The sequence below is a fragment of the Megascapheus bottae genome, chromosome 13, assembly GCF_031878675.1.
Source record: "Megascapheus bottae isolate mThoBot1 chromosome 13, mThoBot2.hap1, whole genome shotgun sequence".
In the NCBI taxonomy this organism is placed as follows: Eukaryota; Metazoa; Chordata; class Mammalia; order Rodentia; family Geomyidae; genus Megascapheus; species Megascapheus bottae.
This window is the reverse complement of record NC_143521.1, coordinates 57,776,487-57,841,531: the sequence shown is the minus strand read 5'-3', so window position 1 is coordinate 57,841,531 and position 65,045 is coordinate 57,776,487. Positions and strand designations below refer to the sequence as shown.

General features: G+C 56.5%; 3 protein-coding genes across 3 annotated transcripts; all 3 read right to left on the bottom strand.

Annotated features, from left to right (window-relative positions):
* Window positions 1-12,197: 12,197 nt before the first annotated feature.
* Window positions 12,198-13,225, bottom strand: Bloc1s4 (biogenesis of lysosomal organelles complex 1 subunit 4). Its single transcript, XM_090344117.1, has one exon. It carries the CDS (start codon window positions 13,184-13,186, stop codon window positions 12,512-12,514), a length of 675 nt encoding a protein of 224 aa, XP_090200243.1. The 5' UTR covers window positions 13,187-13,225; the 3' UTR covers window positions 12,198-12,511.
* A 1,387-nt stretch (window positions 13,226-14,612) lies between these two features.
* LOC150056007 (MORF4 family-associated protein 1-like) lies at window positions 14,613-16,596 on the bottom strand. Its single transcript, XM_090343858.1, has 2 exons — window positions 15,995-16,596; window positions 14,613-15,560 (listed from the first exon to the last, which is right to left on the bottom strand). Exon 1 carries the CDS (start codon window positions 16,365-16,367, stop codon window positions 16,008-16,010), a length of 360 nt encoding a protein of 119 aa, XP_090199984.1. The 5' UTR covers window positions 16,368-16,596; the 3' UTR covers window positions 14,613-15,560; window positions 15,995-16,007.
* Window positions 16,597-20,715: 4,119 nt separating this feature from the next.
* On the bottom strand, window positions 20,716-49,653 carry Man2b2 (mannosidase alpha class 2B member 2). The gene is made up of 19 exons (XM_090343857.1): window positions 49,465-49,653; window positions 48,265-48,411; window positions 46,196-46,301; window positions 43,895-44,067; window positions 43,334-43,449; window positions 36,770-36,947; window positions 35,697-35,895; window positions 34,310-34,500; window positions 33,209-33,380; window positions 31,718-31,851; window positions 28,355-28,629; window positions 27,401-27,592; window positions 26,558-26,810; window positions 25,741-25,851; window positions 25,432-25,645; window positions 23,715-23,852; window positions 22,531-22,643; window positions 21,555-21,672; window positions 20,716-21,016 (listed from the first exon to the last, which is right to left on the bottom strand). Exons 1-19 carry the CDS (start codon window positions 49,594-49,596, stop codon window positions 20,919-20,921), a joined length of 3,060 nt encoding a protein of 1,019 aa, XP_090199983.1. The 5' UTR covers window positions 49,597-49,653; the 3' UTR covers window positions 20,716-20,918.
* Between the last annotated feature and the right edge of the window lie 15,392 nt (window positions 49,654-65,045).

Sequence of the window (65,045 nt, the reverse complement as noted above, 5' to 3'; positions counted from 1 at the left end):
CTGTTTTAGTTTTCTGTACCCTTTCTCTTGTGTGTAAGTTTATCTGGTCCATGGAGGGGAAAGGGAACCACAGAAACAGCAGGGCAAAGGATGAACTAATCCAACAATGACACTCACTAGACACTCTGCTGGGAATGAACTTGGGGGGAAGGGACATGGGGAGGGGTAAGCAGGAGAAAGGGAGGGAGGGAGTAACAGGGATCAAAAAGAGATGTATTCCTGGGGTCAGGAGTTGGGCCTAGTGGTAGAGTGCTTGCCTAGCATGCACAAAGACCTGGGTTTGATTCCTCGGTACCACATACATAGAAAAACCTGGAAATGGTGCTGTGGCTCAAGTGGTAGAGCTCTAGCCTTGAGAAAGTCCAAGGACAGTGCTCAGGACCTGAGAACAAAGAAATGCACTCATTACCTTATTTATGTGATTATAAACCCTCTCCCATGTTCATCACCTTTACAATGAATATACTTTAAAATCTTTCAAAAGTTCTTTGTTTTTAAAAAAGAAATTTCTAATTTTTTTTTTTTTGTCGGTTGTGGGGCTTGAACTCTGGGCCTGGGCTCTGTCCCTGAGCTCTTCAGCTCAAGGCCAGCACTCCACCACTTGAGCCACAGTGCCACTTCCTGTAATTTTTTTTTATGTATTGTACTTTTGAGAACACACACACACACACACACACACACACACAACACCTAGCAATAAAACAAAAGGTAAATGATTTTTGCACAATTTTCTAATATTTGTATTTTAGGCCATTCAATGCTAATACAAAGATATAACTAAAATAAATCGAAATCAAAACAGAAAAAAATGAATCATTTTTAAAATAAAGAAAGAATTGTAAAGGGCAGGGGCTCCAGTGGTTCACATGTGTAATCCTAGCTATTCAGAAGGCTAGGGTCTGAAAATACTGGTCTGAAGTCAGCCTGGGCAGAAAAATCTGTGGGGCTCTTATCTGTAGTCAAGCAGCACAAAGCTGGAAGCAGAGTTGCAGCTCAAATGGTAGAGCACCAGCCTTGAGTGAAAAAGTCAAACAAGAGCACAAGGCCCTGAGTTCAAGCCCCATTATCAGTGCCTGTACATGTGTGTGCGCGTGCATGCGCGCACACACACACACACACACACGAAAATGAGTTGTGAAACCGCATTGCAATAAAGAAAAAGAGATAAGGGGATAGGGAGAAAAATGACTCATTAATGACTCATTATCCCACAACTTAAAGACAACCACTATCAAGTTGGTGTATTTCCTTTCAGTCTTTATTTATAGCTATTATTTTCTTCAAAATTATATGCTACACAGAATGATAGCAATTTACACATTCAGTTTCTAACCTTTCTCATTGAAGAGTCTGCTCTATTTGAAGGTATTTTATTTGTTAAACCTCTTTAATTACTAGAGGTTAAATATACTGCACAAGCAATTTGGCAACGTTCCCCGCTCATGCCTTCCAGAGCTGAGTCTGTGGAGCCTTGCTTGGTAACTGACATGGATGAAGGCATCTGTCAAAGGCAGTCTTGATCCTCACCAAGGATGGGACAGGAAGATTGACAGATCAAGGCCAGCCTGAGTTACAAAATCCTACGAGAGCACCTGTTGCACAAGCATGAGTGACTGAGTGCAGGAGGAACACTCAGGGACAGGCCAAGCCAGATTTGTGTGTGTGCGCCCCCCTCCCCCACATGCCTGTACTGGAATTAATGCTATACCTTAGCTTTTCTGCTCAAGGCTGGCATTCTACCACTTAGTCACAGCTCTGCTTGGATGTTTCTGGTGGCTAATTGTAGATAAGAGTCTCATGGAGGGACCGGGAGCATAGCCTCACGGTAGAGTGCTTGCCTATTGGGCACGAAAACCCAGGTTCGATTCCTTGGTACCACTTACATAGAAGAAAAAAAAAATGCTGGAAGTGGCGCCGTGGCTCAAGTGGTAGAGAGCCAGCTTTGAGGAAGCCCAAGGACAGTGCTTAGGCCCTGAGTTTAAGTCACAGGCCTGGAAAAAAACAAAAAAGAGTCTGGTGGATGTCCTGGCCCACAGATGTCAGCCCCCCAGTAGGTAGGCAGGGTTACAGGCGTGGGTCACTTCACCCAGCCCATCCCGGATTTGAACCTGGATTTGCCAGGATCAGGCTGGGAGGCACTGGGCATCTCCCACCCCAACCAGTGCACTAACACTTAGCCCGGCCTTGCACAGCACCAGGGCTGGGACAGCTTTATCTTCACAGCACGATGCCAGGCGCCTTCTGTGACTGGTGACTTCGTGCCAGCCCCACCCCGGTCAGACCCTTCCAAACAGCAGACAGAGCAGGAGAGCTCTGAACCATCATCTTAAATCATTCAAAGCAGAGTGCTGAGGAAGGAGCTTGCTTGTTTGGGGAGGTAAATCTAAAAGCAGATTCCTCCAGGCAGAGTTATCTGTGTTTTGCTATCTGCCTGGGGCAGATGTGACTTTGGAACTCTAGGCAGAGCTGTGAGGACAACTTGTGAGCCAGATAAAGGTCAAGCCTATGCCGAAAACAGGCTAAAAACAAAAACAAAAACAGCCCTCTGCGCCCTGGTGTCAGTGACTCATGACTGTAATTCTAGCTAGTAGGGAGGCTGAGACTTGTGGATTGAGGTTCAAAGCCAGCTCAGGCAAGAAAGTCTATAAAACTTTTTTTTTGCCAGTCCTGGGCTTGAGCTCAGCGCCTGAGCACTGTCCTTGGACTTTCTCAAGGCTAGAGCTCTACCACTTGAGCCTCAGCACCACTTCCGGCTCTTTTCTATGTATGTGGTACCGAGGAATCGAACCCGGGTCTTCATGCATGCTAGGCAAGCACTGTACCACTAGGCCAAACTCCCGGCCCCAAAAGTCTATAAAACTCTTATCTCCAAATTACTACCAAGAAAGCTAGAAGTAGAGCTGTAGCTCCAGTGGTAGAGCACAAGCCTTGAGCAAAAGAAGGTCAGAGACAGTGCCTGGCCCTGAGTTGAAGCCCCAGGACTGGCACCAAAACAAAACAAAAGTCTTGGAGGACAGCCTAGTGGCTTCAGGAATGGCTATTGTGGAACTTGCCTCATCCCCAAGCGCGTTAGACTGTGCTATAGTGTCGCCCTGACCAGACAGCCGAGGGCACCACGGGGTCGCTCCAAGCAGACCCACAGCCCAGCTGGACTCTGAGAATCATGAGCCCAGCTTAGGAAATGAGGTGGGTTTGGTTCAGGGGAAAGATTGTTTAGGACTGCCCTGAAGTCACTCTATTTTTTTTTCTTAAATTGTTTTACACCTCAAAAACTATACATGGAGCTGGGCATGGTGGAATCCTGGCTACTCAGGAGGCTGCGATCTGAGGATCTTGATTCAAAGCCAGCCTGGGCACTAAAGAATGAGAGACTCTTATTTTCACTTAACCAGTAGAAAACCAGAGGTGACTCTGTGGCTCAAGGGGTAGGATGGTAGCCTTGAGTTGAAGAGCTCAGGGACAGGACCCAGGCCCAGAGTTCATGTACCACAGAAAAAAAAAAAAAAAAAAAAAAAGGACTATACTTGAGGCTGGGAGTTTGGCCTAGTGGAAGAGTGCTTGCCTAGCATGGACAAAGCCCTGGGTTCGATTCCTTGGCACCACATACATAGAAAAAGCCCGGAGTGGTGCTTATGGCTCAAGTGGTAGGGCTCTAGCCTTGAGAAAACTCAAAGAGAGTGTTGTGGCCATGAATTCAAGCCCCAGGACTGGCAAAAAAAAAAAGAAAAAAAAATACCATACATGTAGATGGCTTAAAAATAGCAAAACTTATAGAGGAACACAACAAAAGTTACATTTTCTTTCTGCCACCTAGAAAAATCAATTGTTATGTATTCCTTCTCCTCTCTTTATTATCTGTTCTCTCTCTCTCTCTCTCTCTCTCTCTCTCTCTCTCTCTCTCTCTCTCTCTCTCTCTCTCTCTCACAATCAATCAATGCAATTACACTTTTGTTTTTGTCGAATCCTGGGGCTTGAATTCAGGGCCTGAGCACTTTCCTTGGGCTTTCTCAAAGCTAGCACTTTACCACTTGAACCACAGCATCACTTTGGCTTTTTCTGTGTGTGTAGTACCGAGGAATCGAACCCAGGGCTTCTTCCATGCGAGGCAAGCACTCTACCACCGGGCCACACGCTCTGCCCTGCAGTTCCACTTTTTAGAGGAAGATTTCACTGTATCTCCTCTTCCCACCACAACCCAGAGACAGCCTGTGAGCCATGGCGCTCTGTGAACATTCAAATCGTTTCCCACTTTCCTGTTACCCACAGTACCTCACTGTCATTACCCAGGGGTCTCAAGTTGACTAGATGGGGGATATCTTTCTCACTGGGATTTGTTAGGCCGTTTTTCCAATAACCTTACAACCTGAACAACCGCCTTGATGTATGTTCATAGTAATATGATGTTGATATTTCTAATAACTGCCTCCTCTCCCTGTAGCGGAAGACACTAAGTGGGTACCAGAGCCAGCACCATTTCGAGGATGGAGGACACAGAGCAGAGCAGACAGCTTAGGTCCAAGCCCTTGCTGGAACAGAAGCAGATGAGCAGTTATTACCTCTGCAGAGGAGGTCCCGGAAGGAGCCGAGCAGTTGTGGAGAAGGCAGCCAGGACAGCTTACCTAGGAAGGAGATATGCTCGCTGAGACCAGAAGGAAGCAGCCATCCTCATAGAGCATGTGTGCGTGCGCGGAATCCAACCTTATGAAGCAGCAGGTGCAAAGGTCCTGAGATTATGAAAATGGCCTTGGTTTATTCAATCAGCATTCATTGTGCCATGTGTGTGCCAGATGCAGGGCTGGTTGTGGGTTATAGGAACATGCCCTCCTTCTGCCCGGGAAGGAATCATTTAAGGTGGGGGGAAAGGTCAAATGAATGAAAACATGTCGTAGACAAGGATGCCTGCTAGAGAGAAAATCTGCCTTCTGCCTGTGTCTCCTGGTCTCGGGGCACGAGTCCACGGGACGATTGCTTCACAGGTGCAAGGGTTGATGGGCAGTTCACTCCCTCATCAGCGAGCCCTCCCGTGGCCCCCAGTCCCTCAGGCAGGTGCTGGGCTGGGCCCTGGGGAGCGGGGTTGAGCCAGGACTCCTGGAAGCCCTTCAGTGTAAAGATGAGGCTAAGGGTTCCAGAACACTCCTGGGAACCCAAGCAGGGGGACGAGACAGAGAAGTCCTCGGCTCCTAATCCCTGTCCAAGCAAGAAATAGGAAAACTTATACTCGGCGTGGAAGGAGGAGAAAGGAGACCACCACAGAGGGCAGAGACACAGCCTGTGCCAGGGCCCAGAGCCCTGGGGACCTGACGCTGGAGCTCAGCAGGAAGCCTCTCTCACGGGAGCTGGGCAGTGGCCTTTTGCCCTTAACAAATGGACTCTTAAGTCGAAGGGGCTGCCAACAAAGAGGTGGCCCCGCTCTGGCCACACACAGCCTGTGTCTTTCTAGAAACTGGCCATGTGAAGCCTCCCCAAGGCTGGCACAGCCTCCTCCCCTCGTGGGCCCCCAGGATCGGAGCGGGTGACTGCCCATTGAGGAAACAAGGCTGCATTATGAAACTTCCACGGGGCGGTGTGGGTAGACAGAGTGCCTGCGTGTGTCCAAAGCAGGCGCCCAGAATAGCTCATGGAGCCCATGGTGTGGGGGCCAGGAGGGCGGCCAGGAAGAAGTAGAGCATTATGAAGGGAGGACAGCTCGGTCTGAGACAGAGCTAACACACACAAGGCCCATCTGCCTCTTCCCCAGGCCCACGGTCCAGACCCACGCTCTGGGAGGCCCATGGTGGTAGGGTGTGTGTGTGTGTGTGTGTGTGTGTGTGTGGTGTGCATGCATGTGCTGCTGCAGTATGCGGTGTGGTGTGGGCACAGGCAGGGTGGACTGTTGGGAGTCCCTGCCTGAGTCCCCAGCACTGAGTGCTGAGGGCTCTGGCTGTCTCCTAGGGGATTCAATGGGCCTTGCTTGCAGCCTTCTGACTAAGATGGGTTCCTCATCACGGGGCTCACCAAACGTGGGGGTGACAGGGAGACCCCGGGCGCAGGCGGCATAGCAGGCAGATGAAGACGTGAGCTGCACGCAACATTGCAGGCCTGGTGCAGGACCTCGGGGGACTCGTGCTGCTCCAGGTCTGAATCACCGCAGCCAATGGAGCCCTGGAGTCTGGAGGAAGAAAGAGCGTTCCCAGCCAGCAGCCTGGGCTGGCAGCTGAGGCTGGCCGCCTCCAGCCACCTCCTCTCCCCAAGAGAGACGCTTCTGGGCGGTTCCCCCCCACCCCTCCAAGGGCAGGCAGGGGTCCTAGCCGTGCAGTGTTTCAGAAGGTGGGCTCTTCTGGAGGGAGGGCCATGGATGCCTTATCTCGCTCCCGCAGCTCAGAGCAGAGCCCAGGATCTCGAGACGACACAAATGTCCAAGGGCCTGGCTTGATCCTGCTCAGCATTTCTGCCCAGAACCCTTCCCGAAGTGACCTCAGGTACCAGGGGCACATTCCTGGCCACCTGTAGCGTGTACTCAGTCTGTCCACTCATCGAAGCTACTCTCCATGAGATAAGGCCAGCGGGAGCAAGGAGACACGTGGGTGTCTAGAGGGAGAAGGGAAGGGGCGTGTGGCCTAGCTGGCTCTGGGCAGAGCTGTGACCAGCTCCCCAGGAGGCAGTCCAGCTGCGGCACACTGCCCTCCAGTGGCCACAGGCAGTACTTACGACTACTTCAATGCTGAGTCAGGGGTGGAGGGGAGGCCCCTCTGCGGGACGTGCAGCCCCGCGGTGACCACTGAGTGGACGCCAAGGCCGCCTTCAGTGGCTCCTGGGATTCTCCAGGACAAAAGCCTCAATCCTGAAGCAGTGCTATTGCAGGTTCCGTTGCTGCCATTCTGCTCTCAACCTTTGGCCTGGGAAAGAGTGGGTGAGGGCCTCCCCCCTTCCCTGAAGTCAACCAACCGACTTCAGGCCATCCCTTCCATCTCCTATAACTTCGTTTTCATTTTGTTTCAAAATAGGTGTGCTTCACTGAATTTCAACAAGTTTCTTACAAACCTGATTTCTGCCTTTTTGTTGTTGTTGGTGGTGGTGGGTTTTTTTGTTTTTTGTTTTTGCCAGTCCTGGGCTTGAGCTCAGGGCCTGAGCACTGTCCTTGGACTTTCTCAAGGCTAGAGCTCTACCACTTGAGCCTCAGCACCACTTCCTGCTTTTTTCTATGTATGTGGTACCAAGGAATCAAACCCGGGTCTTTGTGCATGCTAGGCAAGCACTCTACCACTAGGCCAAACTCCCGGCCCCCTGCTTGTTTTATTATTTATTTATTTGTGGGTCATGGGACTTGAACTTGGCTTGGGCTCTGCCCCTGAGCTCTTCAGCTCAAGGCTACCACCCTATCCTCGAGCCAAGTCAGACTTCCCGTTTTCTAGAGGTTAATTGGAGATAAAGAGTCTCAGCTTCTTTTATGCCCAGGCTGGCTTTGAACCTTGATCCTCAGATCTCAGCCTTCCAAGTAGCTGGGATTAGAGGTGTGAGCCACCATGCCCGGCTTTCTGCCTGTTTTTATATGCTGGTCCCTCTCCTACAAACTTCAACTCCCCTTTAGCATCATCTCTTCCTTCCAGGAGCTGGCACTGTCTGTCCAGACACCTCACACAGAAGGCTAGACACTTCACCTCATCACTCTTCTCCTATCCTTCACTACCCCTTAAAGCTCAGGACAAGGCGTTGTTCACACTTGTGTCCTCCCATGCCCAGGGCCTGTCACATTTAAAGCTCCAGAATATGTTTGTTGAATGAATGAGGAAACAAATGTGTATAAAAGAGGGCTGCAGACCCTCAGCGCAGAGCAGTGTCGAGGCAGCGGGCATGGCAGGCTGGGTGTTTTGTAACCACTGCTTCCAGCCACTGCGTGGAAAGTCGTCCTTCAGCCTGACCAGCTGTGGGCATGTGTTCTGCGATGCCTGCCTCAGCTGAGAGCCAGAAGCACTCTGGAATCCATAAATCTGTGACCCCATATCCCCAGGGATTTTCCCTCCGTTTTTGGCTGGGATAGGTATAATGTTAAGAATTGTTTATCTTCATAGTTTGGAGACATACTTGCAAAACAACAAGGGTGCCATATAATTGTTTAACTGGGCCAACATGCACAGCCGCATGCTCTGCCTGAAATAAGAACCTCGAGGCCCCTGGCCTGGGATGTGACTGGAGCTGGAGGTGCACAGGCCAGAGATGCTGCAGGATCTGAGATGGTGAACAGTAGCTCTTCAAGTCTACAATTAAAATGACCTCCAACAAAAGGGCATGCAGAAAATGGCGGGGGGGGGGACAGAATTAAAGGAAGAAAAACGTTGAAGAAGCAGAGCCTGAGAATTGGTGTAGTGTGTGGGAAGATAAGCATTTCGTGAAGTGAAAGGGATTTACAGGTGCTGATGTCACGGGGAGCCTGAAGAAAAGTTAGATTGTCCAAACTCAATTGAAGCATGTCTTAATTCACAAAAGGCTGGTAAAGAAAAAGATGGTACAAAAAGAAAATCTTCATCGGACGCTGAAGCTGATTATAGCAAATCAAAGAAAAAAAGAAACACTGCTGACAGAGGAGATTTGCCAGAGGTCTTGATCCTGAACACGTACTTGATATTACAGACAGCGGAGAACTGACGTTCCCTATGAAACGGAAAGATGCAGATAAAGCTGACTTGGTGCTGGCAAAGAGGCAAATGTGAAATGTTCTCAAATTACGATTTTTTTTCTTATGAAAGACTGATTTGACATTCTTGCCCAGATGATGATGAAGCTCAATAAATGTCTGCATTGTTAAAATAATAAAAAAAAAGAGGGTTGCAGGGGCCAGGAGTTTGGCCTAGTGGTAGAGTGCTTGGCTAGCACTCAAGACCAGGGTTCGATTCCTCGGTACCACATACATAGAGAAAAGCTGGAAGTGGTCCTGAGGCTCAAGTGGTAAAGCTCTAGCCTTGAGAAACCCAAGGACAGTGCTCAGGCCCTGAGCTCAGGCCTGGGACTGGCAAAAAAAAAAAAAAAAAAGAGGGTTGCAGGCTGTGGCTCAGTTGGTAGAGTACTAGCTAATGAATGAAAGCATCAGATATTGAGTTCTGGTCTTAGATCTAAAAAAAGAAAAAAAAAACCCAAATGTATGTACAAATGAAGCCATTCAGATCATAGCTAAGAGTGAAGACTCAGTCTGGCCTTCTGGGTCCCACAGGCTGTTGGCTTAACTTCTCTGGGTCCCAAAGAACATGAAGGTTTCCGTCAGTCCATTTCCATCAAGCAGTAACTGTGTCTTCAGCTGATCTTATACTTGGAAGAGTTATGGAAAGCTCAAAAAGGACAGTGGCCTGTCTGTGGCTCCCCAGCTACGACACAGGAGGAAAGAGGCAGGTGTGTTGGATGCTCGAGTCCCTACCATGTCTGTTCAAAACAGAACTAAAAATCAAGAACGCATATCCTATCTCCAATGCTTCCTGACTCATTGTCATGACGAATGCCTAAAACGAACAACTAAAGAGGCCTTGGCACATGCTGCTCCACCCCACCCCTTATCCTTGTCCTGGTCTTGGCGCAGGCGATGCTGCCTGCCGGACCATCTTAGGAACAAGACAAGGCAAAGCTGTCAGCTGGGGGAGGGAGGTGGCAGTGGTGTAGTGGTTGGCAGCTATGTGCTGGGGTGGCCGTCAAGGCATGCAGGGCACTTCTGCTGCTGGTTATGTGACAAGCAAATGACACCTTCTCTAGGCTTAAGTAGGGAGCTCTTAACCGCTCACCCAGGGCTGAGCTGGAGGATGTGGGAACAGTCAAATAAGGTCTCCCTGGTTCAATGCATATTGGCTGTGGCTCAAGGGCAATGGGGACCAGAGAACCTCTGCCGGGAGGTTGGGGCCATAGAAGGTCCCAGACCAGGGTTTCCAGCCTCCAAGTTTCTTTCTCAGAAGATGCTGTGTTGGCCTTGGAAGCACAGCAAGAAGAAAAGGGATGTGCTCCTTAAGTATGTGCTTACACAGGTGCTCTCACCACACTATCAGAGCCACACTCCAGGGGCGCATGTTAGCTGGGTAGGGGGCTCAAGCCTGCAACGCCAGCTCTTGGAATGGTAGAGATGAGGGAGGATTGTAGTTTGAGATCATTCTAGGCAAAAAGAAGTAAATGAGACTTTTTTTTGGTGGGTCATGGGGCTTGAACTCGGCCTGGGTGCTGTCCCTGATCTCTTCAACTCAAGGCTACCACCCTACCCCTGGACCTGGGTGCTGTCCCTGAGCTCTTCAGCTCAAGGCTTATTGCCCTACCCTTGAGCCAAGCTCCACTTCCTGTTTTCTAGAAGTGAACTGGTGATAAGAGTCTTAGGTCCTTTTGTGCCCAGACTGGCTTTGAACCTTGATCCTCAGATCTCAGCCTCCTGAGTAGCTAGGATTACAGGTGTGAGCCACCACACCAAGCAAAGACCTGAAACTCTTATCTCCAATTAAGCTCTAGAAAATGGGAAGTGGGGCTGTTGCTCAAGGGTACGGTGGTAGCCTTGAGCTGAAGAGCTCAGGAAAAGTAAGCACTCAGGCTGAGATCAGGACACATGACCCACAAAAGAGAGACAGAGAGACAGAGAGACAGAGGAGAGACAGAGAGAGAGAGAGACAGAGAGACAGAGACAGAGAAAAGAGAAAATAACCAGAAAGGGGCTGTAGGTGTAGCTTAAGTAGTCATGTATCTGCCTAGCAAGGATGAACCCTGAGGTCAAGCCCTGGAAAGAAAGGGAGCGACAGAGAGAATGAAGAGGGAGGGAGTGAAAGAAGAAGAGAAAATAAGAAAAAGAAAGGAGTATACATTGTATGCCACCATTTTTTCTTTAACAGTACCAGTCCTGGGGCTCGAACTCAGGGCTTGAGCACTGTTTCTGGGCTTCTTTATGCTCAGGGCTAGCACTCTACCACTTGAGCCGCAGCTCTATTTACAGCTTTTTGGTAATTTATTGGAGATAAGAATCTAATGGGCTTTCCTGCCCAGGCTAGCTTCAAACCTTAACCTTGAGATCTCAGCCCCCTGAAAGGTGTGAACCATCAGATCTGGCTATTTTTTTCTCCTTTAAGACAGCCTTATTCTAAAGCTCAGTTTGACCTCTACCAATTTGCATACAGTCAGCCCAAGCTGACCTTAAAATTGAGATCTGCCTACCTAACCTTTTGAGTGGCTAGGATTACAGCTGAGTTCAACCACACCTGTTTCGTGTGGCTCCATCTATATTCTTTTGAGGAATTCTCACCATGACAATGCAACCACTGTTGTTTCAAACTGTGCAAAAGTCTTTTTTCTCATCCTAAGACCCAGTGAATTCTAGCTAATCTTATTGAGGGGGACTATTTTCCTATCATTGGTGTAAATATCCTCATCCCAACTCCTTCAGGGCTATGTCAACAGATTATAACACCATTTCTACTAACCTTAAAGGATGTGTCCTGACACAAAATAACACTACATAAACTAAGTGCATGTGTGAAGTTACCATCTAAAATTTAGGTCAAAGCTTGTATATGGAAGAGACTTTTAAGCTTTCCATGTGGACACGGTGAAAGGACAAAACCCTAATACCATTCTTTCATGCAAATGGCCTTTCCATCCCCAGTACACACACACTGCTGCTACAGTAGCCGAGGTTAGTTTTTTCCATCGGGCATGAATGGTACTTCCAAGACAGCTTTATCTCACTCCAAAATCATGAACAACATGCCTATTTTCAAGTAATTTGGGACAGAAGTGCAATAGTTCAGGAAAGTTTTTCCAGTAAAACTGAAACTTAATATTTAAGTTACAAACCCAGCAGCGATAGCCATACAGACTCGCTCCCTATGGATAAATATTGCCAAATACAACTTCATAATTGATTGTAAAAAGAAAAGAAGAGAAAGAAATCAGAGGCCAGGAGCGTGGCGTGGTCACAGAGTGCCTGCCTAGCATGCATGAAGCCCTGGGTTTGAGTCTCAGTACCTCATACACAGAAAAAGCAGAAAGTGGTGCTGTGGTGCAAGTGGTAGAGCACCAGCCTTGAGGAAAGCCCAGGGACAGTGCTCAGCTCTGAGTCCAAGCCCCAGGACTGGTTAAACATAAATACATATTTTCTTGGAATTCATCTAATTTTATTTCATTTACAGTCCATGCTATGGGCAGCGGAAAGGGATGCTACGCGACGAACCATCTAACCTAAAAGTAGGCTAGAGACGACAGAATCCCGGTTATGATTGAGTAATAAGGCTTTAATGGCTTGGTACTTGTTCTCATAGTCATATAAATATATAAATCTTGAAAAGGTAACACTGTTGGTGGAGTAGGAAAATCCAGGGACAGTTTTGCTGAATTACAGAGGTCGAGTTCATTCGTTTGGCCCCCCCTCCCCCGGCCCAGCAGCCTTCAGATCAGAACCGGAGGAGACCGCATTTCACGTCGGGAATGAGGAAGACAGGTCGTGTGCAGAAAATGAACGTTCGGACCCGCAGGCGACGGACGGGATCTTCCTCGGCCTGCGCTCGGGGCTGGCGGCAGCGCGGCCTCAGAGCGGGGGCCGGTCGGGACCGCCCGGGAAGTGGTCCTCGGTGCGGAACAGGGCGGGCGGCTCGTAGGCGGCGCGCGGGGGCCGGGCGAAGAGGGCGGGCACGTGCATGGCGTGCAGCAGCTTGGAGAAGGCCCTGGGGAGGGCGCCCAGGTCGGCCTCCGCCCGGGCCACGCGCTCCTCCAGGCGGGCCACGCTGCGGCCCACCATGCCCACGAAGGCCTCGAGCTGGTCGATGCGCCCGTACACGCGCCGCATCTCGGCGGCCCTCGCGTGGATGCGCGGCACGCCCTCGCTCACGACGTGCGACGAGTCCCCGCGGAGCATGTCCAGCATGCCCGCGAACTCGTCCACGCGGCACAGCAGGTCCTCCAGGCCGGCGTCCAGCGCCTCCACCTCGGCGCGCGCGCCGGCGCCGGGCAGCAGGCAGGCGGCGCAGCTGGCCGCGGCGCGCCGCAGCAGCGGCGGCGGCTCCTCCCCAGCCTCGTCCTCCCACGGCCCCGACGCGCTGCTGTGGCTCTGCGACACCGTGCCGCTGTCCGCGCTCCAGGCGGCGCCCTGCGGCTCGGCCTCTTCCGCCGGGGCCTCGCGCGGCGGCTCCGCGCCCACGGGGCTGCCCGCCATGGCCCGCCGCGCCCGCTTCCGGCGGCCGCCCCGACTTCCGGCTCCAGTCATACGCGTCACGGCGCGCCGCCCGCGCACGCCCCGGGTTCTGCCCGCCCTGCGCGTGCGCGCGCCCCTCCATCCCCGCCCCCCATCCTGCATCCGTGTCCCTGGCGTCCCGCGAAGGCAGACGGGGCTCTCTTAGGAGGTCGTGACGGCGCGGAAGGGAAAGTTAGGGTCCCCGACCGCGCAGAGAAGGGGCGCGGCAGCCAGCGGGCTCGGCCCGGGAGGAGGCCCCGCGTGCGTCCAGCCGTCTCCGGGGCTCCGCGCCCCCCCCCCCCCCCCCCCGTCCCTGCGTCGGGCACTTTTCTTTTCGTCAAGTGTGTGGTTCCGGGCTGAAGACCCCGAGAACGTCCTGGCTGGCGCCATCTGGGCCCGGGTCACACCCCCGTGACACGCATCTGTGACTTGCCGGCCTCACTTCTTTCCTGCTCTGGCCCTGGACGACCTCGGTGGGCTCCTCCGAGCTGCCGCGCGGCTGAGGCTCACTTGTAATGAACTGCCTCTCTTTCTTATCTTTGGCAAATAGTACTGTCCTGAAAAGTGTGTTCAACACGCTCAGAAAAACGGGGCCCTGGGCGCAGTGGGTGAGTGAGGTACCAGGATGGAGGGAAAGGGGCATGCGTGACCCCTGAGCCTCCCTTGGGACCAACACGGGATGACCTCGGTGCTGGCCCAGGGCGGATGCTCAGGAACTGGCCAGTGAGCACTCTTGCCCACCCACCAGTGTCCTTTTCATCTCCCTCTACCAGGCAGGCAATTAGTAATTAAATGAAGGATCTAATGAATGAATGGTTCAGAAAAGCTGGTCCCAGCCATGAGAACCAGCTGCCAGGGTGGGGAAGAGGGGTGAAAAGGTCAAAACGAGAGACAGGCCACCGGAGGTTGCACAAAGGCAATTTACGGAGGATCTATAAATAAAAATGTGCAGATAGGGAGAGAAAGGCTCAAGTGCTCAACTTGTTAAAGGTGGGCTTCCTCACCCATTCAGAATGCCCCAGAATGACCTTCCTCACAAACTAACATGGCCACTGCTAGTTAGCAAATGGTCCTGGGTCTGGGCTCTGGTGGCTCTTGCTTGTAATCCTAGCTACTCAAAAGGTAAGAAAGTCTGTGAGACACTATCTCCAATTAACCGGCAAAAGGCTGGAAGTGCATCCCCACACCTAGAACCCAGCACATTCTACATTCCAGAATCCTCAAGACATTCACATGAATATTTAAGGCTTCATACTTTTTTTTTTTTTTTGCTAATCTGGAGCTGGGCTTCTTCAAGGCTACAGAACTCTACCACTTGAACCCCAACACCATTTCTGGCTTCTGTGTGTGTAATTCAGAGGAACTGAACCCAGGGTTTTGTGCATGCTAGGCAAGCACTCTACCACTAGGCCACACTGCTGGTCTAAGGCTTCATTTTTAAACAAAATTTCTAAATAGCTTTTCTTTTTGTCTTTTCAAGCAAGTGAATATTTATTATTAACATGGTAAGATTACTTGTTTTTCAAACACGGTAGGGTTTTGACCTCAAAACACTTGTCAGGTCTGCTAATGAAATAAACAGAGCTGGACAACGCAGGACCCTGCAGACGCCTCTTCTCCACCCACTGCAAACACTTCCATGCTTCTTCCACGCCCATCAAAGGCCTTGTAAACCTTTAACTTTACACCGAAAATGCAGGAGAGTACTGTATCAACTTGTGTGGAGCATCCGAGTCTCATCTAGGGTCCAGGTCAAATAGAGCCAAGTTAGGTTGTCTAAACAAATTCACCAAACAGGTTACATCAGATAGTGTATCACATAAAATTTAACATTTGAACAAAATACATCTCTCCTCCTTTGGTCTTACACAGAAATTAAAGAAGTCCCCAAATGCAAACACTGCCACCTCCCATCTTGCCTCCTGTTCAGCAGTCCTAGCCAAGTCAGGCCCGTTCACATTCCCCACTGAAGTCTGGTCCCTTCCTCAGCAGGGCTGCATGGAGTCTTCTCGATGTAACACAGCTCCTCAGCACCTCCAGAGCTTACCATCACACGCAGATGCAAAGTTCCAGGGAGCTACCAGGTCACACAAGATCAAAGCACCTCAGAATTTTCAAACCACCACCAAAGCCCACGACACGGGAGACTTCGGGAGAAGTGACAATCCAGGCCCTAGTCGAGCGTGTGGGAGCGTTTTCCAAACAAAAGTTGTTTCCCCAAACAAACATCCAGCCACCAGAACTGCTATTGAGGTCATCCACCCCAGGCCACCGCGGAAACGTAGTGTAAGTGAGAACAGAGTGCAGACAGAGAAAGAAGGGAGAAAAACAAAAGCCTCTCTGCTTCCAGCTCCTCCGGGGCCGCCAGCCAATCTCCGTCACGCGACCAGATCCATTGGCTGGAAACCTAGGGCAAAGCCGAGAGAGGCGTCACCCAGGGGTGAACCCCGCGGGGTGACAGAGGCGTCCCCGACCCCGAGGGGCGAATCCCGCGGGGTGACAGAGGCGTCCCCGTCCCCAGGGGTGAACCCCGCGGGGTGACAGGCGTCCCCGACCCCGAGGGGCGAGTCCCGCCGGGGACGTCCGCTCTGGGGGCGGGGTGCCGTGATCCCCCGGAGTCTTCCAGCAAATCTGGGAACATCCGCGGCTCCGTGCGCGGCCCCGCGTGGGGACAGAGACGAACCCCATGAGCCCGGCCCCGGGCCCCCCCCCCCCCGCTCCCCGGCGCCCCTCCCCACTGCGCCCCCCTCCCCACTGCGCCTCCCCGCCGGGCCCCCCACCCCGCTCCCGCCGCGCGCCCCTCCCCTCCCCTGTCCTCCCCGCCCCCGCCGCCGCGCTCACCGCGCCCGCCCGCTCACGACGACGCGCTCTTCTCTATCCGCCGCACCAGCGCCACCAGCATCTCGGCCATCTTGGCCGTCTCCTGCGCCTTCTCGTCGGCCTGGTCGCCCCGCGCGTCGGGGCCGCCGGCGCCCGCGCCGGGCTGCAGGCGGTTGAGCGCGCTCTCCTCGGCCGCCTCCACCTGCGTGCGCGCGGGCACGAGCCCCGCCCCCCACAGCTTCCCGCGGGGCCGCGCGCGCGCGCGCGCCAGCGCCGCCACGTCCTCGCGCATCTCGCGGATGACGGGCAGCAGGAACTGCTCGAAGTCCTCCTCGGGCTCCAGCACCGCCACCTCCCCGGGCTCGGCCGGCTCCGCCACGTCCAGGGGCCGCATCTCCTCGCCGCTTCGGGTCCGCGCGGACGGCGTCTGCGGGGCGCAAGGCGGGACGCCGCGGCGGCGCTCGGCCTCGGCGGCGGCGGGGCGGAGGGGGGTCTTCCCGGAAACTTTTCCCCCTCGGAAACTTTTCCCCCGAGAGAAGACGCGGAGACGAGCGACTGGCGAGCAGAGCAGCCCCGGACAAAATGGAGTCCCGGCCGTCAACCGACGCGGCGGTCGTCCACCCGACGCTGCGCGTTGCGACGCCTTTCGCGACATGCCGGCGCCTCGCTTGACGGCCGCGCGGCGGACGGCGTGTGCGCGCACGCCTGCGGAGGGGCGGGGCGCTGGGTCTCGGGCGCGCGACCCCGGCCTCCCTCCCCCCCCCCCCCCCCGCCGGGTCCCCGGATGACGCGGTGTGTTCTCCCCCTCCCCCGCCCCCCGCCCGCCCCCTCTCCTGCAGGGTTTGCTACGGACACGGCCTCCTCCTGCGGAGAAGAGCGCGCAGGTCGCCGGGCTCGGCCGTCCTGGCCGCGCCGCAGAGGAGCGCCGAGGATCCGGGCTCAGAGCCGGCCTGGCGGGGGGGGGGGGGGGGGGGGGGTCCGCGAGGTCCCGGGCGCAGAGGATCCGGGCTCAGAGCCGGCCTGGGCGCCGAGGATCCGGGCTCAGAGCCGGGCTGGCGGGGGGGTCCACGAGGTCCCGGGCGCAGAGGATCCGGGCTCAGAGCCGGCCTGGCGGGGGGGGGGGGGGGGGGGTCCGCGAGGTCCCGGGCGCAGAGGATCCGGGCTCAGAGCCGGCCTGGGCGCCGAGGATCCGGGCTCAGAGCCGGCCTGGGCGCCGAGGATCCGGGCTCAGAGCCGGGCTGGCGGGGGGGTCCACGAGGTCCCGGGCGCAGAGGATCCGGGCTCAGAGCCGGCCTGGCGGGGGGGGGGGGGGGGGGGTCCGCGAGGTCCCGGGCGCAGAGGATCCGGGCTCAGAGCCGGCCTGGGCGCCGAGGATCCGGGCTCAGAGCCGGGCTGGCGGGGGGGTCCACGAGGTCCCGGGCGCAGAGGATCCGGGCTCAGAGCCGGCCTGGCGGGGGGGGTCCACGAGGTCCCGGGCGCCGAGGACCCGGGCTCAGAGCCGGGCTGGCGGGGGGGTCCACGAGGTCCCGGGCGCCGAGGATCCGGGCTCAGAGCCGGGCTGGCGGGGGGGTCCGCGAGGTCCCGGGCGCCGAGGATCCGGGCTCAGAGCCGGCCTGGCGGGGGGGTCCGCGAGGTCCCGGGCGCCGAGGATCCGGGCTCAGAGCCGGCCTGGCGGGGGGGTCCGCGAGGTCCTGGGCGCCGAGGACCCGGGCTCAGAGCCGGCCTGGCGGGGGGGGTCCACGAGGTCCCGGGCGCCGAGGACCCGGGCTCAGAGCCGGCCTGGGCGCCAAGGATCCGGGCTCAGAAATGCGTTCCCCACACAGGGCGCCCTGGCTGGTTTGGGGAAGGGGTCGATCCCTGAGAGTGAGGCCTGGGAAACCGCAGACAGGGCTGGGAGAGAAGCACCTTGTCAGCAACTGGCTGGGTGGAAAGCACGGGACAGTAATGCTTCTGCGTCACGTCTTAAACGCCCTGCTGAGCCGCAACATTCAGTCTAAAAATCTAAACAAAACTCCCAGCTCTCTGACTTCGCCTGCTTTTCTCCCTTTTCCTCCCCCCTCCCCACCTTGGTCAGTTGTGGGGCTTGAATCCAGGGCCGGGGCGCTGTCCCTGAGCTCTTCAGCTCAAGGCTACCTCTTTGAGCCACAGCATCACTTCCAATTTTCTGGTGGCTCATTGGGAGATAAGAGTCTCACAGACTTTTGTGCCCAGGCTGGTTTTGAACCAAGATCCTGAGAGGTCAGCCTCCTGAGCAGCTAGGCTTTACAGGCGTGAGCCACCAGGGCCTGGCTTTAGCCTGCTTTTCAAAGCCGTCATTGCATTCTGGGAACAGAACATGAATATCTAAAATAACACTTGGGTAAAGGACTCAGAGAATCACAAATGTGTGGGCAAAGAAAAATGATACCTATCCTAACGCTGGACACCCATCTTAAAGAAAGCATCCGGCAGAACCCGTTCTTTGTCCAGAAAGAAGTTCAGACACGTGTCACAATGACCCAGATTCAATCAGCAGACCAACCTTGAAATCTGGGGGCCAAGGGATGATGGTGTAACAGCAAGAATGGACCCACATGTCCAGAACAAAAGGGAACATGTATCCCAGAGGGAACGAGGTGGGCCAACTCTCAACTCACCTTTCCACCCCAGATCCTCCTGATAACAAAACAGTTCTCTCTCAGAGCACCCATGCTCTGCTCCTCCGCCTTTGGTTTCTGCTTGCCTCAACCCAGCTACATTTTTACATTTGTGCAGAAATTCTTATTCTGAGATTGAGGTCAAGGACCTGAAGCAAAACACTGAGGAACCACCCGGAACCATCAGCGTGACTATCTCACTGTTCTGTAAGCCCCGCACTTTGCCTGTTCGTCTCTTCATCCTTGACCAGCCACTCATCGCTCCAGATCACAGACTACTGTAAGGCACATCTTTTTTAGCACTGAGTAATACTCCCTTGTCTGTATCAGCCATCGTGTACCCACTCATCTCCTGAAGGGGATTTGCAATCGGGGCTAAAGCTGGTGTGAGCATCCAGTGTAGGTTTGGGTCTGGGCACCCGTGTTCATAGTCTAGGCCGGCCTCGGATGTGGTCCTTCTGCCTCGGTGTCCTGACACTGGAATTACAGTTGAGTACCACCACGCCCAGTCCTCATTATGATCAACAGAGGGGCGTGTGCTGTTAACTGAGTTTGAACTGAGGGCCTTGCACTCTTGCTTGGCTTTGTCATTCTACAACTTGACTACCATTCTACATTTGACTTTTTGTTAGCTAATTGGAGATAAAAATCTAACTTTTCTGCCAAGCCTGACCTCAAACTTCAGTCTTCAGATCCCCGTCTCCTGAGTAGCATGAGTCACAAGTACTTAGCTGTCATTCTTATAGTTAAGCATCTGGAATTGTCTTCTTCCCTTTCCTCCCTTTCCCTTCCAGCCAGGGCTTGAGGCCTGCTAGGCAAGGCTCTATCTCAATTGTCTCGTAGACCAGCCAAGAATCTTCAAACTGCTCTCAGGGCTTTGGTTTTTCTTTGATTCATGGGCTTGAACTCAGGCCCAGGGCACTGTCCCTGACTCCCTCCCTCCCTCCCTCCCTCCCTCCCTCTCTGTCTCTGTCTCTGTCTCTGTCTCTGTCTCTGTCTCTCTCTCTCTCTCTCTCTCTCTCCAGTCCTGGGGCTTGAGCACTGTCCTTGGGCTTTCTCAAGGATAGCACTCACTGTCCTTGGGCTTTCTCAAGGCTAGTACTCTACCACTTGAGCCACAGCACCACTTCTGGTTTCTCTTTGTAAGTGGTACCGAGGACTTTGTGCATGTTAGGCAAGCCCTCTACCTGACTTTTTTCACTCAATGCCCTACCATTTTGAGCCACAGCTCAACTTGTGTGTGTGTGTGTGTGCTTAACTGGGGATAAGAGTCTCAGGACTTTCCTGCCGGGCTGGCTTCGAACCTTGCTCCTCAGATCTCAGCCTCCCAAGTAGCTAGGATTTCAGGTGTGAGCCCCAGCACCCGGCTAGCTTTTGGTTGAGTGGGCTGTGAGGGCTGTCCCGAACCCTGCCCATCTGGGAACCTGGGAGCTAAACTGCATCTCACTGGCTGCTGCTCTCAGTCCTTTCTACTTCCCTATGAAAGGACATGGTAACTCCACCCCCCCAACTGTATTGGGCTTGAGCATGGATTGTCACTTGCTAGGCACCAGATTTTCTTCCGAGCCAGGCCTTCAGGCCTGTGGTGGGATCCGTGGTGTGGAGTGCAGTCCACTGATACTGGGCTTGGCTCTCTGGTAGCGTGAATGACAGGCACCACTGCATGTAGTGCCTGCTAGGGCTGGCCTCGAGCTTACAGGCGTGGGCTAAGCTTCACATGCTATCAAAGTCATGCCTAGCCGGGCACCAGTGGCTCGTGCCTGTCACCCTTGCTACTGGGAACGCTTAGATCTGAGGATCGGGGTTCAAAGACAGCTCGGGCACTGAAGTCCATGAGACTCTTATCTCCAGTCAACCACTAGAAAACCCGAAGTGGGGCTGTGGCTCAAGGGGTAGGGCCTTGAGCTGAAGAGCTCAGGGACGGCGCCCAGGCCCAGAGTTCAAGCCCCACGACTGACCAAAAAAAAAAAAAATTATGCCTTATCCCTCTATATATCACCTTTATAATAACAATAATAAGTTGAAGAAAAGGTTAAAGCGTATTTTAGCGAGAAAAGAGGGAAAGATTCATGTGAGGGGTGAGAAGTGAGCTGGGTTGAACACAGGTTGCAGATTTTAATTTTTTATTTAAAAAAATAGGAGGTGACCCCTCCCCCTGCTGTGGCCATTTCTTGCCACCCATCTGATTTCTTGCCACCCATTTGTTGGATGTGTGGCTTCCTGCTCCCCTGGGCCTTCCTCACTGCTTGTCCTTGATCTGCCAGATGCCAGGGGTGCTGGTGACACAGAGTGCGGGGGGGGGGGGCTGCTCACTGCTGTTGGAATTGAATGAGGAACGTCCGGATTTCTTTGGGATGGATGGTGATGGAAGTATCTCCTGGAGGCCTTGGTGGAGAGGTGGGGCGGCCTGGGAGGGCACAGAGAGTCTGTCTGGCTGTCAGCCCCTTCCTGGCCTCCCCCCCCACAGTGAAGAGTACTGGAGGGGCTGCTGGCCCCCACACTCCTGATTGCCCACGGGGGCCACACAGCACTAAGCTTTCTCATGGGGACCGCGTGAGAATCGGCCCTTTACCCCCCTCCCCCAGGTCCCCTGGGAGGGCTGTTGGACCCTCCCTCTGCCTCCCTCCCTCCTCTGCCTCACCAGCAAGTGCAGGCTCAACCTGGTACCCTGCTGTGTGCAGGGGACAAACTGAGGCTGAAAGGAAGGGCCAGGACAGAGTGGACCCTTGCCTGGGTGGAAGGAGTGAGGAGCCCACAGAAGGCCAGGGCCACTGGGCACAGCAAATCTGGGGGGTGCAGGGCATGCAGACTGCTGGGTGGGAGGAGAGCGGGCAGAGAGGCCGTGGGCAGCAGAAGCTGGGCACACGGTTGTGACCTTGGCTCTGCCTGTGCAGAGGGGCACACAGCTGAGAGATGGCACGGGGGTGAAGGCAGGGCTTGCCAACCTCTCTGGTGGGCAGACTTGGTCCTCCAGTTCCAGCGCCGGAGTGCATGCACGTCCCAGGTCCCCGAGAGCGAGCGCTCCTCCACGGCTGCCACGGCCCCCAGGCCCCCCAGCACGGCCTGTGGGAGTAGCAGAGGTGTGTTGGGTGCCCCGGGCCCCCGCCCCTGTCTTGGTACCCCCTGACCTATTCATCTGCGAGGTCAGCATTGTCAGACCATTCCACAGATGGGGAGAGCGAGGCTGGGCTGTGCTTCCTCAGACAGACCGCAGGACATGTGGGTATGGGCAGGGGCTGGTACAACCATAGGCCAATGCCAGGTGATGTGCACAAATCAGCCTCCTTGCAGCCGTCAAGCAGAGCCCTCTGCCCCCCACCCCCGATCTCAGTGTTACAGGGTCCAGCCTTCTCCCTCCCAGCCCTCAAGGTTAAAGACGCAGAGGCTTGAGGAGCTGGAGACAAGAGGGAGAAGATGAACACAGACCTGGATTGTCTGACTCAATCACCCTTGAAAAGGAAGTCCAGATTGGGCCCAGATTGGGCACCGTGTCATCCTAGCTTCTCAGCAGGCTGAGATCTGAGGGCTGAGGCTAGAAGCCGGTCTGAACAGTTAAGTCCATGAGACTCAGCAAAACGTTAGAAGTAGAGTTGTGTCTCAAGTGGTAGATTACTGTAGTCTTGAGTTGAAAATGCTGAGGAACAGTGCCTAGGCCCTGAGGTCAAGCTCCAGGACTGGTACATGTGTGCATGTGTGCACACACATGCACGTGCACACACGCACACACACGTGCACATGCACACACACGCACATGCACTCACACACACAGGAAAAAAAAAGTCTCTCAGAATGGGCGTTCTTTCTGACTGCACTGGTGGCATCTGCTGGCCACATGTCCCCTGGCTCTTCTGGCACAGGTGGCCCTACTAGGTCCCAGACACAGGGCTTCCTTCCCGGGTCTAGGGTCCTGGCTCAGTTTACCTTGAGGTTCACCGTCACCGGCTGGGACAGGACGGGGTCCTCACCCACCTCATACAGGTGGTGGAGCCGCAGCAGGACGCGGCGCAGGTCTGCTGGGGCCTTCCCCTGGTGACCTTCGGGGACAAAAGGTGACAGTGAGGGCCCCATCAACCAAGCTCAAGGCCACTGGCCAGGTCCTGGAGATTTGGACTGTGGGCTCCACTCCAGATCCTCAACCGTGGGGCCTGACACACAGGGATCTCTGGCAATGGCCGGATGACCCCATCTCTCCATCTCGGCCCTGTGGGGTTAGGTAAATGCACAGATGTGAGTGTGGCTTCTGTGAGGAGGAAGCAGGTGTATGCTTCAGCTTCCATCACGGGAGGCCCGATGGCCACGGCAAGAAGGGACTGCCCTCCTGCCCCCTTGCTGGATACAGACCTGGGAAAAATAAACTTGTGTGTGTCACGATGGTGAAGTCTGGGGCTCTGTTACTGTACCAGAACCTGGCTTTGTTGACTGTAGATGCATCTACATGGCCTTGACTGCACGGGGGAGAAGAACGCTTCCTGGCATTGCTCCCGCTTTACAAATGAGGGAGGTAAGGCTCTGGGGAGCACGGAGCTCCTGCGGAGTCCGATATGAAAGAACCGAGCCCGGGTTCCAGAAGCCCACCATAGGCTCACAATGACACCCTTCTTTTCCAGACAACCCAGCAGAAATGGCTGCCCAAGCCTGTACCAAAGCAGTGCGCTTTGTAAAACTGTTCTTGCTTCTTCCCAGAGCAGTGTCCTGGGCTGGCGTCCCGAGTCGGGCAGGGCTCCCCAAGGCTCCTTCCCCACGTGGCACGTGCTGTGGGAATCTGTCCCGTGCAGCACCTCCAGAACCTCCTTCCCTCTGCCTCCGCTCGCCCTGTCCAGGGTGGGTGGGCTGTGGCCCACAGCCCAGGCCCCGGGCAAGGGGAGGCTCCCACTGTGTGTGGTGTGGCTGGGCCTGGGCTGAGACTTGGGCTGGGCCTCTGCTTCCCTGCTTGCTGAGTGACTCTGGTTATTTGCTATATCTCTGTGGGCCTCACTTTCCAGGTGAGGGGGCAGGTGACCTCACAGCACTGTGACAAGTCCGAGGGGGGCCTTCTTAGCGTGGTGCGGGGCCTGGGAGCCCTGAGGGAGCAAGAGGAGAGTCTGGACGAGTGGACGCCACCCCACCTTGCTCAAGGTGCCTCCGGTGCTCTGTGTGGTTGGTGCTATAGTTCCAGCCAGGGACACTGAGGATCTGCAGGTGCAGACTTGGGGGAAGAGTCACCGCCGTCTGCTGTCCCAGTCCTGGTGGTTTTGAGGAGGTTCCTGTGGGCAGATGGACAAAGCGAGGCTGCTCGGACACACTGACTCCTCAGTCGTGGTTATCCTCAGCCAGAAGGAGCCATGCCAGGCTCCACTAGGTCAGGCAGGTGCCCTTCCAGGAAAGGTGTGGCCTGAGCCTGGACACTGGGTGGCAGCCCGGCAGACAGGGCAGTGGCAGCCCAGGAGGCACGGCCTTGACCACCTGCTCACAGGGGCCCAGTGAGGCCCGGCTCCTGCCGGCACACCTCCTTTGGGGAGCTTCAGGCAGGCTCCACTCAGTCAACGGCCCCTTTGTTTCCATCACTTTCTGCAGAGAGCCTTCCCTGACCTTTTCGGATGACCTCGGGTCTCTGCCTGGTTCCAGTTTCAGATGCTTCAAATAAGAGACCTGGGACCTCCATTGCAGGTGAGGGCTCAGGTAAGAAGCAAGACCTTTCTAAAAAGTAACAGAGCGTGCACACACACACATGCACACACACACGCACGTAAGAAGCAAGATCCTTTCTAAAAAGTAACAGCGTGCACACACACACATGCACACACACGTAAGAAGCAAGATCCTTTCTAAAAAGTAACAGCGTGCACACACACACGCATACACACACACACGTAAGAAGCAAGATCCTTTCTAAAAAGTAACAGCGTGCACACACACACGCATACACACACACACGTAAGAAGATCCTTTCTAAAAAGTAACAGAGCGTGCACACACATGCACACACACACACACACGTAAGAAGCAAGATCCTTTCTAAAAAGTAACAGCGTGCACACACACACACATGCACATGCACACACACGCACGTAAGAAGCAAGATCCTTTCTAAAAAGTAACAGCGCGTGCACACACACACGCACACACCCCAGAACAGAAAAGGAGGTGTGGTTCTGCCACACACCTACTTGGCAACCACAAGTCTCTGCCTTCAAATGCCAGTACTGACAAAAACCAAACCAAACCCATTCGAATCCAAATCTGAATAAAGAGAGAATACAGCTCAATGATTGTGAGAATACAACCAACGTTCTATATCTAGGTTCTTAAAGCTTCAAGGCCTGCTCTGAAGTACCCCTTCATTTCTAAGCCTGTCCATTTTTAATTGTTTCTCATGTTCAGCTATTTTGTGTGTGTGCTCGTCTTGCTTGCTTGGCTGGCATCCTACCACTTGGGCCACACCCCCAACCTTGCTTTTTGCTAGTTGTTTCAGAGACAGTATCTCAAGGACCTCTGGCCAGGCTGACCTTGAAATATGACCAGTCAGGACTCAGCCTCTAAACAGGATTATAGGTGTGAACCCCAGCACCAGATGGTGTTGTGCTATTTCGCTTCAGAAGCAGAACCTGGGGGCTGTGGGCCAGCACCAGCCACTGAGCAGCCTGAGTTCCAACTCAGGCACCAATTTAAAATAAAAGAATAGATGAGATGAAACCAATACACTGAAAAGGAAAGAAAGGGAAAGGTGCGCCTGGGAAGAAAACGGAGGACCCGGGGCAGAGATGTGGGGCAGAGCGCGTGAGAACCTGAGCTGGGCCCGTGGGCCCATCCCGCGCAGTGGAGGCGTGCGGCGGGGGTGCCCACCTTGAGCAGGCGGCGCCGTGCCGGCCAGCTCCCGGAGCAGCACGATGGGCCGGTGCTGCAGCGCCAACCCGCTTCTCGGGCGCAGGGCCGTGGTGAGCGCTCGGGGGCCCAGCAGAAGCCAGAGGACCGGGTGGACGATCGAGGTGTCGTTGAGCGTGAGGTTGTAGTTGAGATCCCAGGCCAGGTTGTTCCACAGCCGCCGGTGGAGCATCACCTGCAGGAGAGGGGGGGTCCCGGCGCTCCTGCTCACACCTGGCCAGGCTCACGGGCGGATGCAAGGGCGGAAGGGGGATCCCAGGCCTCTCCTACCTCCACCTGCCCGTTCTCTTGGCTGGAGACGCCATGCGCCCGCTCCGCCAGCAGCACAAGCCTGCTTCTGCCATCCTCGATGAAGGCCGACTGCACCATGGGGTAGTAATTCTGCAGACACAAAAGGTCACCCAGGGGCTGCCATGGTGCCAGTGAGACAGCCCTCCACTCCCCCTCCTCTAGCCCCTCGGCACATGGGGCAGGCCCTCGCCTGGACAGCAATAGGCAGGGCTTATCCTCTCTCTCGGCTGCTCTGTCGCCATGGGACTGAGTGTTCCACACGCACATTAGAACAGAACTGTGCCATCCCCGGGAGAGGCATACAACCTGCGCAGTGGAAACTTTAAACAATGCTGGTCAGAGCTGGGCACTGTGGCTCATGCCTATAATCCTAGCTACTCAGGAGGCTGAGATCTGAGGACGAAGGTTCAAAGCCAGCCTGGGCACAAAAGGACCTGAGTCTCTTACCTCCAATTAACCTCCCTGAGTCTAAACCCTACCACGGGCATAAAAAACAAAACGAGAGCAAACCTACAAATCCTACTGGGCCTGGAGTGTAGCCTGGTGGTGGAGTGCTCGCCTTGCATGCATGAAGACCTGAGTTCAATTCCTCTGTACCACATACATAGAAAATGCCAGATGTGGTGCTCTGGCTCAAGTGGTAGAGCTCCAGCCTTGAGAAAGTCCAAGGACAGTGCTCAGGCCCTGAGCTCAAGACTCGGGACTGGTTAAAAAAAAAAAAATGCTACTGCTTGGAGCCTGCGAGTGCTGGGAGCTGATGACAGAGGAAAGCACCCTGGCGTGGCTGTCTGCGTACCCGGGCGATGGTGTTGTCTCTGAACATCTGGTAGGGCCTCTGCTGCATCTGGTAGCCGTTGTTGTCTGAGTAGAGGACCCGCTGGCTGTTGAGGTCGGTGCTGGTTCTCAGGATGGCCTCACGGTTCAGGTCCAAGGGGCCCACCCTGTACTCCTGCTCCATCCGATGGCACAGCAGCTGCCCCTCGGCGTTCCTGGGCACATGGGCCAGTCGGGAGTAGATGGCATAGCTGTGAGCCTGGGCTGAGGCATGCCTGGAGGAGAAAGCAAACCATGGATGCCTCTGTAGACTCCGTCCCTCCCTCCTTTCCTCCTGCACCCAGAGTGGCCTTCCTGCTGCCGTGGACCCGGCAGTGCCCAGGAGGAGCCCGCATCCGACATGATGGCGTTGCTGGGCTAGGCCTGGGCCACGAGTGGGAGTACAAGAGCCCTTGGTGTGCCTGCCTTCACCCCACAGGCACACACGCTCATGCCGAGGTTAAAGCCATCCTCTTTTTGTGTCCCCACCAGTCTTGAGACTTGAACTCTGGGCCTGGGTGCTGTCCTTGAGCTTTTGTGCTCAAGGTTGGCACTCTTACCACTCGAGCCATCGCTCCTCCACTTTCAGTTTTTTGGTGGTTAACTGGAGATAAGACTCTCAGACTTTTCTGCCCAGGCTGGCTTTGACCCGAGATCCTTGGAAGGTATCTGGGATTACAGGCATGAGCCACTGGCACCCAGCTAGAGCCATTCTTTCAAGTTATGTCAAGCAGGCAGGCCCAGGGTATCTGGAGCAAAGACAGCCCTTGCTCACTGCTCTGCCTGCAGGTGTCACGCGGAGTGGTGCCCACCCTGTCCCAGGCACCTGTAGAAGAACTGCCGGATCTCCGTGGATAACTTTCCAGCCACAATCTCCATCTCCACGGCCTCCCACGCCGGCACTGCGGGCTCCTTGGGTGTGAACAGGTAGTTGTCAGAAATGGGGCCCAGTTTCACATCTCCGTTGACGTGGTACTCGAGGAACTCCTGGGCCATGTGCACTGTGCGGTTATTCTGGCTGTGGCAGCAAGAGAAGAAACATCACTGTTGTCCCGTACAAGGCCTCTTGGTCTGGAACCTGCCGAGTCCATCGGCGTGTTTTGGCTGCAAGACAGGTGGCCAGCAGAGGGTGCTGCTCACAAAGGCAGCTGGACATCCTGGCGGCCAGCCCCAGTCCCCGAGCACCTGGACAAGATGGATTTCCATCCCTCGGATCCGAGCTGTCCAGCAGGACATTCACTTACCTGGTGTCACATGCCGGGGGCTTCACATTCTTCCCTTTGCTAACTTCTCCCGACCCCCAAAGACACAGAATGTTAACTTATTTCACTACCAAGACACCCTGAGGCACAGAAGCTCGTGTTGTTGCTGAGGCTTTCCCAAGATGGCAGGATGGTCTGGCAGTCAGCCGGCCTTCCTGTCCTCCACAGACAACTGTGGCGTGAAGGAATGGGTGAAGGAATGGATGGCTGGTGGGGGGATGGATAGTGGGACAGGTGAGTGAGAAGGCAGGTGGAAGTTCTAAAAGTCCTTTCCTATTTGTGACTATTTGCTGAATAGACACCCTAAGCTCAGGTGAGTGATATGGATACACTTTTCCTCAGGACAAGTCGCCCCCCCCTTTTTTTCTGCTTCTGAAATAGAAATCAGACAATCACGAGAAGGGATTTTGTAGCCTCTGGTCCTTCCTTCTGGCAGGGAAGCAGAGGAAGCACTGGAGAGGAAGCTGATGAGCCAGCCTGGCCCCCAGGCCTGGGTGCCAGCCCTGGCTGTGCCTCACCTCTCCCGGATGCTGTGCATGAGGTTGGTATCCGGGTCCAGCAGCACCGTGTAGCAGTCGTTCATCACAGGCACCAGGCTCCTGCCACCCTGGCCCGTGTGTCTCCTCGTTCTGCGGCCGTACCTGAGGGTACGGGCTACGGTGGCAGCTGGCCCCCGGGCGTCCGCGGGGAGCTCTGTGACGGGCCTGAGCCTGTAATGTCGGTAACCGAGGCCTGCGATGGTGGCCAGGATGAGCAGGTCGTATGCAGAGGGCTGTCTGCTGGAGCTCTGGACCTGCAAGGCCATGGAGAGTGGCAGCGCGTGGAAAGACCCGTCAGTCATCCAGGTAACCCCTGCTCCGCTCCCCCAACCAGGCAGGGAGTCTTTCCAGCTCCAGCCCTGGGCTAAGTTCTCCCTGCAGCCGTCCATGTTTCGACTACCTCCTGGGACCACCTCCCCCACATCCTCCTGCTGCCCACCATATACCAGCCCCAGGGACCCTTCACAACCTCAAGATGGCTGGTTGCTGGGTCCTGGGGCTTCTCCTACTCCCCATCTGCCAAACATAGTGACTCTGAGCCCTGATCTTACCACTCATCTTCGTCTTTTCCTTCCTTCCTTCCTTCCTTCCTTCCTTCCTTCCTTCCTTCCTTCCTTCCTTTCTTCCTTCTTTTCTTTTCTTTTCTTTTCTTTCTAGTGCTGGTACTGGGGCCTGAACTCAAGATCTGGACATTTTTCCTTAGCTTTTTGCTCAAGGCTGGTGCTCTACCACTTGGGCCATGACTCTACTTTTGGCTTTTGGGGGTTAATTGGAGATAAGAGTCTAATAAACTTTCCTCCTGGACTGGCTTAAAACCCAGATCATCAGATCTTAGCTTCTTGAGTAGCTACAGGAGTATGCTACCAGCCTCTTAGACTTTTCTACCTGGGCGGATTTCAAACCTTCATCTTCAAACCTCAGCTGCTGCTTCTTCCTCTTCTTCTTTTTCTTCTTCTTCTTCTTTTTTTTTTTTGCCAGTCCTGGGGCTTGAACTCAGGGCCTCGGCACTGTCCTTGAACTTTCTCAAGGCTAGAGCTCTACTACTTGAGCCACTGCACCACTTCTGGATCTTTCCATGTATGTGGTACCAAGGAACTGAACCTGGGTCTTCGTGCATGCTAGGCAAGCACTCTACCACAAGGCCAAACTCCCAGCCCCAAACTTCAGCTTCTTAAGTAGCTAGGATTACAGGGGTGAGCCTACACGTGCAGCTACCTCTGACCTTTTTTTGGAACCAGGGCCCCACAATTACCAACCTCAGTTAGCTCTCTGTCGGCACTCCTATCTGGCTATCTGTACTAAGCTCATTCGCTCCTCAACCCACCCTGCCTGCTCCCCATCCAGTGACCATCCTTCCGGCCCTACCACCATTCCATCCCACCACACCCACCCTGCTGCCCGCTGGCCTCCACCTGGTAACACTGCCCTGACCATTCTGGCTAAGGGTCCAGTGCCCCATTTGTGTCCCCACGTCCCCAGCAAGCCAGCCACTGCAGCAACTGGGGCGAGTCATTCATGATCTTGGCTGCGCTGAGAAACTGGGCCTCCAGGGCCAGTCAGAGCAGCTCCTTCTCTCTCTCCCTCCCTCCCTCCCTCTGTTATCCCTTCCCCAGGCCCTGGACCTGGTCCTTGGCTGCACTGTGCCCTCTGCCTGCTGTGTCCTCTCAGACCAGTTAGGAGGGAGTTGTCAGGTTAGCCCTGGTGGCCTCTGCCCAGCTTTGGGGAGAGGGATGACGGCACTGGAAGAGGTCACAGAGCACATTAAATGCCCTGTAGAAGCCACACTGGCTCTTAGTTCTTTAAAAGTCCCTGATTCTAGCTGGGTGCCAGTGCTCATGCTGTAATCCTAGCCACTCAGAAGGCTGAGGTCTGAGGCTCGCGTTCAAAGCCAACAGGAGCAGGAATATCTGAAAGACCCTTATCTCCAATTAGCCACCTCAGAGCACCAGCCTTGAGCAAAAAAAGCCCAGGGACAGCACCCAGGCTTCGAGTTCAAACTTTAGCGCCTGTGGGTCACCTAGCCAGCCTGCCAGCCATGAAGCCACTGCTGCCGAGGGCACCGGCTGTTCCCAGGGCCCTGGGAAGGCCCTGTGCTCCACCCTCCCTTCCTTGCCACTCCAGCCTCTGCACGTAGACGCCTTGTCTCCTAAGGACAGGGAGTGTGGACTGGGCAGCCAGGACGGCTGGTCCTGAGTGCGCCTGCTCTCCTCCCATGCAGAGATGACTGGCAGCACAGCGGGATGCACCATCCAGGTGACCTTCAGGGATTCTGTGGTCATCATTGCCAGTGCTTACAAGGTCCTGTTGCAGACTGTGGCCTCTGTGTGTGTGGGGGGGGTGCCTAGATATATCCAGTCACAGATCCTCTCCGTCTCCTCCCTGAGATCCATCTGCAGGGCCCTGTCTAGCGTCTTCTTGGGTCTGTGTTTGAGTGTGAAGTAAATAAACATTTTTTTGTGGGGGTCATGGGGCTTAAGACTCTGGGCCTGGGTGCTGTCCCTGAGCTCTTCAGCCCAAGGCTAACACCCTACCCCTTGAGCCACAGTGCCACTACCCATTTTCTAGTGGTTAATTGGAGATAAGAGCCTCACGGTCTCTTTATTGCCCAGGCTGGCTTTGAACCACGATCCTCAGATCTCAGCCTCCTGAGCAGCTAGGATTATAGGTGTGAGCCACCACGCCCGGCTGAACTTGGGTTTGATAACATCCACCTCCCTTCCAGCTGTAGCACTTGGCCCCTGAGTCCATATTAGCAAGCCAGGATGTTACACACGCCCTCCAGTGCCCGGCAAGTATTCTCCTGCAGGCCCCACACACTGTAAACTGGCCCCTCCATCTGGAAGTGTCCTGGCCCGGAACTTGCTCTGAGAACCTTCTTCCTCCTCTGCGCCATCCCCCACACTGCCTGGCTGGCTACTCTCCTGCCCATCTCCCCACAGCTGTGTGAACCCCCACCGCAGCCATGCTGCTTGAGCTCAGGTGGGATCAAAGGAGGGTGTTAGGGGTGGGTTCACTCCTATCCACTCTCGTCCCTCAGGCTCAGCAAAGGGAACTCCCAGTCATCACTCTTCCCTGAATTGTCCACTCAGGGCCAGGAACCCAGCCTGGGAACCATGCCCGGGCCCGGCTTCACAGGGGCTTGGAGTGCTGGCCTCTGGAACCACTGCCAGCTCCGGACCCATTGTCAGCTCCGCAGTGGTGGAGGAACTGAACCGAGAGCAGGCTGATGGGGGTGGGGACTGCAGAGCCCGAGTGTCACGTTAAATGCTCCTTTAAGCATCACACAAGTGGAAACCTAGGTGGTCAGGTGCTAAGTCTTCCCGGGTACGACTCACGCCATACCTGTGCAGGGACAGGGCGGCCCAGCTCATCCGTGACGCTGACGTGGGGGAAGCCAACAGTCAGGGTGACGATGGTGGTGATAGTCCAGGCCAGTGGGTTGTAGACTGAGGCAGAGTATCCTGCTGGCTTTGGGCCTGTTCAGAGAACAGGCGTTACCTGCTGCTACTGAGACCTCTGGGTTCCCCTCAGGACAAGGGGAACTGAGGCAGACCAGACCCAGCTCTCCAGGGCCGGGGAAGGGCGGGTCCACAGCTGCAGGTGCCAAACAGGGAGGTGGGAAGGGAGCATGTCATGTTCACTGGACAGCCAAGGTCTTGTCTACCCAGAACCCTCTCTCCTTGCTGGCCCTCGTCACTGGTCAGGAAACTGAGGCCCAGTGAGGCACAATCACCTGCACGAGCAACCTAGATTTGAAGGCCTGCATCCAGAGCTTTTGGTACTTGGCCTTCTGAGAAACTGAATTCTCTGGGGTCTTGAGGTTCTTGGTGTGATGTGGTCCTGTGGTCCCTTACTGTTTTTGTCAGTCTGGGCACCATCTCTTGCTTTTTTTTGCTCAAGGTTAGCATTCTACCGCTTTGAGTCACAGTGCCATTGAGTCTATGAACTTTCCTGTCCAGGCTGGCTTTCAACTTGGATCCTGAGAACTGAGTAGCTGATAGGTGTGAGCCACCATGCCCGGCTTCTGTGATCCATTTGTCCCACCTGCCGTCCCACGTGCTGCTCTGGAATCCTCACATTCCTTGCTCTCTGGCCTCCCTCCTCTGCCAGGCTAATCTCCTGGTCTTCTCCACCTTCTTCCTGCCCAGGGAGGCTCCCTAGGGGATTGTCAGACACCCCTGTGGGAACTGCCCCGCCAGCAGGGACGCCACAGCCCGGTGACACCTCTCTTTCTGCACTGTCTCCCACAGGCTGGAGTCCCAGTGGCTGGTCCCTGTCTGTTCTAGCTCTGGCCCTTCAGATCCTGGGCAGGGGGGTTCTAAACGGGAAGTTGTAAGCATATATCAGGGATCCAGCCCTCATTGGGCATGACCTGTCCCTCTACACCGGTGAAGTCTCACAGATGAAAATGCTGGTCCAGGGGTACCCAGAGCCACCCACAGCCCAGCTGGACTCAGGAAGGAGTCCGGCTCCCCCACTGCAGGGAAGCACAGAGGCAGGGGTCAAACACTAGGCCCCCCGCCCCCAACCCTGAGTGCCACATGTCCATTTCCAGGACTGGGGAATGAGGACAGCTGCACAACTATCCCATGTAGAGATTTTCTAAAGCCAAGCATCCACGGGGAACAATTGAGAATTATTAAATGCTCAGAGCACACTAGCAGCTGGCTCTCACTCTGACATCAGCCCTTCTTCATTTCCTGGACCAAGATTCAGGGCTGGAGCACTGGAGTTACTGCCAAGACCACGTCAGAGGTAAGGGGTGCCTGCTGGCCTGGCCCAGGCTTTCTTCTCAGAAGCGGGCCCCGGCCTCCTCACGGGGTCCCAGCTCACCTGAGCGAGACTCCAGAGTGGCAGGCTGCACCCCTGCCGAGGATGCAGGCCCGTCTGGGATGAGGGAGATTAGGAGTTTGTGCACGCCCAGCATCCCCGCGGCCAGGTGCTCGGTGTACATGTCGCTCACCTTGGGGGACTCGGTACCGGTGATGGCATCGTGGTGCTGGACCTGCTCTGAGCCGAGGAGGAGCGGGATCAGACCTGGCCCTGAGAGGCACCGACCGGGCGCTGGCTCGGGTGCCAGCGGTGGGGGCACACCTCCCTCCATTTTACAGAGACGGGAACGCATGCAGACAGCTGCAGGACTTGCGCAGCTTTTTCCTGGGCTTTGCCAGAGCCACATCTCCCATTGCCACAGGCTCCTGGAGAGGACCCAGGTTCCCCTCTGCCATCGACACTGCGCTGTGCATGGCTGCTCCCTTCCAGGCTCACTCCGCAGTGAGACTCCTGCCTTTCCCTGTGCCAGGGCAGGGGTGATTTTTCTCATTGTCACCGGGGAAACTGAGGCTTCACAGGGGAAACTACCATGGCCAGGCATTTTGCTCCTTCCCAACTTCACAAGTGCTGCTGCCATTCTCTCCAGATATTGGTACTGGTCTCCTCACTTTCTGGGTAGATGACATGGGATGAGACCTCTGAGTCTCAGTTTCCCCATCTGCCCAGTGTGTATGCAGGGGGTGGGATGAGTGGAAAGATGAATGTTTATAGGCAATTTGGGTCCTGGATGTGATCACATTCCATCACCCCACAATCTCCTGGGAGGGCGTGCCCAAGGCGAGAGTAAACTAGGGTTCAGAGGGGGTAAGTCACGTGCTTGAGGCCACACAGGAGGCCAAGCCTGTGTCCTGGAAGGACCCAAGTGAGACTTTGCCTTGTCTTCTACCTCAGTAGGTAAAGTCAGCTAGGTTTAAGGAAGCCACCGCTGGGTGCCATGGGACCGTGGACCGGCTTTCCCTGCACTGACCTTGTCCCTAGGGAGACTGGTTTCCATCTCTAAAGACGGGCAGTATTGCAAGAAGCACCGGGGGTGGTGGTGTAAGGGGGGGAAGCCCATGCTACCAGGCACTGCTGCCCCCAAGGCTGGGAGTGGGACATTACCTCGGAGACAGCCCAGCGGAGCTGCTGGAGCTGCTGCAGGGCCCAGGCGGGGTCCAGAGCACCACGGGGGGCTGGCCACAGGTAGCGCACGAACATGGATTCCCCGGCGTACAACAGGGCGCTGGCTCGCCTCGCCAATCCCTTGAGCGTGCTGCGGGACGTGAAGAAGCCCGTCCAGGCCTGCAACCGTTCTGGAGGACAAGGCAATGAGCCTGAGGTTCCTCGAACTACAGGGCCTGGTTAGCCCAGGCCCTGGAAAAGCCAAAGACTCTAGTGATCCTGTAGCCACTTCCACCTAAGCCGAAAGGGGCTCAGTGCAGACACAGCTGTCCTTCATTTGCAAGAGGGGCTGTGCTGTGATTGGTGCAAATACAGTCCTTCATTTGCATGATAGTCTTCTATGCTTAGTCCAAACAACTGGACCACATGCCCTTCCTAACTATATAACAAGGCTGTTTTTTATTTATTTATTTTATTTTTGTGGGTCATGGGGCTTGAACTCAGCCTCGGCGCTGTCCCTGAGCTCTTAGCTCAAGGCTATCACCCTATCCTAGAGCAAAGCCCCACTTCCTGTTTTCTAGAGGTTAATTGGAGATAAGAGTCTCAGGTCCTTTTGGGCCTGGGCTGGCTTTGAACCTTGATCCTCAGGTCTCAGCCTCCTGAGTAGCTACAGGCATGAGTAGATTACAGGCATGAGCCACCATGCCAGGCTGGCCTCCAATTCATGAGCCTCCTGTCTTCAGCTCTCAAGTAGCTGCAATTACAGGTGTGGGCCATCCCATCTGGCCTCAGTTCACTTTTTTTTTTTTTTCATTCTAGTACTAGGGTTTTGAACTCAGCCTTGGGCTTGCACTCTGCCATCTGAGCCATGTTTTCAGCCCCCCTTTTTGGGGGGACATTATGAAAATACTTGCATACTTTACTGCCTGATGACTTTGAACTGCAGCCTTCTGAGTAGACAGGATCACAGAAGGCGTGATTCTCACTGGGCCTCAGCTCACTTCAGCCAACACACGCCCCTGTGCTGACACTCAGGGGCGGTCAAAGGCTTCTCCTGAGTAGTTTGCCTGGCCTACTTTTCTTGGCGGGGTGAAAGGGTCCAGAACTAGAATTGAACTCAGGCACTGAACCACTTGAGAGGAGCTGAGCCTGCAAGAGCTGCCCGTGGAGGGTGCACATGGGATGCGGCAGGGGTGCCTGTGGCGGGCCCCTTCCCTGGCCTCACAGGCCTTCAGGTGGCCTCCAGAGTGGGGATGGCACAGTCAGATGACTGCCTGACACCAGTGCCGAGCCCACACTGAACGGGGAGGGGGGAGGCAGTGGGTCTGGAGTAAGAGTGGGTCTCTCCCCCACAGCAAAGCACTTTCCCAGACCCCCAGGGCCATACCTGAGGAATAGGGCAGGAAATCGTGGTGGTCCCGGACGCTCCAGGTGGCATTGAGGGAGTGCAGGGCGTGGAAGAACTCGCCCAGCGTGGCGTACTGCACGGAGACGCCGAAGTGGGCAGCGCGGCTGTTGATGTAGTCCAGCAGGGGGTCCATGTTGCCAAACTGCACCGAGGCGTTGAAGAACTGCTTGTCACAGCCCTGCACACGGGGACAGGAGCCGTGGCTGGTGTGGGGTCGGGGCCCTGTCCTGGCGGCCCCACCCTCTCTTTGGTGCCAGCCGGAGCTGGCTCCCGTGGCTGTCACTCCTGGGTAACACATACAACTGTCAGCACCCCACACATGGGCGGGCCAGCTGAGATGAGGCTCTTAGTGCAGCTTCTGGGCTTGAGCTCAAGACTTGGGTCCTGCCGCCGCGTTTCGTTTTGTTTTGCTGAAGGCTGGAGCTCTACCACTCGAGACACACCTCCACTTCTGGCTTTCTGTTGCTCAAGAGAACCTTACTGACTTTCCTGCCCAGGCTGGCCTTGAACTGTGATCTTCAGCCCTCAGCCTCCTGAGTAGACAGGATTACAAGTACGAGCCGGTGGCGCCCAGCTCAACATATGGGTGGGAAGGCAGGCTCCAGGTTCCCTGACCAGCTCTGAAGATAACATCCTCCCTGGCCTCTCGGCTAAGTTGCAGTCATCTCGGGAAAATCCCTTCGCCTCTCTCAGCCGGCCTCCAAGCCCAGCACGCCCAGCTGACAGATGACACAACGAAGCCATGCCTGCCTCACAAGCCCCACAGCAAGCCTCAAACCCCTGTTCACAGACAGGGACAAGGACACACAGAGGCAGAGCAAGAACTGAGCCCTCCTTGGTCTCCTGTGAGGAGAGACGGAGGCACGGGCTGCAGTGGGGCCCAGAGAGGCTCAGACGATGTGATCTGTCCACTGAGGGCTGGGCTGGACCCCAGGAGGGGAGAGGCTAGCAGAGGGCGAGGCGCAGGGGTCTGCATGGAAGGCGGGTGGAGCTGAAGACAGCGGTGGCCATGCAGGTGGACCTGGGGGTGGAGGCCCCTGGAAGCACCTTACCCAGGGCCAGAGCACATGGGGAGTTCGGAACCACGCAGCCCGCTCCTTCACATTGGCGACGAGGGCCTCGGCATAGAGGCCGATGTTGTCTGGCGTGACAGGCTGGCTCATGTTGGGGTACACCCCATCAGGGGGCGGGTCTGGGAAGACGGCGACACCATTCCAGTAAAACCCAGTCCTGTGGGAGAGCAGAGGACCAGGGAAGATGCGGGCTCGGTGTCGGGCCAGCCGTGTGGTCTGCCCGTGGACCAGTGGGTACATACCCCAACTCCACACGCTGCCAGCGGCCTTGGCATCCCCCCACCATGGTAGCCACTGGGGATTGGATTGAATTCCCATAGGAATACCTTCCTGCCAACAGACCTGGGGTGGCCGGGGGCAGGGCAAGGACTCCCGCTGGGCATGGAATAGAAGGCTGTGCCCCATCTTGATAGCCCATAGCCCAAGTCCACGCTGATTGCACAGTGGACAAAGTACAGGACGGGCTGAGCATTAACGGTGTCCCTCTGCCTCAGGGTCTGGGGCCTCTGCAATGCCAGCCTGCTCAAGTCACACGGCATCAGGTGACAGTGAGGGGTCTCTCATTGGCGCCCAGTCCTGAACCACTTTCCACCTGGCCACTGCGGACCTGTGCAAAACTCCGCCTTCCTGGCACATGGGTGGCAAGCTGTTATGGGGACTACACGAAAATAACTTCTCACCAGGGGTGGCAGCTCATGCCAGCAACCTCAGCTGCTCAGGAGGCAAGAAGTGAAAAGGCTCACGATATGAGAACAAAAATTCCCGAGTTCCTCCCCTTAGTCAACAAGCCAGGCTTGGTGCTGGTGCCCGAGCCCAGCTAGGACACACGGGTGGGGCCGTCAAGGTCCAGCCCAGCCAGGGCGAAAGCCAGAGACCCTGTCTGAAAAATAGGAAGGCAACAAGGGCTGGCAGGGTGCTTCCACAGGCAAAGTCCCTACCTGGAATGCACAGGGCCCTGTGTTTAAAGCCTGTGTGTGTGTGTATGCTTGTGTGTGGTGTGGGGGTGGGGGAGAGATTTGTGGAAAAATGCAGCCAGAAACAATGCCTGGCTCCAAATACATCCAACTAATGAAGGTGGACTAAGTGAGTCCCCTGCTCAGTGTCTCCACTTCTGCCTCCCAGTCCCCTGCACCGCGGGACAGCCCTGCACCTCACCCTTCTGCTGGCTTTTACACCCAGACTTCTGGTAACCTCTGATGGGGAAGGGGAAGGGAAAAGAGTAGATGGGACCAAGGATGGCCCAATCCTCACAACAATCCAGGCTGTGCCACGAATGGATGGGGAAATAACCCATGTGCCAGCCACAGAGGACGAAACCCAGAGCCCCCACCCACCCCCCACCCCCCACCAACACCTCCTCCATCCACACCACACCCCCACACCAACACCTCCTCCATCCACACCACACCCCCCACCAACACCTCCTCCATCCACCCCCCACCCCCCACCAACACCTCCTCCATCCACACCACACCCCCCACCAACACCTCCTCCATCCACACCACACACCCCACCAACACCTCCTCCATCCACACCACACCCCCCACCAACACCTCCTCCAGCCACACCACACCCCCCACCAACACCTCCTCCATCCACACCACACCCCCCACCAACACCTCCTCCAGCCACACCACACCCCCCACCAACACCTCCTCCATCCACACCACACCCCCCACCAACACCTCCTCCAGCCACACCACACACCCCACACCAATACCTCCTCCATCCACACCACGCACCCCACACCAACACCTCCTCCATCCACACCACACACCCCACACCAACACCTCCTCCATCCACACAACACCCCCCACCAACACCTCCTCCATCCACACCACACCCCACACCAATACCTCCTCCAGCCACACCACACACCCCACACCAACACCTCCTCCATCCACACCACACCCCCCACCAACACCTCCTCCATCCACACCACGCACCCCACACCAACACCTCCTCCATCCACACCACACACCCCACACCAACACCTCCTCCATCCACACCACACAACAACACCTCCTCCATCCACACCACACACCCCACACCAACACCTCCTCCATCCACACCACACACCCCACACCAACACCTCCTCCATCCACACAACACCCCCCACCAACACCTCCTCCATCCACACCACACCCCACACCAATACCTCCTCCAGCCACACCACACACCCCACACCAACACCTCCTCCATCCACACCACACCCCCCACCAACACCTCCTCCATCCACAGCACACCCCCCACCAACACCTCCTCCATCCACACCACAACCCCCACCAACACCTCCTCCATCCACACCACACACCACACACCCCACACCAACACCTCCTCCATCAACACCACACCCCCCACCAACACCTCCTCCATCCACAGCACACACCCCACACCCCACACCAACACCTCCTCCATCCACACCACACACCCCACCAACACCTCCTCCATCCACACCACACGCCCCACACCAACACCTCCTCCATCCACACCACACACCCCACCAACACCTCCTCCATCCACACCACACACCACACACCCCACACCAACACCTCCTCCATCAACACCACACCCCCCACCAACACCTCCTCCATCCACAGCACACACCCCACACCCCACACCAACACCTCCTCCATCCACACCACACACCCCACCAACACCTCCTCCATCCACACCACACACCCAACCAACACCTCCTCCATCCACACCACACACCCCACCAACACCTCCTCCATCCACACCACACACCCCACCAACACCTCCTCCATCCACACCACACCCCCCACCAACACCTCCTCCATCCACACCACACACCAACACCAACACCTCCTCCATCCACACCACACCAACACCTCCTCCAAACACACCACACATCAACACCTCCTCCATCCATACCACACACCAACACCTCCTCCATCCACAGCACACCCCCCACACCAACACCTCCTCCATCCACACCACACCCCCACACCCCCACACCAACACCTCCTCCATCCACACCACACACCAACACCTCCTCCATCCACACCACACACCCCACACCAACACCTCCTCCATCCACACCACACACCCCACCAACACCTCCTCCATCCACACCACATACCCCACACCAACACCTCCTCCATCCACACCACACACCCCACACCAACACCTCCTCCATCGACACCACACCCCCCACCAACACCGCCTCCATCCACACCACACCCCCCACCAACACCGCCTCCATCCACACCACACCCCCCACCAACACCTCCTCCATCCACACCACACACCCCCCACCAACACCTCCTCCATCCACACCACACACCCCACCAACACCTCCTCCATCCACACCACACCACACCCCCACACCAACACCTCCTCCATCCACACCACACACCACCAACACCTCCTCCATCCACACCACACACCCCACCAACACCTCCTCCATCCACACCACACCCCCACACCAACACCTCCTCCATCCACACCACACACCACCAACACCTCCTCCATCGACACCACACCCCCCACCAACACCTCCTCCATCCACACCACACCCCCCACCAACACCTCCTCCATCCACACCACACACCCCACCAACACCTCCTCCATCCACACCACATACCCCACACCAACACCTCCTCCATCCACACCACACACCCCACACCAACACCTCCTCCATCCACACCACATACCCCACACCAACACCTCCTCCATCCACACCACACCCCACCAACACCTCCTCCATCCACACCACATACCCCACACCAACACCTCCTCCATCCACACCACACCCCCCACCAACACCTCCTCCATCCACACCACACACCCCACCAACACCTCCTCCATCCATACCACACGCCCCACACCAACACCTCCTCCATCCACACCACACACCCCACCAACACCTCCTCCATCCACACCACATACCCCACACCAACACCTCCTCCATTCACACCACACACCCCCCACCAACACCTCCTCCATCCACACCACACCCCCCACCAACACCTCCTCCATCCACACCACACACCAACACCTCCTCCATCCACACCACACACCCCACCAACACCTCCTCCATCCACACCACATACCCCACACCAACACCTCCCCCATTCACACCACACACCCCACCAACACCTCCTCCATCCACACCACATACCCCACACCAACACCTCCTCCATCCACACCACACACCCCCCACCAACACCTCCTCCATCGACACCACACCCCCCACCAACACCTCCTCCATCCACACCACACACCCCACCAACACCTCCTCCATCCACACCACACGCCCCACACCAACACCTCCTCCATCCACACCACACACCCCACCAACACCTCCTCCATCCACACCACACACCCCACCAACACCTCCTCCATCCACACCACATACCCCACACCAACACCTCCTCCATCCACACCACACACCCCACACCAACACCTCCTCCATCCACACCACACACCCCACCAACACCTCCTCCATCCACACCACACGCCCCACACCAACACCTCCTCCATCCACACCACACACCCCACCAACACCTCCTCCATCCACACCACATACCCCACACCAACACCTCCTCCATTCACACCACACACCCCACCAACACCTCCTCCATCCACACCACACCCCCCACCAACACCTCCTCCATCCACACCACATACCCCACACCAACACCTCCTCCATTCACACCACACACCCCACCAACACCTCCTCCATCCACACCACATACCCCACACCAACACCTCCTCCATCCACACCACACCCCACCAACACCTCCTCCATCCACACCACATACCCCACACCAACACCTCCTCCATCCACACCACACACCCCACACCAACACCTCCTCCATCCACACCACATTCCCCACACCAACACCTCCTCCATCCACACCACACACCAACACCTCCTCCATCCACACCACATACCCCACACCAACACCTCCTCCATCCACACCACACACCAACACCTCCTCCATCCACACCACACACCCCACACCAACACCTCCTCCATCCACACCACACCCCCCACCAACACCTCCTCCATCCACACCACACACCCCACCAACACCTCCTCCATCCACACCACATACCCCACACCAACACCTCCTCCATCCACACCACACACCCCACACCAACACCTCCTCCATCCACACCACATCCCCCACCAACACCTCCTCCATCCACACCACACACCAACACCTCCTCCATCCACACCACATACCCCACACCAACACCTCCTCCATCCACACCACATACCCCACACCAACACCTCCTCCATCCACACCACGCACCCCCCACCAACACCTCCTCCATCGACACCACACCCCCCACCAACACCTCCTCCATCCACAGCACACCCCCCACCAACACCTCCTCCATCCACACCACACACCCCACACCAACACCTCCTCCATCCACACCACACACCAACACCTCCTCCAAATACACCATATACTCCACACCAACACCTCCTCCATTCACACCACACACCCCACCAACACCTCCTCCATCCACACCACACACCCCACACCAACACCTCCTCCATCCACACCACACACCCCCCACCAACACCTCCTCCATCGATACGACACCCCCCGCCAACACCTCCTCCATCCACACCACACACCCCACCAACACCTCCTCCATCCACACCACACACCCCACCAACACCTCCTCCATCCACACCACACACCCCACCAACACCTCCTCCATCCACACCACACGCCCCACACCAACACCTCCTCCATCCACACCACACACCACCAACACCTCCTCCATCCACACCACATACCCCACACCAACACCTCCTCCATTCACACCACACACCCCCACCAACACCTCCTCCATCCACACCACACCCCCCACCAACACCTCCTCCATCCACACCACACACCCCACCAACACCTCCTCCATCCACACCACACCCCCCACCAACACCTCCTCCATCCACACCCCACACCAACACCTCCTCCATCCACACCACACACCCCCCACCAACACCTCCTCCATCCACACCACACACCAACACCTCCTCCATCCACACCACACACTCCACACACTCCACTACCACCCTAACCACTGCACAGCATCCTGGGGCTTGCCCAGAACGCAGTGTTGTCTTGGGCTGAGGGACAGAGGCGGATGACCTACAGGGACACTGGGGTGTTGGGGTGTAGCGCAGCTCCCGGGCTTGGTGCGGGAAGTATGGACACTCTCAGGGACCAGCTGGCTTCATTGTCTTGCCTTGCAGACAGGGCCGGTGGAGGGCCCGTGCTGGCTGGGCCTGGCCGGCGGGGGCTCCTGGCTGTGGTGCTGGCAGGAGTCATCACACACAGGGACAGGGACTCAACAGAAGCACTAGGGGCACCGAGCTAGACCTCACCCTGCATCCTGCTTGCCCGCTGTGTGACCGGAGTTGGTCAAGAACCCTCTCTGAGTCACAGTAACCACCGCACTCTGCTAGGGAAGCCTCAACTGGAGACATAAGGAGCCGTGGAGACCCCACGCCCTCCAGGCCCAGCTGGGCGGGCCAGCAGAGGCCACACGCACCTGTTGGAGAAGGGGATGGTGGACGGGGTGCAGTAGCTGTACTGGTCCATGACGTGAGTGAAGATCTCCTGCTGGGCGCCCAGGGACCGCGACCCTTGCCACACAAACTGGAGCCCCTGCAACACCAGAGGGGATGCCGGTGGCTCGGCCTGCCTCCCCTGCCCTGGGCCTTTAGGGCCTGCCCTCTTCAGGGAAAGAACCAGCCTGCTCTGGCTGCATCCTCCAGCTGTGGACTGGGCTTTGCAGTCACGGCTGCTCAGGGCAGGCCTCTCTCCACCAAGGCCACCTAGACACTGTTTGCAACTCTACCTGGACATGGGGTGGGGTGGGGAGGGAACGGGACAGGGTGCTCACTCTGCTCCAGATCCCTGCAGGGGCAGCCCAAGCAAGGGGCCAACACCCTCTCTCGAACGGGGGCGCCCTGAAGATGGAGGTGCCAAGCTGGGCCTGTAGCTGTGGGAGCCTGTGACGGGGAGGGCCTCCCCGGAGGAAGCAGCAGGATCACCATGGCCAGGCTGTGAGGATCCTCTATAGAGCAGGGAGGGATGCAGCACCGCCTACCTGCGCCATCTGCATGGCATCCTTCACATTGTAGTCGATTCGGGAGATGAGGTGGGCGTGGAAGCCTGCCAGGGCAAACACGGTGGGGGTCGTGGCAGATGCACCGAAGGGGTCGACCTGCCAGGAGAACTGTGGCCGGATCCCAAAGGTTTCGTAGAGAAACCCGTGTCCTTCTGCAGGGAGAGAGAGCTGTGCTGGCCAGCAGGTCCCCCGCGCCCTCTCCGCTCACCGGGCTCCCTGCCCGTCCCGCAGGTCACCAGGGTAGACACAGGTCAGGGTTCTGATCTGCAACTCTTAACTGCACACGTTGCACACAACTCATCATCAATTTTTTTTTTTTTGCCAGTCCCAGGGCTTGAACTCAGGGTCTGGGCACTGTCCTAGGACACTTTTTGTTCAAGGCTAGAGCTCTGCCACTTGAGCCACAGCACCACGTCTGGCTCTTTCTGGGTATGTGGTGCCAAGGAATGGAACCCAGAGCTTCGTGCATGCTAGGTGAGCGCTCTGCCACTAGGCCACATCTGGGCCCCTTCACCATCAATTTCAAAGTGCACAGTTCAGAGGCATTAAATTAAATGCATCTATCCATCCATCCATCCATCCACCATCCCCCTGTAGCAGATGACAGCCCTTGAGCTAACTTCTAGCCTCTTTGAGAGGATTAGAAATGATGGACCCGTTCTCCATCTCCCTCTGCAATTAGCAGAGACGATGAGACTACCTTTGGGCAATCGAATGCAGCACCAGCAGACATTACACACCACGTTCCCAGCCACCCTTGCTGCTGTGGGAGGCCATGTGACTTAGCTCTGGGCAACGGGAGTGTGGCAGAGGGGTACAGTCCAGCCCTGGGTCACACTTCAAAAGGCCACGCCTGGCCTCTCTCCACCTCTCCTTTTCCCCTCCCTGCTGGAATGGCCACTCAGCAGGCAGGCCACTGGGCCATGTGAGGAGGGCAGCGACTCCAGAGGAGGGAAAGCCTGTGCTCTACCAGCACAGTCTGCAAGTGCAGACCCTTCTGCAAAACCAGAACGAATCTCCCCTCTTCCAGGGGGGATCCCTCAGAACACACAGCTCTGTGGTAGGAGCTTGGAAGTGGAAGGCAAAGAGCTGCTTCTGGAGGCTGTGTTAAGAGGCTCACGCTTTAGCCTGGGCCCCCATCTGTCACTACCATCATTACCACCTGTCAGCGGGGCCCCCGGGGGAATTCGGGGAGGGAGAGACTGCAGGAGCCCCAGAGAGGTCAGGGGTCAGTGCCACCTTTGAGATGGAACAAAAATGCAGGGATGCAGAACACCTAGAAAGAAAGGTGTACAGAAGCAACTCCAGATGGATTATGGAAAAGCTAACACTACCTCGTTGCTTTACAGAAAGGGAAACTGAGGGCCTTCAAACTTCAGCTGTGAAGCTGGATTCCGGTCACAGCACTGCCCTGCAGGGGAAGTGGTCCACTGCAGGCACGCACAGCGGCCTGGAGGGCGTGGACGCCGTGGTGGTGGAGAGGGTAACGATGGGGGTCTTTACGGTGGTGGTGGTGGTGACTGGAGAGGGTGGTGACGCTGACGATGCTGGTGGCAATGATGTTGGTCCCTTCAGTGGCCACAGGGACACGGCCACCCCTCACCTGACATCCTGACGTCATGACATCATGTAGTTGGGGTGCTGGCCGTGCAGCTAAGAAGGTAACGATCTCCCTACTGGGTTTGGGTCTTGCTTTGGCCTCATCTCTCCTTTCTAGGCCCCATTCTTCCTCGTGGAGTGGGAGTGTTTACTGTGTGCCACTCATGTTAGAAGTATATAACTTGGTTTTTATTTTTACAGGGTCATAGCCAAGAGATTGCCTTTATTTCAGAGGAGACTTCGTCGCACTTGGACTTTTGAGCAATGCTGGAGCTGTTGGGACTTTGGGGACTCTTGGAGGTGGACTGGGTATATTCTGCACTATGGGAGGGACATGAGCCTTGAGTGCCACGTTACGGTTGAACGTGGACTGAATATGGAATGTCCCTAGAAGCTCCTATGATGAGTACATGGACCCCACTGGTCGTGGCATTTTGGAAGGTTCTGAAAATTTTGGGAGGTGAGCTATAGCTGGTAGAAGCAGACGATAGAGGGCAGGTCCTTGGGGCATCTCGCCTCCAGCCCCTTCCGGTCTGTCTCTACCCCATTTCCTGTCCACCAGGAGGTGAGCAGCCTCCTTCTCTGCACACCTTCAGTGCATGGAGTTGTCAGTGGACTATGGAGTGAAACCTTCGAAGCTACGAGCCAAACTAAACTCTTTCTCCCTCCAGCTGGGCAAACCTGTGAGCTGCAGGATTTGGTCATCAAGATGGGTCACAGCCTCGTCATGCATGACCTGGCCTCCAATAACAAACTCCAGGCGTCCTTCTCTCAGGAGCTGGTGGACCTGGGCACAGGTGAGCAGAGGGAAGACAGCCAGGTCACGAGTCGAGCTTGACTGGGTCCACAGGGCTGAGCCTGCTGTGGCCTCAGCCCTCCAGTGAGTTTCCCTACCACAAAAGCAGAACACTGACCTGAGCATCCGGGATCCCACAACCCAGAAAGAACCTGCTGCGGGGCTTGCATTAGGGGCCTACACCTATGTCAATACTCTATACTGGGCTTGAACTCACGGTCTAGGCATCATCAAGAGCTTCTTTTGCTCAAGGCTAGTGTTCTTCCGTGGGAGCCACAGCTAGCTACACTTCTGGCCTTCTTGGACTAGTTTATTGGAGGCATTTACTTGCCTGAACTGACTTCAAACCACGATCCTCAGATCTCAGCCTCCTGAGTAGCTATGCTACAGGTGTGAGCCACTCAGCTTATACTTTTGTTGTTGTTAGTGGTGGTGGTGGCTGTAGGACTTGAACTCAGGGAATGGGCACTGTCCCTGAGCTTTGCTGCTCAAGGCTAGCATTCTACCACTTTGAGCCACAGTGCCACCTCTGGTTTTCTGGTGGAAAGGTTTCTAAACTTTCCTACTCAGGCTGGCTTCCAACCACAACCCTCAGCTCTCAGCCTCCTGATTAGCTAAGATTATAGGCCGCCAACACCTGGCCTATAACTATATGAATATATATGAACATAACTATATGAGTATTTATATGTATACATTTTTTGGGGGTGGTCATGGGGCTTGAACTCGGCCAGGCACTGTCCCTGAGCTCTTCAGATCAAGGCTATCACCCTACCCCTGGGCCTGGGCGCTGTCCTTGAGCTCTTCAGCTAAAGGCTACTTCCCTACCCTTGAGCCAAGCCCCACTTCCCATTTTCTAGAGGTTCATTGGAGATAAGAGTCTCAGGTTCTTTTGTGCCTGGGCTGGCTTTGAACTGTGATCCTCAGATCTCAGCCTCCTGAGTAGTTAGGATCACAGGCGTGAGCCACTGTGCCCAGCTTATATTTTTGATTTTTAAATAATTTCAAGTTTATGCAGAAGTTGCAAGAACAGTACCAAGAGTTTCCATCCATCCTTCCCTAGACTTCTTTACGAACATTTCTTTTTTTTTTTGCCAGTCCTGGGCTTGAGCTCAGGGCCTGAGCACTGTCCTTGGACTTTCTCAAGGCTAGAGCTCTACCACTTGAGCCTCAGCACCACTTCCGGCTTTTTTCTATGTATGTGGTACCAAGGAATCGAACCCGAGTCTTCATGCATGCTAGGCAAGCACTTTAACCACTAGGCCAAACTCCCGGCCCCTGTTCACGAACATTTCTGACCAGTTCTTTTCCTGACCTCTACACTTCTGCCTTGTTCGGACTACTTAAAGTAACTCAGCAACAACCTGCCTTTTGCTCAGAAGAACAAGGATGATTCGCACTGCAATAATGAACATCAAAAATCAGGAAATCTAACACAAATAGGAGACACTGACTATAAATGCAACTTTCCAGCTGTGCCACAAGGTTGCTTTTCTTGATGCAGGAAGGAGTCAGCCTAGCAGCCTGGGGTGAACTTAAGCTGCCACCTCTCTTTTACCAAAATGGAACCAATGAGGCCCACAGTGGCCAGTCACAGCCTGTGGTGACACCTGTGATGACAGGTGCCACGCTGTCTCCCCTGCTGGAGGCCAGCTCCTGCTTGCCCTTGAACCACAGAGACTCCCATGCTAAGCCACAGCTCCTATGCCAGGGAAGGCAGATGTCACAAGCCAGGGGAGGGGGAGGACTCAGGGCACCTGGGAATGGCATTGGCAGGCGGCACTGTTGCCTCTTGGGAGGGCACTGCTGGCTTGTCACCAGCCAGCCAGCCAGGGTGAGGGGCCCTGTCCCTGGGCTGTGATTCTGACCATGGTTTGTGGTTTCTGCCTCAGCCCTGGCCATAGCTGGGCCTTTCCCTGCCAGGTCCTCCCTGTCTTGTCGGGTAGCGAATCACCTGGCGTTTCTGCTGCTCCGAGGCCACGCTGTCCCACCACAGCCGGAAGAACTCCTGCTCCACGGCAATGAAGCGACGCTGCTGCCCTTGGACCAGCTCGGCCACCACAGAGGTATAGACGTTGGCGGCATATGCCCGCATGCTTTCCTGGGAAGGGGAGGGGGCCTGTCACACCAGTGTCCTGGGGCCCGGGGCGGGGGACACATCTAGCAGACCAAACAACCACATCTGGACTGCTCACTGAGCACACCCGTGGGCCCCCCCCCACAGCCTGACCCTGAGGGGCAGGTGTGCCTGAGGCATGATCTTTGTGCCCAGAGGGTGACGAGGGGCGCCCAGATGGCACAGGCTCCCTGCCTTTAACAGGAACACGCTGGAAGTGAGGGCAGGGCAGGAGGCAGGGCATGCTCTGTGAGCAGGGCATCTGGACAGCTTCCCAGAGGGATGGGCTCAGCCTCACCGGAGGACCAGGTGAGTGAGGTGTGGAGCCTGCTGAAGCTGAGATGGGGGAGTGGGGGGCTGCAGGCGGCAGGGGCCTTCCCGGAGGGCTGACCGGCCCCCGGCTGGGCGCTTCTGGGAACCAGGCAAGGCAGCACCTGGCCACCAGTCCTGGCCCTGTCACCCAAGGCGATCGCCATGACAGGAGGCCAGGATGTGGTCACTGGCCTCAAGAACCGCACTAACCCCCTCTGGGTTTCAGTGTCCTCACCTGGGAACTAAGAATGGCGGCTGAGACCACCTCTAGGTTGTCTCCGTTTGCTGATCCACTGCCCCTCCCCAGGGCAGGTCACCAGACAAACACAGGACCAGATTTAACACTCCACAGGATTACCTGACCCAAGAGTGACTGACTTCTGAATAACCATGGAGCAAAAGGAGGACTGAGTACAGTGGGTACATGCCAAGAAAGCATGTGGCATAGAGGACACAGTTGGTGCCAAGGTCCTGGGGCAGGAAGGGTCTGAGAGAGGCGGGTGGGGTGGGGTAGAATGAAGGAGCAGGAGACCCTCTGGCTCCTGTAGAGGTCCCAGGCCAGTTTGCCACTGTGTGCATCAGTGTATGGGGGGTGAGGGGGGCCAGGGTTACAGGCTGGGGTGGTCCAGGCCCTCCATCACCCCGCGCGGGTCAGGGGTCGGCGCTGGTCCCTCGCCGCAGGGTCCCCGGCCGGGGCCCCGGGGACCCCAGGGGGGCTCCACCCACCTGCACGGTGTAGACCCAGCCCACGTCCATGTGGCTGTGCGGCACCACCCAGGCCCGGAGGGCGCCCTCGGGCCGCGCCCCTGGCGGCCCCAGCAGCAGCAGCAGCCGCAGCAGCCCGAGCAGCCGCCCCATCCCGGCCGCCTGGGGTCTGAGCTCCGCGGGGAGGTCGGGGCAGCGGAGGCAGGGCGACTTCCGGGTCGGCGCCGCGCCCGCCCGGGGCGGGGTGGAGGGCGGGGCGGGCGGCGGGGGCGGAGACCGGCGCTCCCGCCCCGCCCCTGGCGCCGGTGGCCCCGCCCCCCCCAGCGTCCCTCTGAACCCTTGAGGGCGTCTGGACTCACCGCAGGACTACATTTCCCAGCACGCCCCGCGCTCCACTGGCCACGTGGGGAGCGTGGGCGAATGGGATGCGGGCGGGGCGGGGCCTCCACCAGCCTGGCGCGGCCTTCGCTGAGAGCTGGACAGTCGGGCCCCACCCCATCCCTTGTGCTCCTGTCCTTCCGCCGTCAGCCTCTCTGATGGGCACGAGAGCCACCGAAACAGAACTCCGGAGACCACCGCCAGCCACCTGCTCCTTGTCCATCCACAGCTCTCCAGAGCCCCAGGGTCCAGGAATGGCGGATGGTTAGCTGGACCTCAGCCTGGCCTGTCCACAGCCCCCCACAGCTCCAGGGTCCAGGGCTGGCGATGGTCAGCTGGACCTCAGCCTGGCCTGTCCACAGCCCCCCCCCACAGCTCCAGGGTCCAGGGCTGGTGGATGGTCAGCTGGACCTCAGCCTGGCCTGTCCACAGCCCCCCCACAGCTCCAGGGTCCAGGGCTGGCGATGGTCAGCTGGACCTCAGCCTGGCCTGTCCACAGCCCCCCCCCACAGCTCCAGGGTCCAGGGCTGGTGGATGGTCAGCTGGACCTCAGCCTGGCCTGTCCACAGCCCCCCCACAGCTCCAGGGTCCAGGGCTGGTGGATGGTCAGCTGGACCTCAGCCTGGCCTGTCCACAGCCCCCCCACAGCTCCAGGGTCCAGGACTGGTGGATGGTTAGCTGGACCTCAGCCTGGCCTGTCCACAGCCCCCGCACAGCTCCAGGGTCCAGGACTGGTGGATGGTCAGCTGGACCTCAGCCTGGCCTGTCCACAGCCCCCCACAGCTCCAGGGTCCAGGGCTGGTGGATGGTCACCTGGACCTCAGCCTGGCCTGTCCACAGCCCCCCCACAGCTCCAGGGTCCAGGACTGGTGGATGGTTAGCTGGACCTCAGCCTGGCCTGTCCACAGCCCCCCACAGCTCCAGGGTCCAGGACTGGTGGATGGTCACCTGGACCTCAGCCTGGCCTGTGCACAGCCCCCCCACAGCTCCAGGGTCCAGGACTGGTGGATGGTTAGCTGGACCTCAGCCTAGCCTGTCCACAGCCCCCCCACAGCTCCAGGGTCCAGGGCTGGCGATGGTCAGCTGGACCTCAGCCTGGCCTGTCCACAGCCCCCCCCACAGCTCCAGGGTCCAGGGCTGGCGATGGTCAGCTGGACCTCAGCCTGGCCTGTCCACAGCCCCCCACAGCTCCAGGGTCCAGGGCTGGTGGATGGTCAGCTGGACCTCAGCCTGGCCTGTCCACAGCCCCCCCACAGCTCCAGGGTCCAGGGCTGGCGATGGTCAGCTGGACCTCAGCCTGGCCTGTCCACAGCCCCCCCATAGCTCCAGGGTCCAGGGCTGGTGGATGGTCAGCTGGACCTCAGCCTGGCCTGTCCACAGCCTGTCCACAGCTCCTGGGTCCAGAGCTGGTGGATGGTCAGCTGGGCCTCAGCCTGGCCTGGCCACAGTCCCCCCCATAGCTCCAGGATCCAGGACTGGTGGATGGTCAGCTGGACCTCAGCCTGGCCTGGCCACAGTCCCCCCCATAGCTCCAGGATCCAGGACTGGTGGATGGTCAGCTGGACCTCAGCCTGGCCTGTGCACAGCCCCCCCACAGCTCCAGGGTCCAGGACTGGTGGATGGTCAGCTGGGCCTCAGCCTGGCCTGTCCACAGCTCCAGGGTCCAGGACTGGTGGATGGTCAGCTGGACCTCAGCCTGGCCTGTCCACAGCCCCCCCACAGCTCCAGGGTCCAGGGCTGGTGGATGGTCAGCTGGGCCTCAGCCTGGCCTGTCCACAGTCCCCCCCACAGCTCCAGGGTCCAGGCCTGGTGGATGGTCAGCTGGACCTCAGCCTGGCCTGTGCACAGCCCCCCCACAGCTCCAGGGTCCAGGACTGGTGGATGGTCAGCTGGACCTTAGCCTGGCCTGTCCACAGCCTGTCCACAGCCCCCCACAGCTCCAGGGTCCAGGAATGGTGGATGGTCAGGTGGGCCTCAGCCTGGCCTGTCCACAGCCCGTTCACAGCTCCAGGGTCCAGGGCTGGTGGATGGTCAGGTGGACCTCAGCCTGGCCTGTCCACAGCCCCCGCACAGCTCCAGGGTCCAGGACTGGTGGATGGTCAGCTGGGCCTCAGCCTGGCCTGTCCACAGGCCATTCACAGCTCCAGGGTCCAGGGCTGGTGGATGGTCAGCTGGGCCTCAGCCTGGCTTGTCCACAGCCTGTCCACAGCTCCAGAGTCCAGGGCTGGTGGATGGTCAGCAGGACCTCAGCCTGGCCTGTCTACAGCCCCCCCCCCACAGCTCCAGGGTCCAGGACTGGTGGATGGTCAGCTGGACCTCAGCCTGGCCTGTCCACAGCCCCCCACAGCTCCAGGGTCCAGGACTGGTGGATGGTTAGCTGGGCCTCAGCCTGGCCTGTCCACAGCCTGTCCACAGCTCCAGGGTCCAGGACTGGTGGACGGTCAGGTGGACCTCAGCGTGGCCTGTCCACCGCCCCCCCACAGCTCCAGGGTCCAGGACTGGCGGATGGTCAGCTGGGCCTCAGCCTAGCCTGTCCACAGCCCCCCCACAGCTCCAGGGTCCAGGGCTGGCGATGGTCAGCTGGACCTCAGCCTGGCCTGTCCACAGCCCCCCCCACAGCTCCAGGGTCCAGGGCTGGCGGATGGTCAGCTGGGCCTCAGCCTAGCCTGTCCACAGCCCCCCCACAGCTCCAGGGTCCAGGGCTGGCGATGGTCAGCTGGGCCTCAGCCTAGCCTGTCCACAGCCCCCCCACAGCTCCAGGGTCCAGGACTGGTGGACGGTCAGGTGGACCTCAGCGTGGCCTGTCCACCGCCCCCCCACAGCTCCAGGGTCCAGGACTGGCGGATGGTCAGCTGGGCCTCAGCCTGGCCTGGCCACAGTCCCCCCCACAGCTCCAGGGTCCAGGGCTGGTGGATGGTCAGCTGGACCTCAGCCTGGCCTGTGCACAGCCCCCCCACAGCTCCAGGGTCCAGGACTGGTGGATGGTCAGCTGGGCCTCAGCCTGGCCTGTCCACAGCCCCCCCACAGCTCCAGGGTCCAGGAATGGTGGATGGTCAGCTGGACCTCAGCCTGGCCTGTCCACAGCCCCCACACAGCTCCAGGGTCCAGGACTGGCGGATGGGCAGCTGGACCTCAGCCTGGGCTGTCCGGGCTGCAGGCCTTTCCCTCTCCCATCCTGCTCTCCATGCAGCCAGTCTGAACCTCTGAAGATGTCCTGAGGGCTCTCTTCCCACGGCTGACCTGTAGCCCACCTCCCCTCTCTGTCACATCTCCTTATGTCTCAGATGAGGGCCACTGGCTAGACGTAAGGTGGGACTGAGGGGCTGTGGGCCTGGGGTCTCTAGATCTGGCTTCACCAAGGTCTTCATGAGACCTTGAGCACCTCCGCGGTAGTGACGTGAAGGTAGAGATGCCTTCTTTGTGCTAATTCTCTGAGAAGTGTGTGTGTGTGGGGGGGGGTCCCAGTTTTAGGTTTGTGCAGCATGGACTTAGGCACTGCTCTTGTGAAATGCACGGATTCCTCACCTGCCAGGTAAAAGCCAGCTGTCGCCAGGTGTGGGTGTCACATACCTGTCATCCTAGCTACTCAGGAGGCTGTGATCTGAGGATCAAGGTTCAAAGCCAGCCTGGGCACAAAAGAACCTGAGACTCTTATCTCCAATTAACCTCTAGAAAATGGGAAGTGGGGCTTGGCTCAAGGGTAGGGTGGTAGCCTTGAGCTGAAGAGCTCAGGGACAGCACCCAGGCTGAGTTCAAGCCCCACGGTCCACAAAACAAAAACCACACACAAACACACACACACACACACACACACACACACACACACACACACACACACACACGTGTCTCTGGCTTCCCTTTGCACCTGCCTCCTTTGTGTCAGAGCACTGCTTCCCTCTGCACAAGGCATGTCTGTCTAAACACAGGAGAGTCCTAACATCTCAGTCCTTTCCAGACATGGGTATATAGGCGTGATTAGCAGAGGCATCTTCCTTTCAGTTCGTAAACCTCCTTCTCCAGACCCACAGAAAGACGCCTGGAAGCCTCCAGCCATTGTCCTGACCCTTGAGTCAAGACCCATCACCGCAGGAGGAGATCTCAGCCCCACCCCACAAACAGGACCAAGACCAGTCATCCTCAAAGGAGCCCAGCTGTTCCTACAGGGAGCGAGGACAACTTCCAGCCACCTTGCAGAATCAGAACTGAGGTGATGTTCGGACAGACGCGAGTTTGACGAGGAAAGTTTAATTATGCACTTATTAATGAGCCCAGACTTCCTTTATTTATTTATTTATTTATTTATTTATTTATTTATTTATTTTTGCCAGTCCTAGGGCTTGCCTGGGCACTGTCCTGGAGCTTCTTTTTGCCAAAGGCTCCCACTCTACCACTTGAGCCACAGTGCCACTTGCACCTTTTTCTGTTTAGGTGGTACTGAGTGAAGAGGTAAAAAAGCGCCCCCATTCTGAAGCAGCAACTGTCTTGTTGTTTATGTAAATTGTGAGTGATCCAAAAGTGCACCTAAATTAAAGAAACAGAATTGTGGTGCCATTAAGTCCCAGGAACTGACCTGTCTGTGTTAAAATTAACCAGAACTCGTGTAAATTCAAGGGATGGCATTTGTTTTCTAAAACCATAAAACTACCCTTAGACACCTAATTAGGACTCTGCTTGTACAGGAATCCCCCCCTTAGCTCCAACTGCCCTGAACTGTCCCTAACCCCCACCTTATCTCATTCCAATAGCTGATTGCTGTGTTAATGTAAATCTGTAGTCTTTAAAAGCCCTGTAGAAAAGCTGTTCGGGGCTTCCTCCTGGGCTCCCGCTGTATGGGAGTGTAGGACGGAGCCCGGAGCTAGCCCGCCTGAATAAAGCCTTGCTTTTGCATTTCGGAATGTCTGACTCTCAGTGGTCTCTTGGTGGTCGTCCTGAGACTTGGGCATAACACTGAGGAATTGAATCAAGGGCTTCATGTATGCAAGGCAAGCACTCTACCGCGAAGCCACATTCTCAGCCCTCTTCCTCAATTTAAAACCCCAGGGATGGACTGAGATGCTCAATCCTCATTCTTCTTTGCCATGTATCTATGTCGATTGAAATCTCCCCCCCATCTCTTTTTTTTTTTGCCAGTCCTGGACTTGAGCTCAGGGCCTGAGACTGTCCTTGGACTTTCTCAAGGCTAGAGCTCTATCACATGAGCCTCAGCACCACTTCCGGCTTTTTTCTATGTATGTGGTACCGAGGAATCGAACCCAGGTCTTCATGCATGCTAGGCAAGCACTTTAACCACTAGGCCAAACTCCCGCCCCCCCACCTCTTTTTTAAAAAAAAAATAACAAAAACTCTGTCTTCTATTTGCTTTTGTTGAGGACAGTGGCTAGACCTGACCTGTTGGTGCTCTGAGAGTCAAGACTCAGAAAATTGAAGTTAACCCTCAAGTTTCACTGGCTTTTAGTTGACCTTCCAAAAGTCACAGCAGGGGCTGTGAGTTTAGCATAGTGGTAGAGCGCTTGCCTATCATGCAGGAAGATCGGGGTTTGATTCCTCGGTACCACATACATAGCAAAAAACTGGAAGTGGTGTTGTGGTTCAAGTGGTAGAGCTCTAACCTTTAGAAAAGTTCAGGGACAGTGATCAAGCCCTGTGTTCAAGTCCCATGACTGACAAAGAACAGAACAGAAAAGAAAAGAAAAGAAAAAAGCTGGAAATCGTGCTGTGGCTCAAGTGGTAGAGCTCTGGCCTTGAGAAAGTCCAAGGACAATGCCCAGGCCTTGAGCTCAAGGCCCAGGACTGGCAAAAAAAAAAAAAAGTCACAGCAGGGAGGGGGTGGGAGGAGGGAAATGGGGACAAAAACATGAGAAGGTGCATCAATGTATGAGGAATAATGCACCCACTACTTGACAAACATAACTGTAACTCCTCTATACATTATCCCAACAAGAAAAACTTAAATACATAAAACTAATAATCAAACAATTTTAAAAAGTCACACCAAGATCTGGGCTCTGGTGGCTCACACGTGCAGGAGGCTGAGATCTGAGTTTCAAGGCTCAAAACCAGCCAGCCAGGAAGGTCTATGAGACTCTTTATCTCTAACTACCAGAACACTGGAAGTGCCCACTGTGGCTTGAAGTGGAGAGGGCTAGCCTTGCGGGAAAAAGCTCAGGGACAGTGCCAGGCCCTGAGCTCAAGCACCATGATGGACAAAAAAAAGTTACAGCAAGAATGGTGCACGCCTCTAATCCTAGCTGTCCTGGAGGCTGAGACCTGAGGATTGTGATTCAAGGTCAGTGCACGTGGACTCCATCTCAGCCAATGAAAAGCTGGGTGTGATGAGACCTATCAGCGACTTGGGAGAAGCCTGGTCCAGAATGACAGGGCGTAACAAGAGGAGACCATGTGTGAAAAGTTACGGAAGCAAAAAGGGTCAGTGAGTGGACTGAGTGGCAGAGCTTCTGCCTGAGCGAGTTCAAACCCTAGAATCACCAAGCAAAGGTCGCCACCTCTGGGACTGGAGTCCTGCATGTCTGATGGGTGAGTAACGCAGGGTGGGCTCTGGCTCTTGGTCCCCCTGCCCGGTCGACCTTGCCTTTCCCCTCAGGAGACAGAGCTGACTGCTCAAAGGGCCCCACCCCACTTCACAGCCCACTCCTCACACACGCCACCAGAGGGTGCCATGATCTCAGTGGCCACTGTTCTTGGTGCTGAAATTGTAGAAGTGCATGGGCAAAAGCCCTTTGAAACACATATTTAGAGTCAGGTACAGGTGTCTCCTCCTGAAATCCTAGTTAACTGGGAGCCTGAGATCTGAAGACGGCTGTTCAAAGCCAGCCTGAGTAGGAAAATCCATGAGACTTTTTTTTTTTTTGGTTGGTTGAGAGGCTTGAACTCTGGCCCCGGCGCTGTCCCTGAGTTCCTCAGCTACCCCTATCCCTACCCCTGGAGCCTCAGCACCACTTCCAGTTTTCTGGTGATTAATTGGAGATAAGAGTCTCACAGTCTTTTCAGTGCCTGGGCTGGCTTTGAATCACGATCCTCCATGAAACTCTTATCTCCAATTAACCGGCAAAGACATGAAATGGAACTAAGTGGCAGAGTGCCAGCTGTGAGTGGAAACAAGCTAAGGGATGGAGGCCAGTCAAGTTCAAGCCCTAACACTGGTGCATAAACAAAATGACTCGAAATGCCATTCAAATTCCACATGGTCTGCAGAATTGAAGACACAGATGGAAAAGTGGGCCAATCCTGCAGAGGACGTAACCCAAAGCCCCAACTCTCTTCCCCCCAGCCCACACCCCTTCCCCACACTGTGCAGGCACCTGAGGGAGGGGGCTGAGAGCCCTGGTGGGCCAGCCTCCTCCACCACCACCCCTTCCCTGGGGCCCTGTCCCTCCCAGAGTGACAGCTGAGCCAGTGCTCTCAGAGATCTGCCGTCCTGGGCACGCTCCTGCCACTCACCCTGTGACTCATGCTCTGTCCTCCCGCGGAGCGGGGCTCACAGGGCCTGCTCTATGGAGGCCTGGTGCCAAGTCAGACCATTGGAAGTCCACGAGGGAAGACACCATTTCAACAGGAAGCTAGGGTGGCTGAGGCCGCTGGGCAGGCAGCTGGGTATGGGGCTGAGGTGAAAATGCAGCTCCGGCCTCAGGGTGGGGCTCTGCCCCCAGGCGAGGCCTGTCTGGAGCCTCCCATACCTAACTGTGCAGAGGAGTGGGCAGGTGGGGAGCTGGGGCAGGAGAAGCTGTGCCGAGGTACAGCGCCCTCCCCTGCTGGTACCCCCCCCCCCCCGGGAGCCAGGCTTGATTGCACTTAATCAGTCTGGAGGGGGGGGGCAGCTTTGCATTTCCTGCTCAGTGGGAGGTACACGATGCATATTCATTTATGCAAAACCAAGGTGAGTCCTGCCACCTTCTCTGCCTCCTCCTGAGCTAGAAGATGGCCCCTGTCTTGCCCCCTCCTTATCTGGCTTCAGCTCCAAAGGGAGGGAAGTCCTCCTTCTTACCTAGCCTTGCCCCCGAGCCAGGCACTGTGCTCTCAGCCTTCTAGGGAGCTGACAACAGCCACCTGCGTTTCCTTTTTCTTAGCTGAGGCACAAATCCCATGACAGCAAATTCACCATTTTAACATATTAGGCTGCCCAGCTGAGTGGCATTTCAGACATCACAGACTCTGACTCCACGACCGCCAATACCACAGCATTTTTCTCACCTAAGAAGACAGTCTGCTCCCAGTCCCCATCCCTCCCCCACACCTGGCTACCACAGGCCGGCTGCGTCTCTACGGCTTTGCCTGTTCCGCAAAGTTCATGCTAATGAAATCACACAAGCTGAGCAAGGCCTTTTGTGTCTGGCTTCGTTTGCTTTGCATCATGTGTTCAAGATTCACCTGGGCTATGGTATGTCTCAGTCTCTTGCTCCTTTCTATGGCTAAATAATATTCCATTGTAACGCTGGGTGCCAGGGACTCATGCTTGTAACTCTAGTTACTCAGGAAGCAGAGATCTAAGGATGGTGATTCGAAGCTAGCTCCAGACAGAAAAGTCCCCTTGAGGCCCTTATCTCCAATTAACTACTCAAAAACCCTACGTGGTGCTGTGGCTTGATTGGTAGAGCACCAACCTTGAGCATAGAGAGGTTCAGGGACAGTGTCCAGCCCTGAGTTCTAGCCCCACAACTGACCAAAAAAAATTCCAATATGTGCGGGTAGAATGAATTCTGTCATGGCATCCATGAATGGATGCTCAGGCAGGCTATTTGAACTCTGGAGTCATCCGGCTACCTCTGTTGTCATTGTGTAGATTTGGGGGGGGGCTCTAGTAGTGGGATTAATAGTTGCATTCACTGGGGTTTGAACTCAGGATCTTACACTTGCTAGGATGGTGCTATACTGCTGAGCCAGACCTCCAGCCCTATTTTCCACTGGTAACTTTTAGAAGAGAGTCTCACTCACCTCCTTATATGTGAATCACGACTCCTCTACTTTGTTTCTTGTCATTGCTGGGTCACCAATGTGCCATCATACCCAAGCTCTTCAGTGAAGATGGAGTCTTCCAGACTTTTCTGCTGGGCTGGCCTGGTTTCACCACGCTCCTGACCCCAGCTTCCCAGAAGTTAGGACGACAAGCCTGTGTCCTTGTATCCAGCTTCTTGGTTGAGAAGGGCTCTCTCGATCTTTTCTGCTCAGGCTGGCCTTCAACGTTGACCCTCCAGATCGGAACCTCCAATGTAGCCAGGATTACACGATGAGCCATCGTTCTTTTTGAGATACCACTGTCCATTCCAGAACTGGAGTAGAGGGAACGTGGGGAGGGGACTCCTGGAGGAGGCCTGGAGGCAGATGGCAGAAAGGAGAGAGCTTTGGCCTTCCGCTGGGACCCCATGCCTTGTGCCCGCAGCCAGCCCAGGCTGTGGGCCTCTTGCACCTTACCAACCTCCTCCACCCTCATTTCTCATCTCAAAACAGAGGCTGAGCTGTTACAGCTATGGCTGGGGTTCCACTCAGGGGGAGGGACACTTACAGATGACATGGCTGGCCTTCCTGGGGCTTCCACTGGAGAGGGGACTCTCAGGAAATGGTTAACAGAGCAGCAGCTGTGTCCTCTGCTGCATTACTGAGAGGTGGCCATGACAGGAGGGCCTGGAGGAAGGATGGCTCCAGCCTGTGGCGGGAAGCTTCCGTGGAGATGCTGGGTCCGGCCCGGGCAGCAGGTCCCTGTCTGGGGTCAGCAGCCTGGTCTCTTCGCTGAGCTGCTGGCTCAGGCGCCCAGTTGCCTTTTCGGGGAGCAGAGCCCAGCAGGAGCAGAGTGACGTGGGTGGCCGGGAAAGCAGATGGCTTAGCTTCTAGATAAGGAAATAAAGGCTCAGGGAGAGTTCGTCACGTCCCCAGCCCCTTGCACGCGCGTGTGAAGTGGGGTTCGCTCACTGGGATCCCTTTAACCTCCAGTGCATGCCTCCGTGTGCACACCAGGGCATCTGCTCTCCTTAGCCCCGCTCCGCAGAGGGGTGGGAACTGGGGTTCATTCTGGTTCCAAAGGCTGAGCAAACAGAATTGTGGAGGCCACAGTTCTGAACTGAGCAAGCTGTGGGAGGGGGGCTCCATCTCCCACAGCTGGGGGTCAGCAAGACATGCGCTGGACCTCACGTGCCTCGGTTTCTCTGCATGCTGCTGGGGTGGGGGCTGTGGTGGTTCAGGGGGGCCCTGAGCTCCCGGGGCACACTGTGTGTGGGCTGCACAATAATGCTCTCTCCCAGGGCCTTCAGTGTCCCCCCACCTCGTGTCTGCTCCAGGCGGCCGCCAGTAGCTCAGGCTTGACTGGAGCAGCGTGTCCCGGCCTCTTGTCTCGCAGCTGCATTTGTTGTGGGCCCTGCGGGATCCCCCGGGGACAGCCTTGTCACAGGCGGTTCAGGTAGCTCTGTGCCTGCACGTGTGACATGGGCCATTTGTCACCCTGACTGTATCGACAGGACTTCGACTCTGCTTAAGGCTGTGCCCAGCCGTATGGAGGAGGAAGTGTGGGCACAGAGCCACTCCGGGACACAAGTGCAGACAGTGGCCGCCAGTCTTGGAAGGAGGCCTGCTGCGCTGTCCAGGTGAGACCCTGCTCACCCTGTGTCCCACAGGGCCCCCTGTGAAAACATGGTGAGGGGGGCCTTACCACAAGTGGCCCTGTCGGTGAACTCAAGGAACATGGGATAGTGCCACCGAGAAGGGACTCCATGCCAACGCACTGTGCGCCTCTGGCCCCGTGGCCTTGGAGTGGACACGCAGGCCTCCTCTGCAGGGAGCATCTGGCACCGGGGGGTACAGGCTTGTCCTTGGGTCCACATAACAGAGCACTACGGGGACGCGTCCAACACCAGCAGCTCCAGAGGTCCCCCCGGCCCCGTGGAGGCAGCCCTGGTCCCAGCTCCTGTGTGCACGTGAGGTCACGCCTCCCCTCCTGTGTCTCAGACCCTCCCTCCCTGAAACAGTCACACCCGAAGGCCCTCAGCGTCACCGACTCGAAAACAGCTCAGACTGCATTTCAGAGCCATCCCGCAGGCTCTGGCCCAGAGCCGCCTGGCTGCCTGGGAACCATGAGCTGAGCTGGGTCAGAAAATTCAGGAGATGAAAACGTCTCCACAGCATCCCACTTGCCCTGTGGGTTTAGGTGCTGGTGGCTCAATAATCGCAGCTACTCAGGAGGGTGAACTCGGAGGACTGTGGCTCAAAGTCTGGGACACTCTTATCACCAGTGAATCACCAAAAAGCCAGAAGTAGAGCTGAGACTCAAGTGGGAGTTCTGAGTGGGGGACGGCTGTGCAGCAAGGAAGAGCGGGCAAGGGGCCTGGGGTGCTCCTGGACTAGCATCTGCACCCCCTTTCTGTCCGTGTCTTTCAGCTGTGCAGTGCGGCCAGGCGCGTGGGGCAGCAGCTGTTCTGCAGGACCAACAGTGCAGCTGTGATGGAGCAGGTGACAGGGGGCCTGGCCGTGGGACGTCCCGCTGTCGCGCCATTGGCTGCTGCAGCCGCCTATGAGCTCCCCTTCCCCAGCGCCCAGGGCCTGCCTCACCACGGGGCCTGCCCCACCACGGTGCCTCTCAGAGCCACGCACTGCCGAGGTGAGGGTGGGAAAGATGGGGCCTGGAGGCGGCAGTGGTGAGGGTCCCCCATCACGGCCTCCTTCACTAAGGTGCCTGAGGACTGATGAGAGGCCGTGCGCAGCGCTTGGCCCGCTTTCCTGTCCCCCACCCTGTGTGAGGACACAGCAGCCCCTCTGGGGAATCAAGGTGCCATCTTGAAAGCAGAGGGCTGGGTGAGGGGGGCTCACACAGCCGGGATTGAGGGCAAGGGCAAGGCAGAGGGGCCCTGAGGACAGAGGAGGCTCATCCTCAAGTCCTTCCAAACCAGGCGAGGCCCCCGGGACTGGCATTTCTCTAGCAGCCAGCTCCTGGTAATGGGGGCAGGTGGTCACTGCCAGAACCTCAGCTTCCTGGTGGCTGGGGGGGGACCCCAGAGGCCCTGACCGCCTTGCGTGTGTCGGGGGGAAATACTGTCTGGACCCCACATTGATGACCCCTTCCAGGCTCTTGGGAGAGGCATGCCTTCTGGATCAGGGTCTCCTGCTGTCCGGGGGAAGCCATGGATGGTCATGGGTGTCACGGGGAAGCCATGGCGTGAAGGGAGGCTGGCCCACCAGCGGTAAAGGAGACACTCACTGGGCCTGGCTCCCCAAAGGTAGGTTGGGGTTATGTGATCAAGATAAGCTGAGACACCTGAGATTAGATTTTGTGCTGTGTGTGTGTTGCCGATGTTGGGGCTTGAACTCAGGGCCTGGGTGCTGTCCCTGCGCTTTCTGCCTCTGAAGCCACAGCTCCACTTCGGACTTTTGGGTGGTCCCCTGGAGACAAAGGCCTCCTGGACTTTCCTATCCAGGTCGTCTTTGAACTCTGATCCTCAGAAGGGCCGGGTGAATGCTGCTCCTTCCCAGTACGGCAAAGGCCTCGCCACCAGGCTCTGCTACCTTGTCCACGATCCCAGAGCTGCCCTGACTGGCAAGAGGACGAAGTAGGCACAGGTGTGGTCATATTCCGGCCTCACCGGCTGCTACCACTCTCCAGAAAACACTTTTCCACCAGAGAGGCCAACTCTCCAGCTGCGTTTTCAATCCTCCATCTCCCAGCCCCACCATCAGGGTTTGACTGTTTGCTGCTCCTGGCTGGTGCTCTTCCACTTCAGCCATGCCGCCAGCCCTGCCTTTTTGGCGGGTCATTTTGGAGATGGAATCTCACCCACTTTTCTATCCAGACTGGCTTCAAGCTGTGAGGCCCCAGACCTCAGTCTCCTGAGTAGTTAGTGAGGATTACAATGCACCTGGCTCAAATTTCTTCTCGCCTCTAGGTTCACAGAACTGGAGATGGATTATTTAGTATTTTCACCTGGTCCTTAGATAAATAGGAAAAGAATAGCTTAATTTTATAACATTTTATACTTCCCCCAAAGGCATAAAAAGGTCAGAGGGAGGAGAAGAGCTTCTCGTTACGGAGAATGAGTTCTGGGCTCACTGAGGGGGATTTCAGACCCCTAAGCACAGGAACCCCAGTTCCTGTTCCCATCTGCATCTGGCTATTTTTAGCCTGCCTCCAAATTAGTGTTGATTTAATTTAGCATTTAATTTATCAGGGATTTGCTAAAGATCCCCCTCAGACGTTTTCAAGCGGAAGTGATTCGTCTCAGGAGAGTGGCGGTGTCTTTAGGGTGGTGCCCTGCAAAGCAGGGGAGGGGACTTCTGGGGGCCCCCTGAGCTGCCTGTCTGGGTCTCTTTCTGCCCTGCTAGGGCTGGTGTGGGAGTGTCAGTTCCCTGACACTGTGCCACCACTGACACTGCAGAGCCAGGAGACGCCAGGCAAGCCAGCCCGCCCCGTCCACCCTCCTGTTCTACCTCCTGGCCCACCTGTCCCTCAAGCTCACCCCACTTGCCCAGCCCAGGTGGTGTCTCCCCGAAGCCTCTCCTTGGCTCACTTTCTGCCCCTCTCAGCCCGGAACCACACGCCTGGCCTCTCCAACCTGCCAATTCTCCCGGCTGGACCCCAGCTCCGGTTTGTCCTGACAGATGCCAGAGCCAGGGCTGTGGCTCGCATGTGAAAACCAAGGTCACGCTCTCACGTGTGAACCGAGTAGGTTCTTGTCCAGGTTTGCCAGCGAGTGGATGCATGGGGCGCGGTGGTCCTTTGGTAATAATTTCTGTTTGAGGTAAGCAAGTTGTCCCCGCTGTAGCAGATCTCTTTAAAAGCCTCAGACTTAAAGCAAAATTAATGGCATTATTAAATAAGATTCCCCAAGATGCAATAAAGGGAAGCGTTCCCTTTCATTCTGTTATGAGCAGTTGCCAATGTTGTTAAATTAGTGTTTAAGTATGCGCTTTTATTGGGCTGGACTAGCCACATGAAATCATGAGGTACCCGGAGCTCTTCAGCTCAAGGCTGCCGCCCTACCTGGAGCCACAGCGCCACTTCCCGCTTTCTGGTGGTTCACTGGAGATGAGAGTCTCGTGGAAATTTTGTGCCCAGGCTGGCTTTGAACCGCCATCCTCGGAGCTCAGCCTCCTGAGTAGCTAGAATTACAGGTGTGAGCCACCAGCGGATACATTAAGACGTTGTGAAAGCCCTGGACCCAGGAGGGGTGCTGCCCTCACCCCCCTTCCCCAGTTCTCATCACCGCCTTCCCCCGAGCGCCTCCTCTCCATCAGCACCCCCCACCACCACCATAACCACCACCGTCCTCACCTCACCGTCCTCACCACCACCTAGCACCTTCCCTTATTCGTTTTTTATTTGGGGTTTTTTTGCTGGTCCTGGGCTTGAACTCTGGCCGTTGCCCCTGAGCGTTTCTGCTCCAGGTGAGTGCTCTACCCTTGAGCCTCAGGGCCACGTCTGGCCTTCTCTGAGCAGTTTGCTGGAGATGGAGTCCGCCTCCTGAGTAGCTAGGATTGATTGATGATTGGTGATTGATTACAGGTGTAAGTCACAGGCACATGAGTGGTTCTTATAATTCAGAATAAAAGGGTGTCTTCCGGTGTGTAAAGTGGTGAAGAAGGCAAAACAGGTGACAGGACCCCTGAGGTGGGGGCTGTGGTCAATGCTGCGGGCGGGCAGGTAGCCTGGTTCAAGCATGTCTGTTCCCCCACAGGCCCCACGCTCTGTCCAGTTCAGGCAGCAGCGCAGGGCCCCGGCTGGGAATGGGACTTGAAATGACCAGCCTCACGTGTGTTCCTCCACCCAGAGGCCTTCACCAGGGCCAGCACCATTTCCACGGTCCCCTGTGCTGCAGGGACAGGTGTCTTGGACCACCTAGGCCCCCTGGGCCCTCTGACAAGCATGTGGTGGGACTTCGGAGCAGCACCAGCAGAGCCGTGCCAGGGAGTGGAATCACGAGCAAAGCAGCTGCTTCTGCTTTAACCCACGGACTCCCCGGGCGCGTTGTTCTGGCACTAACAAGCTGATACCCTGTCCAGGGTCAGTTCCCTCGCCGAGGCAGTCCTCCTCCAGCCAGCCTGCCTCCTCCGAGCATCCTCTGGAACTTTTACGAAACTGGAGGGTGATCGGGAGGGCTGGCCCAGAATAAGTGCCAACAATATAACACAATTCGTCATCGTCCCTCTCACTTTACCAGAGTCTATCCCTTCTAGTAGTCAGTGTCTGCTTTTTGGTTGCCTCTTGATGCTTTTCGGTCTGTTATTTAGCTTTC

What these genes read in the sequence shown, in the direction of transcription:
- Man2b2 (XM_090343857.1), bottom strand. Translation starts at nt 49,596, where the DNA reads ATGGGGCGGCTGCTCGGGCTGCTGCGGCTGCTGCTGCTGCTGGGGCCG. An exon ending in ATGCACAGCATCCGGGAGAG is followed by an intron (nt 27,593 to 28,354) that starts GTGAGGCACAGC and finishes TTGCTGCCACAG; the next exon opens with CCAGAATAACCGCACAGTGC. An exon ending in CAAGTCTGCCCACCAGAGAG is followed by an intron (nt 21,017 to 21,554) that starts GTTGGCAAGCCC and finishes GTGCCCTCCCAG; the next exon opens with GCCGCCCCACCTCTCCACCA.
- Bloc1s4 (XM_090344117.1), bottom strand. Translation starts at nt 13,186, where the DNA reads ATGACTGGAGCCGGAAGTCGGGGCGGCCGCCGGAAGCGGGCGCGGCGG.
- LOC150056007 (XM_090343858.1), bottom strand. Translation starts at nt 16,367, where the DNA reads ATGCGGCCCCTGGACGTGGCGGAGCCGGCCGAGCCCGGGGAGGTGGCG.